This window comes from Phyllobates terribilis, unplaced genomic scaffold, assembly GCF_046119375.1.
Source record: "Phyllobates terribilis strain yellow unplaced genomic scaffold, ASM4611937v1 Scaffold_2__4_contigs__length_985480577, whole genome shotgun sequence".
NCBI lineage: Eukaryota > Metazoa > Chordata > Amphibia > Anura > Dendrobatidae > Phyllobates > Phyllobates terribilis.
In genome coordinates this window covers 846513484-846585572 of record NW_027362762.1, presented here as the reverse complement: position 1 = coordinate 846585572, position 72089 = coordinate 846513484, and the positions used below count along the sequence as shown (strand labels likewise).

Here is a 72089-nt window from a genome sequence, read left to right as displayed (position 1 = left end):
ATCCCACAGAAAAAAAAACGTTTAAAAATTGGAGACATATAGACTCCTATACTGCACACTATGTGCAAAAGCCATTATGCAACCATGCATTTAAAATAGGGATAACATGAAACTTTGATTTTCTTGCTTTGGATTTGCTAGAATACTGTATATATATATACAGATAGAAAATAAAAAAATATATATACCCAGAGACTATGGATATGATTTAATTTCTGGAAATATGTCTTGGTGTCTTCGTTTGGAATGCTGAGTCTTAAGTAAGCTGAGCATCCATACGTTCAGTGTTGGACTTTTCTTGTTTCTGTAGTTATTAATAAATTCATGGGCTTCATTATAATCAGTTATCTAATACCTGGTTTCACATTGCAAGTCATCAGTAAAGTGCCAACTTTGTAAAGATGCTATTACACAAGGTACAAGATGCTTCGAAAAGCTGATCATCAGGTTTTACTTTCCTTGCAAGGAAAGTGCAAGAAAATTTCCCAATGCCTTCCTCTTGTATGATGTCACCAAAGCTTTTTAGATGTAAGCATTGAGAAAATGCAAAGAGCAATATGTAGAAACCTGAACTGCTTGTGATTGGAAGTTATCATTCATGTGCTAGATAAAGATGGGCAAACCAATTCAATGCTAATCGCATTTGTGTCATTTTTATAGGAATTTGCTGAATTCGAACAATTTTCAATTTGTTTCAAGCGAATCACTTAAAATGGCTGCTGCCATTTTCCACTTGGCTAACATGAACTAGGGAGTTGCCAGGCAGGCTTCCCCATAATGTCTTGTGCGTATCACGATACATGGTAAAGATTAAGAGCACAGCCAATCAGGAGGGAGTATCATAGCCTGTATAAAAGGAGAAGCAGGGAATACAGCAGGCAAATTGTGTTCAATCTGGATAGAGTGAAAAGGTGTCACAACTCACACCTTAGCCATAGATATAGTGAGAGAGAGCCTTAAAACAGTGAAAATTTTATACAGGTATTATGTTTTATAGCACAGCAGTGAAGATTAGTGCTTAGTGTGTGCAGAAAAGAGAATAAGGCCACGGCCCCACTATCAGTATTTGGTCAGTGTTCGGTCAGTATTTTTTCTCAGGAGTGGGAGACAAAACCAGGAGTGGGTAATAAATGCAGAATTGGTGACTTGTTTCTATTATACCTTTTCTCTGATTGTTCCTCACCTGGTTTTGGCTGAGAAAAAATACTGACCGAATACTGACCAAATACTGATAGTTGGGCTGTGGCCTAATATAGAGAGTTAATTGATAGGGATACAGAGATAGGAGAGCAGGCATTGATTGATCCCAGCGATTATAGTGATGCTGCTGTATTTCAATTACATGTTGGTTTTTTTTGCATTCTTTATGCAGAAGCAGGCCACCAATATTGCTGATATAAAAATACAATGTGTGCAGAATTATTAGGCAAGTGAATATATATATATATATATATACATATATATATATATATATATATATATATATATATCATGATTTTGCATGCAGATTTTCAAAGTCCAGGATGTATAAACTTGAATGCTTATTGGATGAAGCAAATCAGGTGATGTGTATTTGTGTAATGAGGAGGATGAAGCCTAAGGATTAGTGTTGAGCGTGCGTGCTCGTTTAACTCTTTAAACGAGCACGCTCGGGTGCTCGCCGAGTATTTGCGGCATGCTCGGCATCCGCCGCGGCGGATCAAAAGTAGATGCCGAGTATGCCGCAAATACTCGGCGAGCACCCGAGCGTGCTCGTTTAAAGAGTTATATGAGCATGCTCGCTCATCACTACTAAGGATACACCCTTTATTAAGGTGTGCAGAATTACTAGGCAACTTATTTTCCTCAGGCAAAATGGGCCAAAATAGAGATTTAACTGATTTTGAAAAGTTATAAAACATTAAAAAAATTAAATTGAAACGCTGAAATTGCTAAGATATTGGGACAAGATCAAAAGTTTTGTTTCAAATAGTCAATAGAGTTAAGAAAAAATTGTGAAAAAAAGACGCACATTGACTGCGAAAGATTTGAGAAGAATCAAATGTGAAGCGACTAGGAAGCCATTATCCTCCAGTGCTGTCATATTCCAGAACTGCAACCTCCCTGGAGGCCCAGAAGTACAAGATATTCAGTGCTCAGATATATGGCCAAGGTGCTGAACCCGACCACAACTGAGCAAGACACAGAAAGTGAAAAGTCAAGACTGGACCAAGAAATATCTGAATACAGATTTTTCAAAGGTATTATGGATTTATGAGATGAGAGTGACTCTTGACAGACCAGATGGATGGGCCCGTGGCTGGATCAGAAATGGTCACAGACCTCCACATCCACACAGACACCAGCAAGGTGGAGGAGGGGTACTGTTATGGGCTGGGATCATAAAAGATGAGCTAGATGGACCTTTTCGGATTGAAGATTGACTCAAAATCAATTCCCAAACCTACTTCTAGTTTTTAATAGACATTTTTTTCAAGTAGAGGTACAGGAAAAAATCAGTATCTTTCAAGGAAACCATGATTTTTAGGCTATGTGCCCACGATGCAGAAATGAAGCAGAAAATTTCTGCAGCATTTCTGCATCTCCCTGGCAGAAAAAACGCATGCGGATTGTACATGCGTTTTTCCTGCGTAATACATGCGGATTCACATGCGTTTCCGCATGCGGATTGACAAGAGCTTTCAAAGCGATTTTAGCATCACTTTGAAAGTGCTTGACAACTAGGTCACACTATATAAATCCATGCAAACAGCATGGATTTATATAGTGTGACCTTTAGAATGGTTAAAAATAAAAAAAATAAACCTTGATACTTACCTTCCGATGGCCCGGGGTGTGCTGCTGCGCTCCTTCCTGGCTGCCGGGATATCGCGATGCCCTGTACTGAAGGGCTTACCGTCACATGATTGTGACGTCACCGCAGGTCCTACAGTCCAACGCGATGTGCCGGCAAAGGAGAAGGAGCGCAGCGCGGGCCGCCAGAAGGTGAATATAATCCTTTATTTTTTATTTTATTCTTTTTTTTACAGTTTCTATGGTACCTGGGTGTGGAGGAGAGTCTCCAGTCCTCCACACCCGGGTACCATCCGCACATTAGAACGCGCCAATTACGCAAGTACAGATGCAGTCTTGCGGAATTGGCGCGTTCTAATGCAAGTCAATGGCGGCGAAAACGCAGGGCTTCCGCAAAATTAATGGACATGCTGAGGATTTTTGAGCGCAGCATAAACGCTGCGGAAAAATCCGCAGCATGGGCATTGAAAGTGCGGAATTGCATAGGGGACCATGGCAGAAGGCTTACCATGCGTTTCCCAAGCGTTTACGCTGCGGAAAATTCCGCAGCAAAAACGCTTGAAAAACGCATCGTGGGCACACAGACTAATGCAGGACAATGCTCCATCACAGCATCGAAGTCTCCATTGCTAATCTGCCAGTAAAGGTCTTAAAGATGAAAGAATAATGACATGACCCCTTCCTCATCCGACCTAAACCCTATTGAGAACTTATGGGCTCTTCTTAAATGGGAAATTTACAGTGAAGGAAAACAGTCACCTCTCTGAACAGTGTGTAGGAGGCTGTGGTTGGTGCTGTCCGAAAAGGTGATCGTCAACAGATTAAGAAACTGACAGACTCCATGTGTAAAGCAGGTGTCTGGATGCAACGCACAGAGATCATGAGGCAGGAACAGTCAGGGATTGATATAAAATTCTATTTATATACAGCAGTAACCTTAAACAATTAGTGTTAGCAAGGCAAATCAACAGTAGAACGAATAACAAGTTTGGAATAACAAAGAAAGTCTTTCACTATTTAATATTAATGTTCTCTGTGCAAAGTTGGTGTGCCCAGTCATGGGAATCACCACGTAAATTCTCTCTGAAGCTCTGGCCCTAATGAGGGTTACTGGGTTTTCCCGCTAGGCCGCAAGTCTCTCTCTGACGTAGTCTATCAAAGCCCGTTGAGCCTTCCACGCACCCACTTCCCCCTCTCAACCTGTAATCCTAATCCCAGCCGACCTCGGACCATAAGTAATAGCTGGAAGTGACGGTCCTGCTCATTCAGGTTGTTCCTCCGCAATCACAGGCATGCCTCTCCTGTCGCAGTCTCCTCACGGCTCTTCCTGGCTTGACCATTGGCGGAAGTCTCTTAGGCTTGGGGCGGAGAGGACTAGGCCTCAGTTCTTGAAAGGTGAGGTCGGGTCTCCGAGGTTTAACCAGTGCCGGGCGCGGATTCTGGCCCAGGCCAGCGTAGGTGAAATTTGGAGTTCTCCTGCGGGAAATCCGGACCTTGCCAGGTGGTGTCTGGCACCTGGGTGGTGCAGACTTCCCGCTGAGGCCTGTCACGCTGGTCTCAGCTGCGTTTCTGTAGCACGTCTGCTCTGCTCTCTTCCCTGGCGCCAAATCTGCCTGTGGTTTGGTGCGCAGGACTTTTATATCAAGGAAGTCCTTCCTGTGGATCATCTGATCAGGTATAGCACCCGAAGTCATTTCCCCTGCAAATCTTCCAGCACAATTTGGTTCCGCTTGATTTCGCCTGGCCAGGAGATGGCAGTCTTTAATGGAACATCCTGCAAGGGCTCTCCAGGGAATTCACTGCTTCTTATGACACATGGCTGGAAGGCTTATGGTAAAAATAATCATTTGAGATGGGAAAATTTCTGTTTTTCATTTAGTTGCATAATAATTCTGAACACATTCTCCTAAGAATGACTAATCTTATTTCTTAAATAATCAGATTTATTAACACTTACTACACTGCCTCACAGTGTATGTATCTCAAACTACTGATTTTTTTTGCACACCTGTTATAGCAGTCAAATTTGACATCCACTCACAACAAACCAATATTGCAGTCTGCTGCTGTTGATTTTTGAGTGTGCTATGTAATTAACTTTTCTTGTTCTCTCCTTTTGGAGAAGGACGGAGCTGTGTTAAGAAAATACAAACGAGAATTAAATAATTACAGATATTTAACTGTGTGCTGTCTACCCAGCACACTCATTTTATTAATCAAATTTGATAAGCATATATGACACAGCAGTATTGTGTTGCTGTTGGTGTTTGGGCAAGCCTTGTACCTTGCATGTCTTGGTCAAGTCTTTTTGGGAAGGAGAAAATTGTGGTTCATAACAGTGACAAATTTTAATTATAATGTAGTAAAAAAGTATGGTAATAGAAAAAGTAATGGCAATGGACAGGGTAATGAAAAGAAACACATACCACAGCATCTGGCAATGTGGGAGCATTGTCCTGTCATTGCTTTTGGTAAGCTAATTAGTAGTGATGAGCGAACCTTTCAAAGTTTGGTTTGGATCGGCAAACGGCCGACTGTTTGCCGAACAGTTCGTCGAATATACCGTATTTTTCGGACTATAAGACGCACCGGACCATAAGACGCACCTAGGTTTTAGAGGAGGAAAATAGGAAAAAAAATATTTAAGCAAAAAATGTGGTCATGATGCCCTGTTATAGGGGAGGGAGTCTGCTGCTGACACTGGTATTGGGGTAATGTCCCCCCAATTATGTTAATATCCTCCATCCTGGTATGTATGGCCCCTCCTTCCTGGTATACGTGGTCCCCATCCCATCTTGGTATACGTGGCCCTCATCCCCATCCTGGAATGCATGGCACTCCTTGATCCCCCATCCTGGTATTCATTGCACACCTTTGATCTACCATCCTGGTATGCATGGCACCCCCTGATCCCCATCCTAGTTTTCATGGCATACCTTGATCCCGCATCCTGGTATGCATGGCACCCCTTGAGCCCCCATCCTGGTATGCTTGGCACCCCTTGAGCCCCCATCTTGGTATGCATGGCACCCCTTGATCACCCATCCTGGTATGCATGGCACCCCTTGATCACCCATCCTGGTATGCTTGGCACACCTTGAGCCCCCATCCTGGTATGCTTGGCACCCCTTGAGCCCCCATCCTGGTATGCATGGCACCCCTTGATCACCCATCCTGGTATGCATGGCTCCCCTTGAGCCCCCATCCTGGTATGCTTGGCACCCCTTGAGCCCCCATCCTGGTATGCTTGGCACCGCTTGAGCCCCCATCCTGCTGCCCACAAAAAAAAATAAACAATCAGACTCACCTCCTCTCTCCTCCAGCGCTGTCCTGCTCTGCTGCTGACACTCACTGTGTGAGCCGTGCATGGCGTCCCTGCCACGCGACATCACACAGTGTGAGAGCACGCACACTGTACCGCAGCACGGCTCCTGCTGTGCTCTGCGGTCTGTGTGCCTGCTATTAAAGACCATAAATATTCACTACAACCCATGGGAGTGGGTTGTAGGGAATATTCATGAGCTTTAATAGCGGGCACACAGACCGCAGCAGGAGCCGCGCTGCGGTACAGTGTGCAGGCTATTAAGGAAAATGAATATTCCCTGCTCCCCACGCCAATGGGCGTGGGGAGCAGGGAATATTCATTTTCTTTAATAGCGGGCACAGCGCAGGCTGCAGCAATCAGCTGCTGCCTCCTGTGCCCTGCTGATCCCCTGCTGCTGCTCCCCCAGACCTCCTACCACGCAGAGCCACAGTATATACAGGGAGATAGTATTCGGACTATAAGACGCACCCCCCACTTTCCTCCAAAATTTTGGAGGAAAAAAGTGTGTCTTATAGTCCGAAAAATACGGTAATATTGAAGTCAATGGAGGCAAAACCAAAAGCATAGACAATACCTTCAGGGGGCACAAAAGCTGCCAAAACAGCTCAAATTAGGGGCAGACACTAGATAAAATGGCATCAATAGACCCACAGTAGAAACTTTATTATGGCACAACAGTCGTCAGCCATGAGCCATGCATGAGGTATCAGGGTCTGGGCCAGCATTTACAGCTTTGAATTTAATTTCAAATTAAGATGAGGTGGGTGAGGGATCGGTGTAGGCCTGCTGTGCTGCGAGCCCTGATATCTCATGCAATAGCTCAAACTGCTTTTCTGCTCAACCACACTCAGGTGGCACAAATATCAGCTTCATAGACTAAAGTTGGTAGAAAAAATGTAAGGATAGTAACACAGGTAGTTGACTGAAAGTAAGTGCAGGCCTGCCGGTCTGGGAGCCCTACTGCTACAGGCAACACACATGGAGACACAACTTGGAGTGCAAACATTTAAAAAAAATAGGGGCAGACACCATTAAAGTGGCAACAATTTTCCCAGAGTAGAAATAGTATAATGGGGATCTGAGACCCCTTTCACTAAAGGCAACCCACCAGATGGAGACCAAACTTGGAGTCTCCACATTTAAAAAAAATGTTACTAACATCAGCAGCAGTAGCAACAGCAGGCACAGAAGCCACAACAAAAGTGTCACAGACTGCAATAATGCTAGATCAATGCAGCCCCCTAAAAACCACACCATCACATAGTCTGCCCAGTCTGTGACTGGGGTGAAAAAGTAATTGGAGATCTATGACTTGTTCATATTTATATTCACGAAAGTTAAGCGGTCTACACTTTCAGGGGACAGCCGGATGCGCTTATCCATCAGGACACCTCCAGCAGCGCTGAAGACACGTTCTGAGAGAATGCTGTCTGCCGAGCATGACAAAACCTCCAAGACATGGCAGGCGAGCTCAGGCCACTCTTCCATTTTTGAAGACCAAAATGCAAAAGGATCCAAACTCCCACTGATGGCATTGATATTGAGATTGAGATACTCCTGCATCATCTTCTCCAGTTGTTCACGACATGTCAGATTTGTACCTCTGTTCTGCTGGTGCACGGGCTGGTCTAAAAAATGTGTGAAACGACTCACAGAAATTGCTTCTGCCACTTATACTGCTGCTGCTAATGTTTTTACATTGAGGACTCAGCATTCCCGAGGTTGGAAGTCTTGAACTGCGATGCACACTGTGTGCCTCTCTGCTGTCTTGGGGAAAACCACTCTTAAGATTGTCTAGAAGCGTGTTTCGATACTCCAGCATGCGCGTGTCCCTTTCCAGGAGGGGGAGAATCGGGAAATTTACTCTTGAACAGTGGATCTAACAGAGTGGCAACCCAGTAGTCAGCACTATTTCTAATCCTAACAATACGGGCATCATGTTGCAGATAGTGTAACAAGAAGCCTCTCATGTGTCGGGAGCTCCATGAGGTTCAAGTCCATGGTATGTTGGTGGTGGGGTAACACTCAAGCTTGCTTCCTCCGTCCCCTCCCTCCAACCACGGACAACAGAGAGGGGATCTTTATCCTCTTCATTTTCTGACTGTTGCACGCCCATCACCTCTTCCTCCTCCATTTTTTCTGGTTTGTCTGGTACCATGAGCCCCACTCGACCGCTGTAATCCACTCTCCCATGGCACCCCCTGTGCGATGCCAGTCTGGAACTTAGAGATATTTTTATCCCTTCCGCATCATCCTCTGCTTCCTCCTCTTCATCTGGGACCACGACCTCCTCCTGCAGACTATTCAAAGTGTGCTCCACCATGTAGATGACCGGAATAGTGATGCTGAAGACAGCATCGTCAGCGCTAACCATCTTAGTAGCCATTTCGAAACTGTGCAGAAGGGTGCAGAGATCCTTCATGTGCCCACTCCGCAAGCGTGATTTGCACCACGTCTGTTCAGCTTTGGTCCAGGATATGCAAAATGACATACTGCACCAGAACTCGTTGCTGCTGCCATGTGCAGAGTGGAATTCCACCGTGTCAGCACATCGCATATCAACCGGTTAACCGGTAGACCGAAACAACTCTGTAGCGATGCAAGTCAATGACCCACAGGGTGCGAATGGCGGAAGTGAGCACACAGCAACCGTGCTTTCTGCGGCTGCGCATCCAGGCCAGGATAGTGGCAGAGAAATTGCTGTACCACCAGATTGAGGACGTGAGCCATGCAAGGCACATATGTGAGGTTGCCCCGGCGTAGGGCCACCACAAGGTTTGCACCGTTATCGCACACGGCCTTCCCTGGCCTCAGGTTCAGTAGAGACAGCCATTGCTCAAACTCGGCTGGATAGCTGTCCACAAATCTTGAGCTGTGTGACTGTGATCTCCAAGTCATATTAATTTAGACACTGCCTGATTGCGGTGAGCCCAGGCTGCGCAGTACGAAGGTGGTGGGATTCTCTCTGCACTGTTGGAACACGTGTCTCATTAAAGCAGAGGTTGAGGGTGCATGTGGAGGCCCTAGAGGAGGTGGAGGATGCAGAAGCAGTAGAGGTGTAACATCCCTGGCGGCGTGCTTGCATGGTGCACCACCTCCCACCATGCAAGACTGCAATCTTACCTGTCAGTCCATGCTACACTCTTTGTTTCAGTACCTGCTGTGTCCATGTCTCTTGTCTGATTGCTTAGGGCGTCGGCGCGGCTTTCTGCTTGTTTCTTACAGCTACTGTGTGCACAGTCCTAATGCGTCCCCAGCCTATTGCTGTGAGTCACTGGATACTTAAACCCCCTCCACCCAGTAGGAGGTGCCTGAACAACACTTTCCATCTGTTTGTTCCTTGCAACTTAGTTGCCAGGTCCTGTCCTGTATCTAGTTTGTTTCTGCCACCCTGGGGGCTGTATACCCAGGCCTGTTACCTGTACCTGTGACTTTAGTCAGTTTCCGCCACCCTGGGGACTGAGTTCCCAGGCTTGTTCCTGCATCTTGTTCCTGGTTCAGATCCTGTCTGAACAGTGTCCTAGTCCGTTACCTGTTTGTCTCTATGTCTGTACCCTTCCCTTTTCCTGCAGTATCTGAACCTGCACCTAACTCCAACTCGTTGTCTCTGTACTTCTGTTTGTGAGTTTTGTGTCCACTCGCTACTTCATTGCAAGTACTTTGTGTGTATCTGGTTCTGCTCGTTCTGTTTCCCTGCCTCTGTATCTAACTCCTGTGTTCCAGCTATCTTCTTGTGTTCTCCAGTCTGTTCCATGTGAACAGAGCCCTGTCCTGTCTACCGCATCTGCGGGTTTTGCTTTGCTCTGCTTGCTCACCGCTCCTGTGGTTTTGCTCTGCTTTGCTTGTTCACCGCATCTTCGGGTTTTGCTCTGCTTTGCTTGTCTACCGCATCTATGGGTTTTGCTCTGCTTTGCTTGTTTACCGCACCTGCGGTTTTGCTCTGCTTTGCTTGTTCACCGCATCTGCGGGTTTTGCTCTGCTTTGCTTGTCTACCGCATCTGCGGGTTTTGCTCTGCTTTGCTTGTTCACCGCATCTGCGGGTTTTGCTCTGCTTTGCTTGTTCACCGCATCTGCGGTTTTGCTCTGCTTTGCTTGTTCACTGCATCTGCGGGTTTTGCTCCGCTCTGCTTGTCTACCGCTCCTGCAGCTCCGTTCCTGTATCCCAGTCTGTACTGGTCCCTGTCCTGCCTACGTTTCTACCTGCCAGTACCTGCCTCTCTGCATGTCAGCCGTGCCTGCTTGTGCCCACCTGTCTGCATGCCAGCCGTGCCTGCCAGTGCCCACCTGTCTGCATACCAGCTGTGCCTGTCAATATCCACCTGTCTGCATACCAGCCGTGTTTGCCAGTACCCACCTGTCTACATGCCAGTCTAACCTGCCTGTTCCTGCATTCCCCGGTGTGGGTCAACAGCTGTGACCGGGGTCTGACCTGGAGTAGCACCTGGTCCCTCTGCTCGGTTCCTCCCTGGTTCACAGAGTCGACTGAGCCGCCGTGCGACCTTGGTCGGATCGGGTTGATACTTAGTTACGCCCCTCCAGGCACTCCTCGGTTCATGGTACAGTGGGATCACTAATCACGCTCACGCCAGTCAGTCCGGACGCGAGCGTAACAATTTGCTCAGGCCATGGTTCCCGTTGAGCCCCACGGCCCTTCGCTCTCAGAGATATTTGAATCCTTGTCTGGCGAATTTTTTCTCAAGCTGTGGCCCAGGTGATTTACGCACCAGCCCAAATGGATCTATCAGCACTCGTTCCTGCGGATCCACCATGGTACTAGGGGGATCCAAAACGAAGCCGTGCATTTGTGGAGCAATGCATGCTGCATTTCAAATTCTATGCTCACTATTTTCCTACCGATCGGGTTAAAGTAGCATTCATGATGTCCTACCTAGCGGGTGATGCCTTGAAATGGATCACCACCCAATGGGAAGCATGGGATCCTATCGTCTCTGACCTGCAGGCCTTCCTGGTGGCCTTTCTAATGGTATTCGATTACCCTAATCCTGAGGCTTCTGCTAAAGCTTCCCTTCCCAGTATCCTGGAGCAGCCCTGATGGGTAATGTGTGTAGGTAGCCTACCAGTTCTCCAGCCTGAAGAGACTGCTGCCCACACAGAATCCACACAGGATGACAATGCTCCACAGAATACTTCTCTTCCCAACCTCAAGAGGCAGTCCAAACGTGCAAGGCGTAGAGGTAAACCGTCACGCCAGGTTCTGTCCTCCCAAAGACCTCCTGTTCCCCAGCCTGTAGAGGCAGCTTTCCACACAGAATCCATGAAGAATGACTATGTTCGTCAGGCAAAGCAGAAGCCAGAACTCAGTCACAAAATCGGATTGCGGTCCCGCTGCGGTTGTTTGGGACCCCCTGACGGTCTTTGTCTAACGAAGGTTGGAGAATCCCAAGACATTAGGCCTGTAGGAGAGGCTGCCCTTGGCGTTAGTGTTTCCTCTCCACAGATGACCATGACTGTCTCCGTGGCAAGTGAAGGCCTCGGATTAACCAGAAGTTTCGGGCTTAAAGCCTTGAAGAGTCGGTGTCTGATTCCCGTCCGACAACTCCAGAAGCCGGTTTGGGCATTGTCAGCAGAAGGACGAGCCATACTCAGAAACAGTCAAAATATGTCTGTACAAATTAAACTCCAGATTGGAGCATTACACATGAAGAAGTTCACATTCCAGGTGCTGTCTGGTTTAAACCTAACCCAGAAGAACATATACCGAATAAAAATTAACTTTTAATGATTACCCTTAAAAATGTACTCAATAGTACGAATAGGACAAGACATAACTACACATATCAATAAAAACACCATATGAGGGAGGGATAATAGGGGTGGTAGGTAGTGCAATCAGACTTGCCCTAAGCAGCCCTGATGGAGTAACTTCTCCTTACCTAACAGCGGAGTGTTTTCACCCTAATAGTGCAGATAGGTGTCCCTGCTCCTCGGAGGCTGTCCCTCGCTTATCCCTAGGTATCCCTAAACAAACAAACAAACAATAACATATTGACCAGCAGCATATGCCAAAATTGACATGCTAGACATCAAAGAATCACAACATTTATGTCAGTGGGGGAGAAAAATATTGAATATAAATAAATACACCGAGGAATAGATCCCATAGGTGAATTATCAATAAATTAGGATCACTCCCCTATGTCTCTGCTCATATAAGCAAATAAATTAGAGCAACAGTCACCCACTCGTACAAATAAGTACCATCAGATGAAAAAATACTGGTCAAAAAAAACAAAAAGAAAAAATGGACTTATCTGATCTCTAGTCCATCTGAGGTCCCAGTAGATACCTTGAACAATGTTTCCTTTAGACCCCTCAATAGGTTACTGTCTAATCCCAATCCGCAAAAGTTCCACAATACTTCAAAGTATGGTTCCAGACACACCAGGCATCCGCTTTTTCAATCCCTCAGGGTGGTAAATAGCCATCAGCAAAGAACAAAAGTCCCTTCAGAACTGGTCCCAACGCGTTTCACCCCCTCCTCAATACGGGGCTCATCAAGGGACAAGAAAATGTTAGAGGAGAAAAACCATAATAGGTGCTCCAAGGATAAGTGCTTCCATATCGGAGTCTAGCCGTGTATGGGATAACAAACACCATCCATTTATACCCCCCTCTCTCTCTCTCCGGATAATGTGCGCCACGATATTCAAGCACACCCCGGAAGGAGTTCACCTATGACAATTTCCGGAGTTGTCCAGAGTGTGGAGCGCAAGCTGCGTTCCACGAGCAATGCACTCCCCTATCGTCGCGTCGTGCACGTCACTTCCGGTTGCGTAACAGCCGGTATTTACTGGGAGTTGGAACGCAAACTGCGTTCCAAGGTACAAGTCTTCCCCCATCGCGTATTAACATATATAACATCACTTCCAAAAGCGCAGCTGCCGGTATTAAACAGAATGTGGAACGCAAACTGCGTGCCAAATATTATACCAGGACACACACAAAGGAAGAGGGTTAGTAATAGCATCCAATAGCATACGCTGTAGTATATATCACATAAGTTAATGAAGTAATGAAAATCAACCACAACCTAGTCATACATATTATGGTGACCACATTCATGCCAGCAGGATATGATGGAAAGTGCCCTCTGTATTAATCTTCTTTTTCACCTAAAATCATCCTCATATAATATAGAATGGATCATAGCAAATCCATCTAGTTGAACATTTACAGTGGTGAAGAAATAACCAACCAAATGACTCAAAAAGCACTACAGCGCTACATGGGAAGGGAGAGAGGGAGGGGGGACAATAAGATGATAGTGTTAAATATGCTGAACATTGGATACTCCACCATAATAAAGTAAAAGTGTGTATAAACCCATATAATAATAGGTCATGGGGTATTGATAGGTAGCATATTATATCTAAAATTCTAATTAAGAATCCATTGTCAACCGTCCCAAATGTACAGTGTACCGATACTGCACACTGGAAATAAATTATAAATCTGTTACATGTGATTAAAGGGGCCAATCATGATTTTGTCCGTTGAGGCTAATAGAGAAAAAGGGGCTAAACAAAGCTAAAGAAGTTTATTTGTTCATTGATTCCTCCAGGGTTCAGGGATTCGAGCCAGAAGATCCCATCTGGACTCCCGCTGTAAAATTCTCCTGTCCCAGTCTCCCTGGCGAACTGCGGGACTGACCACTTCAATTGAACAAAACATGATGGAATTTAAATCTCCTCCATGATGTACATTAACATGTTTCGCTAGGGGGGTGTCTCTCTTATTTCGGATATCCCCTAGATGTTCACCAATGCAAACCTTAAATTGTCTTCTAGTTTTTCCCACATAGTCTTTGGGACAGGTACATGTGCACAGATAGACCACACCCATAGTCTTGCAATTAGCAAAATGCTTATTCTTATATGTACGTCCAGTTATCGCTCTCCTAAACGTGTCAGAGACAGCGACATATCTGCAAAAAGCACAATGGCCACATCTAAAGGTGCCCACAGACCTTCTATCCAGCCACGTACCTTCTTTTTTAGGGGGAACAAAGTGGCTATGTACCAACTAATCTCTGACAGATCTGCCTCTCCTAAAGGTAACAGATGGATAATCAATAATCCATTTGGAGATGTCAGAGTCCGTCCTCAAAATGCCCCAGTACTTTCTCAGAATTGTCATAATCCTTGGGTGCTGATCATCATATGTGCCAATCAGTCTAGTCAAAGAGGTCTGTTCAGACCTATCCCGAGACACCAATAGTTTAGATCTATCCTGCTGTAGAGCATAATTATATGCTTTGTTAACCACCTTAGTTGGATATTCACGATCAATGAAACGGTCCTTAAGGTCCTTCGCTTTATGAAAAAAATCAGAGACAGAAGAACAATTTCTCCTTGATCTTAAAAATTGACCTTTAGGAATTCTTCGTTTCAACGGGGTAGGGTGGTAACTGCCCCATTTCAATAGGCTATTAGCCGCTGTTGGTTTCCTAAAGATAGATGTCCTCAAAGAAGCAGAATCATCAATTGATATGGTGACATCCAAAAAGGCAATCCTTTTGCCTCCTATCTCATAAGTGAATCTTAAACCCAAGTCATTAACTTTAAGGCGCTGTATAAATCTAATGAAGGACGTCTCGCCTCCAGTCCAGAGGACGAGGATATCGTCGATGTAACGGCCCCAAAATTGGATATATGGGCCCCCAACGACATCCCCGTCCCCAAAGACTACAGTGTCCTCCCACCAGCCCAGGAGCAAGCTGGCATAAGTAGGGGCACAGGAGCTCCCCATTGCCGTGCCCCTGAGCTGGTGGTAGAACCTGCCATGAAATAGAAAAAAATTATGCGTCAGGACATAATCAAGTAATTGAAGGATAAATCCATTATGTGGAATCAGATGGTTTCCCCTTGTTTTAAGGAAGGACTCAACTGCAGATAGACATGCTGTATGGGGAATACTGGAATATAAAGCTTCCACATCTATAGAGGCTAAAATAGTCCCCGGATCAACTGTGATGTCATCCAATTTCGTGAGCAGGTCTGTTGTGTCCCTTAGATAAGACGGAAGAGCTGTGACAAAGGGTCTGAGCATCTGATCAAGATAGATGCTCGAATTTTGGCTCAATGCATCCACACCAGAGACAACTGGTCTCCCTTTCAGTGGGGGGTAACCCTTATGCACCTTCGGGAGGGCATAGAAGGTTGCAATAACAGGAAATTTTGGGAGAAGAAAATTGAATTCACCTGATGAAATCAACCCGTTCATTCTCGCTTGTTGTAGAATGTCAGATAATATCCTCGTATAACTAGGTGTGGGATCTTTATGTAATACCTGATAAGTCATAGTGTCAGAGAGAATATCCATACACATCGATATATATTGGTCACAGTCTAAGAGTACTATATTCCCTCCCTTCTCCGATGGTTTAATGACAAGGGAGGTATCATTACTCAAATCCTGTAGTGCTCTCCATTCTTCAAACGTAAGATTAGGGTTCACCCTACGTGACCTGGGGTCTATTCTCCTAATTTCCTCCGTGACCAACGATAAAAAAATATCGATGCTACTAATCTCTCCTATGGGTGGCATTTTGACACTCTTAGGTCTCAAATCCGAAAAAGGACCATCCCCTAGTTAACGGGTACCTTCATCCGCAAGTTCAGATAAAATCTGAACATCCTGAAGATCCTCCAGAGAGATGCCCAGTTGTTGGCATTTGTTTTTATCATTGAGGGCAAAAAAAATTTTCCATCTCAATTTCCTCAGGAATAGGTTAATATCTTTAACCCACAGAAAGGGATCAAAGCGGGTCGTGGGTACAAAAGACAATCCCGTCCCAAAGACCCTCCTTTCAGTCACTGTAAGAGTACGTGAAGACAGATTAATAACATTACTATCATGACTAACATTAGGCACAAATGATATTCTTTCTTTTGCTAGCGGTTGTAGTTCACCGTTCTCTCTCGCAAATGGTAGCGGGCGTCCCTGTTCTCTAAAAAAGAGGGAGTTGATGTAGAAGATAAGCCCGTAGAAGGAGATGAGAAGAAAGATGGTCCCTGACCCACAAAGCCTCTGTTTTGCCATCTTCTATTAGTGCCTCTCCTTCCTTGTCCCCTTGATTTATTCAATAATCTAGTGGTTTCTTTTGAAGTACGTTCAGTGTCTGAAGAATCTAGATCCAACGAGGAGATATCTGTCGTCGTACCCGGTCTATTATTCAGTGCAGGGTATGCTCGTTTCTCCCTAAAGTCGGTTAGATCCCTAGTAAAACGTTTGTGTTTTCTATCCTTCAAAACCAGTTGATATTTCTCTATCGCTACCTTCAATGCTTCTCTTGTGGAGAAGTCCGGTGCAGACTTAAAACTAAGAGCCTTATCTATCTGTTCTTTCAAAGTCACTACAGATTTCTCAAAGGTAACCCTTTCTTCCTCTAGTGTCTGGTAAGCTGTCTGGTTTACCCACAGGTCGTCCAGAGCTGAGAGATTTAGTGCCCGCTGTAACATCCCTGGTGGTGTACTTGCATAGTGCACCACCTCCCACTATGCAAGACCGCAATCTTACCTGTCTGTCCAGTCTGTTATTCCCTGCTCCTGTGCATGCTGTTTGCATGTCCCTTGACTGACTGCTTAGGGCGGCGGCCCGGTTACTTCCTGATTCTTATAGCTGCTGTGGGCGCACCCCTAATGCGTCTCCAGCCTATTGCTGTGAGTCACTGGATATTTAAACCCCCTCCACCCAGTAGGAGGTGCCTGAGCAACTCTTACCCTCAGAGAGCTCCTAGCCTCTGATGTGCCAGGTCCCGTTCTGTTTTTCCTGCCTGTCTGCCTTCCTGGAGGCTGTATTCCCAGGCCTGTCTGAACACGCTCCTACCCTGTTCGTCCCATCTTCTGGGGGCCGCATACCCAGACCTGTTATCTGTGTCTTCTAGCCTGTTTGTCCGCCATTCTGGGGGCCGCATACCCAGACTCGCTCCTGTATCTCGCTGCAGTGTCAGTTCCTGTCTGAACACTCAGTTCCTGTCTGAACACTCTCCTAGCCTGTTACCTGTTTTTCTCTATGTCCGTACCTTCCCTTTTTCTGCAGAGTCAGAACCTGCACCTAACTCCTACTCGTTGTCGCTCTACTTCCGGTTGTGAGTTTAGAGTCCACTCGCTACTTCATTGCAAGTATCTTGTGTGTATCTGGTTCTGCCTTTCCCTTCCCGTCTGTTCCGTGTGAACAGAGCCCTGTCCCCTCTGCTCTGCCTTTGCTCACCGCTCCGGCGGTTTATCTCTGCTCTGCCTTACTCACCGCTCCGGCGGTTCCTGCCCACTCTGCTTTGTTCACCGCTCCGGTGGTTTCTGCCCGCTCTGCCTTGCTCACCGCTCCGGCGGTTTATCTCTGCTCTGCCTCACCGCTCTGTCGGTTCCTGCCCGCTCTGCCTTGTTCACCACTCCGGCGGTTTCTGCCCGCTCTGCCTTGCTCACCGCTCCGGCGGTTTCTCTCTGCTCTGCCTTGCTCACCGCTCCGGCGGTTTCTCTCTGCTCTGCCTTGCTCACCGCTCTGGCAGCTCCTGCCTGCTCTGCCTTGCTCACCTCTCCGGCGGCTCCTGGCTGCTCTGCTTTGCTCACCGCTCCGGCGGCTCCTGCCTGCTCTGCCTTGCTCACCGCTCCGGCGGTTCCTCTCTGCTCTGCCTTGCTCACCGCTCTGGCGGTATCTCTCTGCTCTGCCTTGCTCACCACTCCAGCGGTTTTGCCCTGCCCTGCCTTGCTCACCGCCCCAGCGGTTTCGCCCTGCTCTGTCTTGCTCACCGCTCCGGCAGTATCTCTCTGCTCTGTCTTGCCCACCGCTCCAGTGGTTCCTCTCTGCTCTGCTTGTCTACCGCAACTGCGGTTCTGTTCCTGAGTCCCAGTCTGTACGGGACCCTATCCCGTCTGCACTCCAGCCATGCTTGCCAGTACCTCCCCGTCTGTACGCCAGCCATGCCTACCAATACCCACCAGTCTGTGTGCCAGCCTAACCTGCCTGTTCCTGCATTCCCCGGTGTGGGTCAACAGCCGTGTCCGGGGTCTGACCTGGAGTAGCACCTGGTCCCTCTGCTCGGTTCCTCCCTGGTGCACGGCGTCGTTAGCCGTCGTGCGACCTTGGTCGGATCGGGTGGATACTTAGTTACGCCCCTCCAGGCACTCTCCGGTTCATGGCACAGTGGAATCACTAAATCACGCACACGCCAGTCAGTCCGGGCATGTGCATAACACCCGCTCAGGTCTGGAGATCCTGCATGGTGTTTCCTGGGGGACTGCTGAGGTGTAAGGGGTGTCCAGTCCCCATATCTTCAGGACAGTCAGCAGTTTCTTCTTCTTCTTCATCAGATCTGCTAGTCGCTGACTCGCTGTGCGCTGAAGTCTCCGAAGGAAGGGAAGCGGAGGCATTGTCCCCAAACAGTCTCGACGATTGTATCAATGATCTGGCTTTAGGCACCGCCCCACCTCGCAGACGTGTCATCTCGGAGGCCAGACTGAAGTTGGTCCCTGATTAAGGATCCTCCATCTCTTACAAATCTGGCAATAAGTCCATCAAGGCGGTGGCTACCTTCAAGTCTCTGCACCCCTCCAACCAGGCGGAGGACCTCCAGTTGCCTCCTGAATCCTCCGGGTTGCTATCTGATAACAAATGGAGAGAGACTTTTCTGCACCCTGTACCTGGTACTTCGCCCACTTCATTCAGTAAGCTTGGCAAAGTGTACATCAAGGCGGTGGTTACCCCGAGTCTGTGCACCCCTCCAACCAGGCGAAGGACTTCCAGTTGTCTCCTGAATCCCCCGGGGCGCTACCTGATAGCAAATGGAGAGAGACTTTTCTGCACCCTGTACCTGGTACTTCACCCACTTCATCCAATAAGCTTGGCAAAGTGTACGTCAAAGCGGTGGTTAACCCCGAGTCTCTGCACCCCTCCAACCTGTTGGAGGACCTCCAGTTGTCCCGTGAATCCTTTGGGGTACTTCCCGATGATAACAAATGGAAAGAGACTTTTCTGCACTCTGTACCTGGTACTTCGCCCACTTCATCCAGTAAGCTTGGCAAAGTGCATGTCAAGGAGGTGGTTTCCCCCGAGTCTCTGCACCCCTCGAACCCGGTGGAGAATCTCCAGTTGTCCGTGAATTCTTTGGGTTGCTACCCAATATTAATAAGTGGAGAGAGACTTTCCTGTGTCCTGTTCCTGGTACCTCGCCCACTTCATCTGTTGCTGAGGATGGCCCAATGGAAAGAAACATCCTAGTTACCAAGATGATGAGACCAGCTTTGTTCCCTCTAGTGGACAGAAGAGGAAATCTTCTTGAGGAGAAGGATCGGCCTCCAAATTCTCTGCAGAAAATCCTTGCTGGTTGGAGGAAGAGGGGGCGTAAAGGGGGGGGTACTGTAACATCCCGGGCGGCGTGCTTGCATGGTGCACCACCTCCCACCATGCAAGACCGCAATCTTACCTGTCAGTCCATGCTGCACTCTTTGTTTCAGTACCTGCTGTGTCCATGTTTCTTGTCTGATTGCTTAGGGCGTCGGCGTGGCTTTCTGCTTGTTTCTTATAGCTACTGTGTGCACAGTCCTAATGTGTCCCCAGCCTATTGCTGTGAGTCACTGGATACTTAAACCCCCTCCACCCAGTAGGAGGTGCCTGAGCAACACTTTCCATCAGTTTGTTCCTTGCAACTTAGTTGCCAGGTCCTGTCCTGTATCTAGTTTGTTTCTGTCACCCTGGGGGCTGTATACCCAGGCCTATTACCTGTACCTGTGACTTTAGTCAGCTTCCGCCACCCTGGGGGCTGAGTTCCCAGGCTCGTTCCTGCATCTTGTTCCTGGTACAGATCCTGTCTGAACAGTGTTCTAGTCCGTTACCTGTTTGTCTCTATGTCTGTACCCTTCCCTTTTCCTGCAGTATCTGAACCTGCACCTAACTCCAACTCGTTGTCTCTGGACTTCTGTTTGTGAGTTTTGTGTCCACTCGCTACTTCATTGCAAGTACTTTGTGTGTATCTGGTTCTGCTCGTTCTGTTTCCCTGTCTCTGTATCTAACTCCTGTGTTCCAGCTATCTTCTTGTGTTCTCCAGTCTGTTCCATGTGAACAGAGCCCTGGTCTGTCTACTGCATCTGCGGGTTTTGCTTTGCTCTGCCTGCTCACCGCACCTGCGGTTTTGCTCTCATTGCTTGTTCACCGCATCTGTGGGTTTTGCTCTGCTTTGCTTGTCTACCGCATCTGCGGGTTTTGCTCTGCTTTGCTTGTTCACTGCATCTGCGGGTTTTGCTCTGCTTTGCTTGTTCACCGCATCTGCGGGTTTTGCTCTGCTTTGCTTGTTCACCGCATCTGCGGTTTTGCTCTGCTTTGCTTGTTCACCGCATCTGCGGGTTTTGCTCTGCTATCCTTGTCTACCGCACCTGCGGTTTTGCTCTGCTTTGCTTGTTCACCGAATCTACGGGTTTTGCTCTGCTCTGCTTGTCTACCGCATCTGCGGGTTTTGCTCTGCTTTGCTTGTCTACCGCATCTGCAGGTTTTGCTCTGCTTTGCTTGTTCACCACATCTGAGGTTTTGCTCTGCTTTGCTTGTTCACCGCATCTGCGGGTTTTGCTCTGCTTTGCTTGTTCACCGCATCTGCGGTTTTGCTCTGCTTTGCTTGTTCACTGCATCTGCGGGTTTTGCTCCGCTCAGCTTGTCTACCGCACCTGCGGCTCCGTTCCTGTATCCCAGTCTGTACTGGTCCCTATCCTGCCTGCATTTCTACCTGCCAGTACCCGCCTCTCTGCATGTCAGCCGTGCCTGCCTGTGCCCACCTGTCTGCACGCCAGCCATGCCTGCCAGTTCCCACCTGTCTGCATACCAGCTGTGCCTGTCAATATCCACCTGTCTGCATACCAGCCGTGTTTGCCAGTACCCACCTGTCTACATGCCAGTCTAACCTGCCTGTTCCTGCATTCCCCGGTGTGGGTCAACAGCTGTGACCGGGGTCTGACCTGGAGTAGCACCTGGTCCCTCTGCTAGGTACCTCCCTGGTTCACGGAGTCGACTGAGCCGCCGTGCGACCTTGGTCGGATCGGGTTGATACTTAGTTACGCCCCTCCAGGCACTCCTCGGTTCATGGTACAGTGGGATCACTAATCACGCTCACGCCAGTCAGTCCGGGTGCGAGCGTAACAGAGGAAGTGTTAGATACAGAGATTTGTCTCACAGGCCTTGGGGATTCCAAGACTTGTGGAGCAGTCCCTTCCCCACCTGCCCCCACAGCCACCAGAGTCATCCAGTGCCCAGTCAGCGAGATGTAACACCCCTGGCCATGCTTGCTCATCCAGGTGTCAGTGGAGAAATGCTCCCTGGCAGACATTGATTTTTTCAAGGAATGGGTAATGTTGTCTGCGACATGCTGGTGTAGAGTAGGCACAGTTTTCTTAGAGAAGTAATGATGACTGGGCAACTGGTACTGGGGGGCTGCGACAGCCATCAGCTTCTGGAAGACGCCTGTATCCACCAGGCGGAAGGGCAGCATTTCCATGGCCAACAGATTGGAGATAGTGTCTTTCAAGCTCTTAGCTTTGGCATGTGTAGGAGGAAACACTCTTTTATGTGACTGTGGGACCCAGGGCTGGCTGCTATGCTGAGAAAGGGTGGAGTAGGGTGAACACAAAAAACTGCTGGACTGTGAGTGAGGTGAAGGCGGAGATGTTATGGTGGATTGAGAAAGTTGTGGTGTGCTCGGTGAAACCAAAACAGCAGGCATGTCTACTTCCATAACAGTTGACGGGCTCTCACTCATCCCGACTGTAGCAGGTAAACAAGTGGAGGTTTTGCATCCGGAGAACTGTGTGAGAACACTTGCCACGTTGACAGTGGAAGAAGAAGCAGCAGATGCGGTTGATGGGACGGCTAGTGGTTGGTGAGGCCCGCTGGTGCGCATTTTAGCACAGTGAGATTCCCAGACTAATGCATGTTGATCGAACATGTGACAGGTTCATGCATGTAGTAGTCAAATTATTTCAATTTTTGCCTCTACGGAGTCATTTTTTTACAAAGTTGGCAGATAACGTGAGTTGGGTCATCCCTTTGCGGTCTCAAAAAAAAAGGCCCAGGCTAGGCAACCCTTGCCACCCCTGCGAACTTCAGACCCACGACCGCTGCTGGCCACAGCCTGAGATGTGACTCAGAATGCAGTGCTTGTCGTGGTTGCATCACTCTGTGTCTGTGCAGGTAGAAGCAACGTAACCTCCTCGTCTTCCTCCTCCACATCCTCTGCTGAGCTACTCAGTTACGTGCCTCTGGGTTCACACCAACTTGGATCTACAACCTCATCGTCATCCTTCCTGTTCTCCCACTCCTCGCCCTGAGGGTCACCCTTCTCCTCTTCCTGCCCTGACAGCACAGTACAGTCCACCTCAGGTATCTGAGTCTCATTAGGATCACCTCCACTCATGGGGGTTAAAGTCTGGTGACGAGGGTCTGGCTTCTGCTCGGACACTACTTCGTCCGGCCCTGGATCCAACTGAAAAAAAAATTTTGAGCATCGGTGCAGATGCTTTTCTCCTCTTGAATCTGTGAATCTTTGCAGCAGACCTCTGATGGCCATGGCAAAAAAATGTGTGAACAGCTCTGCAGACTCACCCATCTGTGCTTAACCACAGTCAGTTGGGCAGTTGGAGAGTTGTGACGCGGGGGAAAACAAGGGTAATTGAGGTGTCACCTCTGAGGACTGTACTGTGTGTGATGTTAAGGTGGAGAAAGAGGAGAGGCTGTTAGAACCCTCCTGTTTGTTTTTTCCATCTTGTGTTTTGCGGTCACGTGACCATCTGCCTTTATATTCCAGTTCCGCCCTTCTGGCTGTGCTGGACTTCAGTGTTTGACTGTTTCTATAGCCTGGTGCTTCGGTGCCTTTCTCTGTCAGTTCGCTTGGTCCTTCTGGGACCTCTAGTACATTTTTGTCAGTTTTTCTTTTTGTGTTCTGCAACAACTTCTCTGTTTAAGAGGTGTCCCATTTTTGGCCCAGTCCTTAGTTCTTTTAGGGACCCCTCCCTTTATGCTATAGGTCTTCGTTCAGACTAGCCGAGGACTAAGGCGGGTCTGTTCGCTAGGAACAGGCAGCGCGCTACATCGTAGGGATTCAGCTTAGTCTTATTGTAGGGACAGCTTCCCCCTATCTTTCCTTAGTTCATGTTGCAGATCATAACAGAGGCCACTTAATGCAGCGCTTGCCATCCACTGGAGCACATGGTCTTTCTGGCCCTCATCTACAAGGCGTGCAGCTGTGCTGCTGCCAAAGAAAGAGAGTGGAGTAGCCTGTCCAGTAACAGAAGTTGTCAGATGTTTTTGGATAGGACGAGAGGGTGCTTGTTCAGTAGAGCTTTCTGTAACATTACCACCTACCCCATGCACACCTTGAACACCAAGCCTATTCCCCCTTCCACCACGACCTTTCTTTTCCCCCACTCATGTTAGATGTACCCTTCCCCTCTTTTAACCAGCTGTTTCACAACCCTAGGCTCAGACCTGTAATTCTCCTGTCACTAAATTAAAAATCTGGACCACACTATTAGCACAAAGGATTTAGATTCTGAAATGTGGACTCCTGGCTAGACCACGCCATTACCACAAAGAATTTAGATTCTGAAATGTGGACTCCTGGTTGGACCACGCTATTAACACAAAAGATTTATATGCTGAAATGTGGCCTGGTGTCTGGACCACACAATTAGCACAAAGGATTGATTTGCTGGAAGGTCGATTTCGCACAGGATCCTATCTAGCTGAATTAGCTGACTGATAATCAACCACCTAGATAACAATCTGACTATCCTGTAGCAGCAGCAGGAGCAGCCTCTCTGCGCTGTTACACTGACAAAATGGTGCCAAAACAACATGTCTGCTCTTTATATGGAGAGGGACATGTGACTTTGGCAGCCAATGAAACAAGCCCTTGTGTCTGAATGCTGTGGATGGTTTCTGCGCCCTGATTATTATTTATAAATAAAGCCAAAGAATAACAGTTCGCCGCTCCCCACCACCTCACCTCATCAAACACATCCCTCCCACTCATCATACAGCACAATTATCCAAGCCAAAGTCCTAACAAAAGTATTAATGGAAACCCGATCATTTACCGAACTTTGACCAAATTTTGCAGATTTTGAGGAAAATGCTCGGGGATCCGTACACGAATCCGAATGTGCAAAGTTTGTGCAGACTTTGAGATTGGCGAACAATTCGCCATCAGCATTAAACAGCAGAGCTGACATCCTGCCAAAAGTTCTTATGGAGGAAGACCTGCTTCTTTTACGGCCAGCGCAGATGCAGCTGATGCCGCAACTGCTGTTGGTGGAGGAGGCTCAACCTGAAAGATCTGGTCATGATCATGGCGAATTCTATGTGTTGTCATCTCAGGTGTCAGAATTTATTTCTCTGTGTTGGCAGATGATTAATCTTTAGCAATGTGCAGGCAATGCAAGAGAAAAAAAAAGACATGGGCATCCCCGCGTAATGGAACTACAGTTCTCGGCACATAAAGTATTATCACCTGCTCAAATGTAAAACGCCAACTGACCAGTAATATGAGCAAGGCTCCAGCTGTCCTTCTCATGATTGTCTTTCTAGTAACCAGTCTGCAGCGCAAAGTAGTCAGTGTTGTCATCATCATGATCATCTCTAGTTTGCTGTACTCCCCCTCCATCACACCTTCAGACATCCAGACCTAATTGTGTTTTTGTGAGACAATATGTGCCCAGTCATCTGCTTGTCTGCCAAATCAACTCCAATTGGGCAAGTAGCTTGTACTCTCACATGCCAGAGAATGTAGGTTGGCCCTTGAACTTGTCATTGAGCTTGAAATTGGACTTCACCATCAACATATTGGACAGAAATTACAGTCAGGGACAGTATATGTGTTTCACAGCCCATTGATTCAATATTTTGAGTGTTAACAATGCACCACAGCAAACAGGATAGGTGGTGCAGCTTCTAGAGTTGGGCACTAGGAATGGTTCCAGCACAAGGTGGTTCTTATTAGCCATCCTCCTACTTCAATACATGCTCTTCAGTGGACATCACCCCATATCCAACAGCAACTAGGCAGAGTATTGCATCCACTCCCTGCACCTAGTCTTGGTTCTTGTTAAGTTTAAAAGGACTCAGCACAGAATGACTATTCAAACTAAGTCCCGCCACGCGGTGCTTCACAGCGAAGCCAATCTTTAAATACACCTTCTCACCAGCTAGTTTTCACTCCATCTCCACCTCCCTCTGATTTGATTGACAGCTCTGGCTTCATAAAGCCAGAGAAGGGTGGAGATAGAAGGAAACCAAGCAGGTGGGAAGGTGTATCTTTAAATGATGGCCCCGCCCTGAACCACCGAGTGCCTGTACTTGGTGTGAACAGTCATCTGTGCTGACAGACTCCCTTTAACCCCTTTACGACATAGGGCGTATTAGTACGTATCTGTGCCCTGGGACTTATGGACCAGATACGTATTTATACGCCCTGGCGATTTTGCCCGCACACAGGCTGTGCGGGCGCGATCGCCGCCGGGTGTCAGCTGATTGTCACAGCTGACACCCGGTGCTATGTGCAGGGAGCGGTCCCGCACCGCTCCCGGCACATTAAACCCCGCAATGCTGCGATCGAAGTCGATCGTAGTCAATCGCAGCATTGCGGTGGCAAGGGGAGGTGATCGCCGATACTCACCTCCTCTTCCGGCCTCCAGCGCTGTCTGCCGCGGCTTCCAGGATGTTGCCATGACGACCCGATGTCGTCATGACAACATTCGGGCCACCAGACAGCAGGAAGATTTTTTGGACATGCGCAGTGCATCTCCAAACTATCTTCTCCCTGTCCAGCGCTGACAGCCTGCATGGCACAGGGATGGTGCTGCATTCCTGTGCCATGCAGGCGATCAGAGAAAAAAAATTGAAAGTCTCTTAGTGGGACAAAGTAAAAAAGTGTAAAAAGTGTCATAAAGTGAAAAAAAAAAAAAAAATTGTAAAAATATAAAAAAAAAAAAAAATAATAATAATAATCCACCAAAAATAAAAATATAATGTACCCATCAATAAATATTATCAAAAAAAACAATAAAAGTACACGTTTGGTATCGCCGCGTCCGGAACGACCTGACCTATAAAACTGTCCCACTAGTTAACACCTTCAGTGAACACGGTAAAAAAAATAAATAAAAAACAAAGCAAAAAACAATGCTTTATCACCATACCGCCAAACAAAAAATGGAATAACACGCGATCAAAAAGACGAATATAAATAAAAATGGTACCGCTGAAAACGTCATCTCGTCCCGCAAAAAACAAGCTGCCATACAGCTCCATCAGCCGAAAAATAAAAAAGTTATAGCTCTCAGAATAAAGCGATGCTAAAAAATAATTTTTTCTATAAAATTGCTTTTATTATGTAAAAGTGCAAAACATAGAAAAACAATATAAATGTGGTACCGCTGTAAACGTACTGACCCAAAGAATAAAGCTGCCTTATCAATTTTACCACACGCGGAACGGCATAAAAAAACAAAAAAAACAATTCCTGAATTGTTGGTTTTTGTTTATTCTGCCTCCCAAAAATCGGATTAGAAAGCGATCAAAAAATGTCACGTGCCTGAAAATGGCACCAATAACAACGTCAACTCATCCCGCAAAAAACAAGCCGTCACATGACTCTGTCTGCCAAAATCTGGAAAAATTATAGCTCTCAAAATACAGTATGGCGATGCAAAAACTAGATTTTACAAAAAATGCGTCTTTTAGTGTGTGACAGCTGTCAATCATAAAAACCCCATATGATTCTGGTATCGCTGTAGTCGCACCGACCCGAAGAATAAGGTCGTCTAATCACTTATACCGCATGAGGAAAGGCGTAAAAAATAAACTGTCGGGTTAGGTTTGTGCTAGGGTTAGGGCTGGGGTTGGGGTTAGGGTTGTGATGGGGTTGGGATTTTTTTCAAAAGTAAGAAAAAAGATGACGATATGGCGACTAGTGTTGAGCGCAAGTGCTCGCTACTTGAGTTTGCATCGGGTGCTCTGGTATGCATTGAGTATCGTGGGTATTTGAGTGACATGCTCGAGTCTCCGCCCCATATGCTTCGCGGCCAAAAAAACTTTGCGGGGATTGCCTGCCATGCACGAGCGATCCCCGCATGTTTTTTTTTGGGTGTCTAATAACCGTGAAACATGCGGGGCAGGGACTCGAGCACACGCAGTACATGGTGCATACCTGAGTACCCGATGCAAACTCAAGTAGCGAGCACTTGGCCTCAAGACTTATGACAACTTATTCAATATGATGACCTAATGTTATCAAATTCTGTGCCGTACCTCTGGGTTCAAAATGTTCACTATAGCCCTTAATAAAATCCTTGAGGGGTATAGTTTCCAAAATGGGGTCACTTGTGGGGGAGCTCCACTGTTTAGGCACATCAGGGGCTCTCCAAACGCGACATGGTGTCCGCTAACAAATTGAATGGAAAATCGGCTCAAATTGTTAGTGGACGCCATGTTGCATTTGGAGAGCCCCTGTGTGCCTAAACATTGGAGCTCCCCCACAAGTGACCCCATTTTGGAAACTAGACCACCCAGGGCACCCATCTAGATGCATAGTGAGCACTTGGAACCCCCAGGTGCTTCACAAATTGATTCGTAAAAATGAAAAAGTGGGAAAAAAAAAAAAACACTTTCATTTTTACAAATCAATTTGTGAAGCACCTGGGGGTTCCAAGTGCTCACTATGCATCTAGATAGGTGCCTTGGGTGGTCTAGTTTCCAAAATGGGGTCACTTGTGGGGGAGCTCCAATGTTTAGACACACAGGAGCTCTCCAAATGCGACATGGTGTCCGCTAACAAATTGGAACTTTGTCGCGTTTGGAGAGCCCCTGTGTGCCTAAACATTGGAGCTCCCCCACAAGTGACCCCATTTGGGAAACTAGACCCCCCCAAGGCACCTATCTAGATGTATAGTGAGCACTTGGAACCCCTAGGTGCTTCACAAATTGATTCGTAAAAATGAAAAAGTGTTTTTTTTTTTCACTTTTTCATTTTTACGAATGATCATCTGTAGCATCTGCCTGCCTGTCCATTATGTTCTATACTGTTTTGGTGTTGCCAGTTCTAATGCCAAAACAGTTTTTCATTTTGGTGGGGCAGTGATGTTTTGTGAATTTCTTCCAACACTCCAAAGACATACTGATAGAGAATTTAGATGATGATGTCTGTAAAGCACTATGGAAATGAATGGCACTATATACGCAAATAAAATAAATTAATTTCCTTGTTTCTCCATAGTGTTCTCTCTATACTGTTCTACACTATACTGAACATTTTCTGCATGTCCTCATATTTTATACTGTGCTATTGCCAATAGACAGCCACATAGAGAACACAATGGACAGGCAGGAGCTATCTATACTGTTCTGTACTCCTGCTGGGAACTGTACTCTGCACAAGATAAATATAAGAAAACTGATACTGCTCCCAAAAAATGGAATTATTTTTTTGGATGGCATTTTAAGAAACCAATGCTTCTTTGCTTACCAAATAGAAAACCTGTTACTGCACCCAAAAAAGTAATCATTTTTGGAAGGCTTGTTAAAAAGCCATTGCTTCTTTGATTTCCAAAAATAAAACCTGTTCCTACTCTCAAAAAAGATACATTTTGGGCCACCGCTTGTCAAAAAGCCATGGCTTCTTCCAAATACACCACATGTGTATCAGTAGTGTCACAGATCGCATTTGCCTCCAAAAAGGATCATTTTTGGAAAGTTTTTAATTTTAAAAATAATAAAGAGTCCGTCAGTGCGGTGTGTTATTAAACAGGCTGTTACTACTCTTTGCCATCCATTTACCCATAACTCAATTTTTAGTTCATTTTGATATTACTGTTGGATTTAGAGACCTTTAAATGGGTTGGATACTCCTTTAGGAGACCTCAGAGTGTTACACATGTCTTTTCAGGGCTATTAGAGACTTTGCATCATCTTTGATTCATGGCAAATCAATTTACCGTGAATTGAACATTTTGGAAAAAGTCAGAGAAGATGGCTAATTTGAATTTCAAAAGCTTCGCTCTTTTCAAGTACTAGATGTTAAAGTGAAACTGTCACCAGATTTCAGATAACAAGCTGTGCATATTATTAAATAGATCTCTGAGACCTGGTGGTGCTAGTGTACATACATTGTAATTCATAAGAATGTCTGTATAATTCTTTTTGAAAGTTTTTCTTGCCTGATTTTAAAATGAGCTGGAGCAGGACTCAATTTAATATCAGGAAGAGGGTGTGCCAAAATTTATAGAACAATTCTCACGTGGATTTTCAAAGGTAATACACCAGCCTCATAAGGTTTAAGAGATAATACTAGTAGTAGTGATAATAATGCATGCAACTTTATTAATGTACTGTGAGCGCTTGGCAACACTATTTATTGGCTGGTGATGTCAGAGTAGAATGAGTTTGAGGAAAAGCCCTGCTCTACAGGGTACACCAATCCAGGAATTGGCTAACAAACAGGCAATCCCTGCATGTGTAGCGTCTGTCTACCGCCGCAAAACATGCAGCCATAGGGAGTCAAAAGTTAGCAAAGCACGCTGAAGATGCTCGGATAACACGTTATCCGAGGACGTTCACTCAACACTAATGGTCATATTTAGTTTTGGGGGTAGGAGGGTCACTTTAAAGGGAACTGGTCAGTAGGATTTCACACCCCAAACTATTTATATGTGCATGTAGTTCTATCAAAGACAAGTCCAGCAATACCTTTATTTGGCCAGTCTGTTCCTCCTTTGCTAAGAAATTACCTTTCTACCACAATTTTCCGAGTTACGGAAAAGTAAAGAATGTTTTTCTTTTCTGGGTGGTAAGAGGATATATGGCATATAAGCTCTTTCAAAAACAAGTCCAGCAATACCTTCACATGGCCAGTTGGTTCCTCTGTCACCAAGAAATCAGTGTTTGAATTGATATGCAACTGAAGCTGAAGGGCTATTAGCAGATCTGAAGCCTCTGTCACTCCAGCTCTATTCCCGGCCTAGCACTGCCTCCTCGTGCTTAACTGACAGCCTCTATGCAGTGTGTCAACTAGCTGGGCGGGAAATAGAGCTGGAGTGACAGGGGCTTCAGATCTAAAAATAGCTCTTCAGCTTCATTTGCATATCAATTCAAACACTGATTTCTTAGTGACGGAGTAACCAACTGGCCATGTAAAGGTATTGCTGGACTCGTTTTCTTTTCGAAAGAGCTTATATACACATATATCCGCGTACCAACCAGAAAAGAAAAACATTCTTTACTTTTCTGTAACTTGGAAAATTGTGGTCAAAAGTAAACAATACATGTCTTTAACATCCATTACCTACATAATAAACTGAAGAGCTATGCAAATACATTACTTATATTGTATTGAGCCCGAGTTACAGATCGGATTATAGCCCAGAGATGCAGTCACAATTCTGCTGTCATTGAAACGGATTACAGTGTTTTCGACACACACCACTACTATCTTCACTAATAATACAGTGGGAGAGTGCATTTTACCTACATTCAATCACGGCACAGCATCCAATAATGATTGCCAGAATGCTTAGGGTAACACAACTATCTATTTTAATGCTGGGAGTTTCCAGCACAGACACACGCAGAACTGTGAATGCAGCTGTAGGCTACAATAGTCAGTACAAGAAGAAAAGCAAAGAATTTATAAGCACGCGTCAAAATGCAGATTGCAACAAACTATATAAATTGTAAAATATTGGTGGAAGGTGAACACAGTGGTTAAATGTATAGAAAACATTCATATACCCCAATCCTGTAAATTAAAAGACAATCTTTTCTTTCTCTGTAGATTAGTACGACAACACTAAATAGGATTTCTCAAGATGTCGGCTGAGAAAAGTTTCAGACTATGGTATTTAAAAGTCACCAAAGAAATAAAAGCAAAACTGTCCGGTTTGCCAGCTCCGCTGATGATCACATTCTATATGTTCTAGGAGCAAAGTCAGAACTCAGTGTTTTATCACTGCTCAACGTTGAAATTGCAACATTAAGGAAAAGTCGTGAAATTATGGAAATTTCGGTATGGATAGACATGATATGCAAATGATGAAACATCTCGATATATTCAGTACAGAGTATGAGCCCCACATGCAGAAATTCCCAAACTTGCACGCCTTGACTAGCAAGGAAAAGCTACCGTACATCATGCCAACTCACACCGTAATCCCAGGAGCAGGACTGCTTTGTGAAGGCCTCTTCGTGACGTTGCCCACCTGGTCATCAGACCAATCTCTATCATTGCGACCAAGACAAATGCGGAACTCATAAAGAGGATAGCCCTCCATTGCTGTCTTGCTCTGCGGTAGGGTGAGGAAAATGGTACCTGTAGCAGGACAACTGGCACATAGCCTAATGTGGTGCAAACACCTTCTGATTGTGTAGGCACTGCTTAACACCCCAGAACTTGGTATGTGACCTCAGAACTTGGTATGTGACGTCTAATTTCATTTGCAGTACAGAATGAATCAATCGTGGAACCAGTGGTACGGCCATTTCTCCAGAGTCCCAGGAACGCCAGGCCGCCGCATGTTGCTTGTGCTACTGTAATCAGCCTATGTAACCTACACAGGTTACCATGTCTGCAGTGTCTCCAGACTTGTCGCCCATTGAGCACATCTGAGAAGTCATTGGTTGGCAATTGTAAAGGGAGCTGCCAGCAGCGGATCTTGATGATTTGCCGAAGTGCATTCAGTGTTGCAGAACATTCCTTAGACAACCATTAATAACCTGATTGCAGCCAAGGCGTGTAAGTGCACCTTTTTCAGCACGTGGTGCTCATGCGCTAAACTGAATAAAGGCGTTTTGAAAATTTTGTTTCCATTTTTTTTTTTTTTTCACCATTTGTACATCACCATCATGTCTATCCATCCTGTGATTTCCAAAAATTTGTAACTTTTCAGTCTTGGTGTTGCAATTTCAATGTTGAGGAGTGTACTGTACATATATAGAGCCTAAAAGACTTAATATAATGGCACAACCCACATATTATATGGGATCTATAGCTAAAATGTATATGTAGAAAGAAAATGTATTATATCCCATCACGCTCCCACTACTGCTATCATATGGTATACATAGGACAAGAATAGGTTAGCAAAATAGAGCCAGGTCTTCTTCCATGTCATAGAGTCCTGGTTATGGTACCACATTTCTTCGGTTATTCTAGCAGAAGGGATTGGCCTCTTTTTACTTTTTTTTTTGTATTACTCAGTAGGCTCAGAGACATCTAAAATAAACTGAAAAGCTGAACTTTTACTCCCATTTCCTCATCTCGAGCTGCCTTTCCATCACTGCTCCGGTCTTCTTGATCGGCTGCAGTGGTGACATCACATCTATGGTTCCTGTAAGCAGCCAATCGCTGTGCTCAGTAGATCTAGTGATGTAGACTGCACAAGCCACTGAGCTCAGTGATTGGCTGAGGCTGATCAACCAGTCCAGAAAATAGGCTTTGCTGGACCCCAGAAGGATGAGTAAAAACTTGATTTTATACATCTCTGAGCCTATGAAGTTAGAAAATGAAAACAGCACAAGCCCGATAATGTGTTCCATGTACATTACATGATATGGCTTCATACCAATGGATCTAGAACTTACACAGGCTTTCAGAATATATTTATATTTTTTATTAAGACAAAAGGGGTTAATCTCTGAATACGAGATTTCTAACGTTTCCGTCAGCCTCACATCTAAGCAGAACTAAGAAACAAACTGTTAGTCGGCAGGAATGCTGGCCAAGCTGCGAAAAGTTAATTAAGAAGAGGTGTAAATCCCTGTAAGTGATGAGAGATAGATATTATGTCCATGGAGGAGGAGGCCATTAATTGGGAAGTGGATGAGTCATGAGCTAGTGAAGAGGAATTCAATATTCAATCTCAGAGAACTCATTATTCAAACACTTCAAGATGGATCTGGATTCATTTCTTGAAAGATAATATTGCAAAGTTGTGGTACTAGATTACAAGAGATGGGACGTTGATCTAAGGTTTTATTCTGACTACCATGACAGACGGGAAGAAATATTCTCTCTTCCTAGAGGGCAACCAGTATATCTCATAGGGGAAGCTTCTGGATCAACACAGTAGCATTAAAAGTTGGACTTTATGGACTTAACTTTTTTTCCGGCTGTATAGACTATGTAAGACTCTAGGCCTCCTCTGAAGACATTTCTTGGTCTCCAATACTCTAGAGCACTGCCATGATATTAGGGCTATCAACCAGCTTTCTTAGAACCAGTAGAATAAAGTAAACTAAATGAATTGATTTTGGAGAAAAGTTTTTTCAGTAGTTGTGCAGGTTACCCTCAGTAGCTTTACCAGAATCTATTATGATATGAAAGACAACTGGGAAAAACGTAATAAAAACAATGTTTTAATGTCCTGTGATTGAATGTCTTTATTAGGTGATATATATGAATTGAAATGCAGCAGTCACAGTACCAGGGATAGCTTTATTTAGAAAACCAAAGAGCATTCCTCATAAACCAGGAGGCCACGTGGTTTTCAGCAATCCACATCCAAACAAACTAAAAGTGACAAAAATATGAAAAACTCAATAAACAGAAGCAGCTGTGATTTGTCATGAGCATGATTCATGGAAAAGTAACTGAAAAGGAAAAAAAGGAAATGGTTATGGAGAAAGCCAGTAAGAGGGTTTGTGGTGGCGGTTCTATACTTCAGGACTGAGCTTCAATGTAATGCATGGTTCCCAACTGTATGGTCTTCTAAAGACCCAGAAGCTGCACGAGATCCTAGAAAAAAAATACTAATAACTATTATATTACCTATATAAAATAGCAGGACAGCAAATTTGTTTTGTAGCAGAACATAAGAAACTCAACTGGAAGAGTAAAGTACAGCATTGGTTTGTATGTACAGATGTGTAGCCCTTCCCCTTTAGGCCTTATTCAGACGGCAGTTTTTCATGAACGTGTTCAATGTACAGAACACGTGCCCTTCATAGTCTAAGGAATGAAAACACGTGTCCGTTTATGATCCGTTATGGTATCAAACGAGCGCATTAAAGTGACCGGGTTCATCAAAAAAAATGGAGAGCATCAGATACACGTATTATCGGAGCGCTGTCTGTTTTGTATTGGCAGGAGAAGCTTGGAATTTGGGTGAGAAAAACGATGCCATATTGATGGTAAAAATAAATAAGGACCAAAATTTGATGAAAATCACATCAGCACCCTCAAAGGGGGCCCGTTTTTTTTCTCCCATGAAAAACAATAAAATAGCCATCATTTCATTGAAAAAAAAAAAACTAAATAAATATTGTTTATACAACTATTAATCACCCACCGGCAACAGACATGTGACTGCTACAGCCAATCCCTTGCCACAACAATGTGGTACTCTTGTGGGCAGTGAATGGCTTTAGCAGTCAGAAGATTGTATAGCCAAAACTAGATGCATCGAGTCTGGATTTTAGGGGGGAAAAAAAAAAAAAAAAAAAAAAGTCTAAACTTCTTTAAGAAATCCAAACAATCTGTTCTATTGGGGACTCCAATGCGACAAATGGGATGCAACACAACAGGCTACAAAGCCTTAAGAGTTGTCCAGTGAAAAGTAGTTACCGCCGATCCCTGGTAACTTATATCAATAGGGGTTTGACTGCTGGAGCCCGCACCGATCACTAGAATGGGGCACTTTTATCCCCGGTAGAATAGCTCAGCACTGCTCATGCTGGACAGCCGCTCCTTCAGTTTCTATAGGACTGCTGAGTGCTCTGCTGGGCTTTTTCCGGCAGCCATATACCGAATGAATGGAGCAGTGGCCAAGCATTAGCGCAACATTGATAAACATGCCCCATTCTGGCGATTGGTAGGGGTCCAGGTGATCTGCAACTTCTTTTCACAGAACAACCCCTTTAAGTAAATAACAATTCCGACAGCGCCATCAGAGAAGTTCAGCTTTATTATCGCGTACAAGATCAGGTCATCTCGAATGATTTTAGATGTATTTTGATTGCTCTCCTACTTGAGGACACCATCTCAAGGTCTCGATGTTTCAGGACACTTAGCCAGATAACAATAAGCAGACGCTCCCCTTGCGAATCAGCGGAGTTATGTATCCACTTCACAGGGAGAGCTGACAAATGTTACTTTGAGGGTATACAGAATCCAAAAACAGATGCATCATGAAGAATGGATGCTTTTAATATAGAGCTACCAGAATTACAGGCCTTCTCCATGCAGCAGCCATATTTCTTCCTTTCAAACATGTGATTTTTCCAGATTTTGAAAACAAAACAAAAAAAGTGCAGTTTTGCTTGAGATCAGATCTCATTCATTAGACATTCCCACCAATCAGGCAACTCGCACTGCCGACTACAAACATCCACTAAGACATATCTACACAAGGAAACGACAGCTAGTCCACAGGTACAAGGGACAAAAGGCAAGTTCCTGCTACGCAGAACATTTGCACCGAGCTTCTTCATATGTACCTATTTATAAATATATACAGATCAATTACAGGCACTTGAAATGTCTTTGGTTGGAAGAAACCAACATTGCAATATTGTGTGTTCCTCCCTCCCCCTCGAAGGACACCGGACACATTCTCCAGTTGGGGTCAACAGGCAATGACTCCAGTTGTATCTACTGATGGGACAGATGATGGTTATGCTTCAGAGAGTGCAACCTGGAAAACAAAAGAAAATCAGGATCTTCTGGTAGAAATGGACTCATGTAAAATTGGTTTTGCATCAAGTTACCTCTTTCAGACAACAGATTTTTCCATGTACGAGAAAATCGGACCAATTATTCTGATCAGAGGTTGATCAAAGTTTAATCAGAGCATGGTACGGAGGGTCATCTGATTTTCTCATACATGAAAAAATAAAAAAATTCTCCACCTTCTTCATTCTGACAATCCGTGAAAACCGGATGTCATCCGAGTAGTGTGCTGCGGACAATCTGCAGCGCATCAGATCCATGAGGAACTCCCCTAAGATTACGGTCTCACAATGAGATTGTGTTGTTGTACTGTTTGCCAAGATTTTCCAAAATCGAGGTAAAACTATCACATTTTAACTGCAGTTTTGGAAAGTCAAGGCAATAAAAATGCAGCATAATTGCATCGTGTGAACATAACCTTAGACGCTTCTACCTGGAAACCGATAAGCTGCGGCTTCTCTGCAGCAAATTTCCCCCTTCAAATCTGTAGTGAAAATACGTAGCATAACTTAAGCATGTGGGCGACATTTGGTAACATCTTCTACCTTGTTGCCATGTTGCAGATTTTCTACATTCAATTAAGTGATGGGAAACCTATGTTTGATCTCACCCTGACAGACAAAACTCTGGAAACTGTGCATTTGCCTTACAAATAGGGTGGTGAAGTGTAGCTCTAAATATGGGCTGCTCCACCACGAGAGGCGAGCTGTCTGGAGCTATGCAGGAGGCAGATTAGCGCACTCCCCTGTCCTGTCTCCTGCCACAAAACAGAAGTGTTTAAAAAGGTTTTCTCTTTTTCCAGCAACAATGTCATTGTTGTATATAACCTGTGTCAAGTATTGCAGCTCAGTCCCACTGAAATGACAATGCAGAGCTACAATACTAAACACAGGCCATGAACAGCAGGGGAACTCCTAGGGGAAAAGAAAGGCCTAGCGTCTCTATTGTGTGCACGTACAACCTGTAATCATATTGTCTGTGCAGTAGAGAGGAGAGGAAGAGTCAAAATTAGAATTCGCCTGTTTGCACGTTTTTCCCCCGGGCAATTCAATTTGCAAAAAAGTTATTCTCCACAAATTTATTGTCCGTTATTGTCCATTGGGATCTCTCTGGACCCCAGGGCATAATAAATGTAATGAATGATAGAAAAAAAAAATAAATAAATAAAAAACACACACTCTCCGACCCCTCCGCTGAAATTACCGGGCCTCACACTGGACTGGGACTTCTAACTTTGTCCTGGATGGGTTCTACGCACGCACGGTGACGGCACCGTGACCTTTCAAGGGCTTGTGCAGAGCCCTCCCAGGCCCTCATCAAGAAGTGAGAGGCCTGGGGATTTCAGAGCAAGCAGAAACCATCTGAAGATGCAGGGAGGACCAGACATGTGACGGAGAGGAGCCGTAGAGGAGAGTATAAGGATTTATGAAAACACAACACATAGCTGCATGTACCATAATGCCAGGAACCAGGCAGCAAAAACCACACACGGTATTACAAAGTGCAGCTCAGCTGAGGTCACTGATAATACCTTACCCTAATGGGGTAGATCTATTAAGTTACAAAAGTAATCCTGTATTCTTTACTAGTGAGGTTCTCATACAGGGGAGCGACCCCCGGGTCCCATCTCTCACTGCCCTCTAACAGAATCTTTTTACAAAAGTAAAACTCTGCACTTCTGTATCCATGATTTTCACAGATTTCGAGGACTTTAAAAATGTTGGAAACACTTGAGAACTGGTAGAAAATACCTTTTCAGGACAGAAGTCAGAGCTGTTTTGCCTCAGCTTGCTCGGCCGACCCCGGATGACTGCATAGCAAAACATGGTGATAACCATCACAAATAGAAAGTAACTAGTGTCCATCAGATGCAGATTAATAAGAGAGCGGTCATCCTGTTGTGAAAAAGACAAAAAAAAAATTTATAAAAGAGAAAAAAAAACACAAAACTTACAAGGGGCAAGAGTGTTGGTAGGAAGCAAGAGAATGGACTAGGTATAACCCTTGCATATGTTAAAAACCAGTTTGCAATCTGATTGTGGATATGAGTGTGTGCCCAAGAATGTACACTATGCCGATCCCCAAAATAATTATGGGGGTATCACACAACGTGCTAAAATGACCATAAACTGCACTGCCAGGTGTAAAGGACCTATTACTACAAATGGCCATCACAGATAAAGAGCTCTGGCGGATGCAGCAGTTCATGGACTACACAACAGGCCATTCATATGCATGTCGCTGGGTCCCACCGCTGGATCCCCAACAATGGCCATTAAGGGGAACTTTCCTCCTGCCTGGAAGACTGCGGCTAGTAGAAGTTGAAGAAGGCTGGCCGCTTATGGTTGCTCCAAGTCAACTGCACAAAGACAGTCACACTATTTTTGCATCCGTAGTGCCAGGAAAAAACTGGGAACAGCAGCCCCACACTGATCTATCAATAATCTATGTAATTGACTTATGGAGACTACAATACCCATTTGAGAATTAAAGCTGTTGTCCGGTCAAAACTGATAAATCTGCAGTCGCTCTGTGTGACTGCAGACTTATGAATTCCCCCCCATGTGCAAGCACTGTGCGCTGCGAGGATTCACTGGTATCTCAGCTGGGACCAGAGGGTATGTATGAGTTATACATACTCCTGGCCAGAGCCCATCAGGTGGGTGTGGCCTCGCTCCATACACTTGTAAGGAGCGAGGTCTCGCCCTCTACTCAGCCACCTCACTAGTCAAGGCCTTGTTCAATGCAAGTGTATGGAGTGAAATCGCACCTACTGGACGGGCCCTGGCCGGGAGTATGTATAACTCATACATACCCTCCAGTTCTCGCTCAGAAACCGGCGAATCCTCGCAGCGCACAGTGTTTGCGCTGGGGTGGATTCAAAAGTCTGCAGTCACACAGAGTAACTGCAGATTTATTGATTTGGACCGGACAACCCCTTAAAGCCATTGCTACGTGAAGAAGGTGCATGTAGTGCCAGGAGATAGGAAGAGACTTGGGAAATCATATACCCACCTCTGGAACAATAACGGTGAGCTTGGGGTTTAAAGCGTGGTACACCTTTCCTATAGCTCCCTTGTAGCACCAGAAGGGGTTATAGTCCTGCGCATACTTTGTCCCGGAGTCTCGAGCGGTGGTGAAGATTTTGTACCATTGGGTGGCGTTGCTGTAGGTTTCAGGAATGCAATGAGGCGGTTGTCTAGAAACAGAAACGAGGGTATTATTTGTATTCTTCGGGCAATTCACATCCTTTATACAGAGGCATTATAACAATTATGTGTCTAACAAATGAAAGGTGTCACGGCAGAACAGAGTATTCAGAAAATGTGATTACGTTGTGTGAAATAACAGAACTGTAATGTGAGGTGGGATGTGGGGAATGGGGCTAGAAAGAACTAGCTGTATAATAGCTCAGCCTTATTCACACACAGCTTCACAATAGTATGGAGCTGCAATACTACGCACAACTTGTAGATAGGTGTGGTGCTGTTTTGGAAGAAAGCAGCCATGTTTTTTTAATTCTGCACAACCTCTTTAAACAGTGATATGGGCACCCTTATATCTGAAATTAACCTTACAAGCGTCTGGTTGAGAATCAGAAGAATAAATAATAGCTACTCACACAGTGACGGGAAAGACGTTGCTCATGGCTGTTACAGTCATACATGTGGTAAATACCACCTGCTCACAATGCCCATGGAGAATGCAGTCATCAGAGTTCCAGGCAGCTGGCAGAGTAAATGTTATATTCATCTCCTCATGGGACTCTCTGCCTTAGAGGGGAAAATAAAAAATGGGTTATATATAGATGGCGCTCAAACAGTAATAAAAGCAAAAGGTCATGCAGGAAGATCAATAGCAATCAGGAAGGAGCCTTGCAGACATGACTTACACAGGCTCCGTACAGAAGCACAGCCACCCCAATGACAGGAAACGGGTCATATACTCTGCTGAAGGTACAGAACTACAATAGGCAAAAGTCCACCTCATCTCAGGAAAGAGGAATAAATTATAGCACGTGTAGTAAAATGTGAAGTCGTATTGAAGACCACCACATATTTCAGAAAATCATGGCCTTTAGTACTAGCCCATATGACTATGCCCATCTCTATGTACTGCTTATCTTACATGTGCATGGATTTTGGATACAAAATAAAGATTGAGTGGTAATAACTGTGGAGCAAGTGTCGGTTTACATTACTCCTCGGCTGGGTCGCGGCAGTCCCGCCGGTATTACTCCTTGCTTGTGCTACTCCTGCATTACTACTAGGCTTTTCTATCAGTAAGCACTTACAGTGCTGCTCACCGTTATTGGCACCCCTTCATTTTGTCCATAGACTGTACAATATCTTCAGAAATAAATGGAAATGTACCAAAGTTATATCCTCAGGATTTATAAATTAGTGGTCCAAAGTAATACAACAATAAAACATTGTTTTTCAACTAAAACAGAATAAACAGGATGTGCAACAATAAAGGCATCCCTAATTAATACTTGGTTGCACACCCTTTGGCATTGCTGACAGCCTCCAAGCGTTTCTTGTTGCCATCTATAGGCTTCTTGCACTTCTCAGCTGGAATTTTCTCCCACTCTTCTTTTGCAGTTTGTTCAAGCTCTTGAATGTTTTTCCCAATGGCAGATTTCAGCTCACCCCAAAGATTTCCAGTGGGATTGAGGTCAGGACTCATTGGTGGCCATTTTAAAACAGTCCATTTTTTCTTTTTCAACCATTCCTGTGTACTTAAGGATGTGTACTTTGGGTCATTGTCTTGCTGGAAGACCCATGATCTTCGACTAAAAATCAAGTTTTCTTACACAGAGTAGGGCATTTCACTCTAAAAACTCTTGATAATTCTCGGATTTCATGATTCCTGTGATACGGTCAAGGCCTCCAAGTACCAGACGCAGCAAAGCAACCCCACAGCATTATGGATCCTCCACCATGCTTGACTGTTGGTAAGGTGTTCATTTCCGTATCAGCTTCATTGTGCCGTCTGTAAACAAACTGTTGATTTGCACTGCTAAAAAGCTCTATTTTTGTTTAATCTGTCCAAAGAACATTTTCCCAAAAGGATTGTGGTTTGTCAAGGTTTGGCAAAGATCAGTCATTCCTTTTTATGTCTTTTCTTCAGCAATGGTTTCTTCCTTGGCCTTTACCCATAAAGCTTTGCTTGGTTTAGTGTGCAGCATATGGTACTTGTTGAAACCATGACCCCAGACTATTTCATGTTGGCCTTCAGGTCTTTGGATGTTTGACGTGGTATTTTTTCCACCATTCGCACCAACCTTCAAAGACATCTCATCAATTTTCCTCTTTCTCCACGTCCAGGGAGGTTCTTGACGGTACCAAGCTTGGCAAACTTAACATTGCGCACTGTTGCAACAGGGATACCAAGGTCTTCGGAGATGGCCTTATACCCTTTGGAAATCTTGTGTTTGCTAATAGTAGCAGTTCTGATGTCCTCAGACAGCTCCTTTGGCTTCACCATTGTCACAAAGGAACAGGGCCTACCCAGTGGTTTTTTAAAACACTGAAGTCATCATTTATTGGCTAATTCAAGTCACATGGGCACCGACAATTAATCACAGGAGAATCTCTTTTGTGATTTACCATGGAGATCCTATAAGTCGGACTTCTACTAACTACACTGCTCAAAAAAATAAAGGGAACACTTAAACAACAGAATATAACTCCAAGTAAATCAAACTTCTTTGAAATCAAACTATCCACTTAGGAAGCAACACTGATTGACAATCAATTTCACATGCTGTTGTGCAAATGGAATAGACAATAGATGGAAATTATTGGCAATTTTCAAGACACACTCAATAAAGGAGTGGTTCAGCAGGTGGGGACCACAGACTACATCTCAGTACCAATGCTTTCTGGCTGATATTTTGGTCACTTTTGAATGTTGGTTGTGCTTTCACACTCATGGTAGCATGAGACGGACTCTACAACCCACAGAAGTTGCTCAGGTAGTGCAGCTTATCCAGGATGGCACATCAATGCGAGCTGTGGCAAGAAGATTTGCTGTGTCTGTCAGCGTACTGTCCAGAGGCGGGAGGCGCTACCAGGAGACGTGGAGGGGACCGTAGGAGGGCAACAACCCAGCAGCAGGACCGCTACCTCCGCCTTTGTGCAAGGAGGAACAGGAGGAGCACTGCCAGAGCCCTGCAAAATGACCTCCAGCAGGCCACAAATGTGCATGTGTCTGCACAAACGGTTAGAAACCGACTCCATGTGGGTGGTATGAGGGACCAACGTCCACAGATGGGGGTTGTGCTCACAGCCCAACACCGCGCAGGACGCTTTGCATTTGCCACAGAACACCGGGATTGGCAAAGTCGCCACTTGCGCCCTGTGCTCTTCACAGATGAAAGCAGGTTCACACTGAGCACATGTGACAGACGTGACAGAGTCTGGAGACGCCGTGGAGAGTGATCTGCTGCCTGCAACATCCTTCAGCATGACAGGTTTGGCAGTGGGTCAGTAATGGTGTGGGGTGGCATTTCTTTGGAGGGCCGCACAGCCCTCCATGGGCTCGCCAGATGTAGCCTGACTACCATTAGGTACCGAGATGAGATCTTCAGACCCCTTGTGAGACCATATGCTGGTGCGGTTGGCCCTCGGTTCCTCCTAATGCAGGACAATGCCAGACCCCGTGAGGCTGGAGTGTGTCAGCAGTTCCTGCAAGATGAAGGCATTGAAGCTATGGACTGGCCTGCCCGTTCCCCAGACCTGAATCCGATTGAGCACATCTGGGACATCATGTCTAGCTCCATCCACCAATGTCACGTTGCACCACAGACTGTCCAGGAGTTGGCGGATGCTTTAGTACAGGTCTGGGAGGAGATCCCACAGGAGACCATCCGCAACCTCATCAGGAACATGCCCAGGCATTGTAGGGAGGTCATACAGGCACGTGGAGGCCACACACAATACGGAGCATCATTTTGACTTGTTTTAAGGACATTACATCAAAGTTGGATCAGCCTGTAGTGTGTTTTTCCACTTTAATTTTGGGGGTGACTCCAAATCCAGGCCTCCATTGGTTAATAAATTTGATTTTCATTGATGATTTTTGTGTGATTTTCTTGTCAGCACATTCAACTTTGTACAGAACAAAGTATTCAATGAGAATATTTCATTCATTCAGATCTAGGATGTGTTATTTGAGTGTTCCCTTTATTTTTTTGAGCAGTGTATAAAGTGATGGCATATCCTACCAATAAGCCATTACGGGCATAATTATTTTAGGACTTTAAATTATGCCTCCTTAGCATACTGTCAGACATAAACACTAGGTAATAATAAAGTTATCTTTTAAGGTTTTTAAACATAATGTACTGACATGCCTATAAAGTCAGAGTTTTCTCTGATCCTAGTCATTAGTGCAGGATTGTGGCTGCCAGTCACAGCCACACGGCCACTAACACAGGCACAGCTGTTGTGTACAGCGTAGGGCGAGAAATACATTTTGCAGATGAGGCGTAAGGAAGTCATCAGTTAAGAGGTTATCAACCAATTTTTTTTTTAAACACAAACAAAAACACCACCTTTTGACATGGGACAGAGTAATTTGCCTTTTCGACTTGCACTCGCTTTTATCTGCGAGGTGAACATGGGCAATATACTTGTGACGCCGCCTTTAGCAGGTTTTCACATGCGGACCTTTTAAAGGGGTTTTCCATTTTAAGAAAAGTGGACCCCTAACAGTTTTTTTTATATTTAACATAAGATAGCAGGTACTTGCCCTCCCCAAGTATAGCTGCAGCCAATCACTGAACTAAGCGACTCTGCCGATGTAGACAGCACAAGCCGCCGAGCTCAGCAATAGCCTATAGCATGTCGACATGACGTCACTGCTGCGGCCTAAATACTGAGACGGGAGCAGTGGATAAGACCCATTGCTAGACCGGGGGAGGAAAGTACTTGCTATGTTTGTTTGTTATGTATATAAAAGCTTTCGGGTCCACTTTTCTTAGAGGAAAGCTTCTTTAATCTAAGGCATCAATGTGGAGGACAGAGCTCAGACTCCCATCAATGCCATTGTGTCCCGAGGATAGTTTTCTACAGCTAAAGGTACGCTATAATGGCGACATTTGGCTTTTTTTTTTTTTCTTTCTTTGATCTAAAATTGCGTGCTGAGGTTTTACAGCAAGCAAAGCAGTGCAATCGCATTGTAAGGTTGGCAGTATATATGGCATAATGGAACAAAGTTTTGCATACATGATGACAAGGCGACAACAAAAAATAAATCTCATCGATACCTGTAAGCCCAATCTGGTGGCCAAAAATCGTGGAGCACAGGTGGGTTATATTTCGAGAATATCCTCCAAAAGGCTTCAGTGGATCCAATGTTAGGGTAACAGCTACAGAAATATTGATGGGTCCTGTGTCCTCTAAAGCTTGTGGTGTCTGTGTAGAGGAGCGCGCCTGGCCGCTGGTGACTGTACTCTCTGGTGGTGTGGTATCATTCAAGAGATGCTTCAATGTCTCATTCTCAGATATACAAAAGTCCAGGTTATTAAACCTCAGGAGAAACGTGTTCCAGTCCTGTGGACAGTAAGGCAAGTACTTCATACATCATATAGCACATGAATACAATGACTTTCCTAAAGGGGTGGTCCGGGACTGGGATAACCTAACGTAGCAATAACAGATCGGTGAGAGTCTGATCCCTGACTTGGCATCCCCACCAATAAGCGGATACCTGGAGCTGCTCCAAGGAGTACACAGTGTACGCAGCCAACACATCACAGCTCCATACACTTTATAGGCCATTCTCAGACACTGCAACTCAGACCCTATTTATTTAGCTGGAATCTATGCTGCAGTACCAAAGAACGGCCACTAAACAGTGTATGGAGTTGTGATGATCAGGCTCCAAACAGTGTATTTCTGGCAGCACGAGATATCTATATTCCAGTCCTGTACAACCCCTTTAATACAATAACTAATGGGGTAGAAAATACAGATATGCCTTAAGATGGCAGCATAATAATTATCGGGTTTGATTTTGTGTTACTACCCAATCTGGCTATTGTACGGTTATTCATTCCCCCCGCCCCAATTCTCCATGACATTGGAAGGGTTCATTAAACTTCTAACTCCAACTGAAATTATCATCCTCCCAATATTTCTCTTTTGGCAGGGATCCTGTGGAGTGATCCCATGGTATCCATTCGCTTCTAATTTACAGAATTGTATTTTTTAAGACGTGCTTGCAGCTCAGTGACCTCTAGTCAACCCATTCTCATAGAGGTCTTCTATTTTCATTAAAGGATGCAAATCAGCTCTCCTCCAGAAGGAAGAGAACTTTCTAATCTCCTATTAGTCCACCCACTCTTCTGTGCTGCAAGGTTCTTGCCCCTGCTCTCCCAAAATTAACAGAAACCCGGGTAACTGGTTGGATAAGATGCCAAGAGGTTTGTTTTATAAGATGACATTCAACACATGAAGCTTTGGCTACAAAGTCCATGCTGGAAATTTACCAAGGGGTCGAAACCTACTTAAATTTTAGATAAATTCAAAAGTATGATTTCTAGTAAAATACTGTACCTCTGTCATCTCCGGTGACTTAATTTCCTTCATCTTGAAGAAGTAGCCAAGTGTGAGGAAAGCTATCGCCATACCACTGACGCTGACCATGAAGACCACCAGAGGGGGCCGACTACTGATGCACGACTTCAGGTTCTCCAGGGGATGCAGGTTCAGCAACATTGTGATGTAGAAGCCCTGTGAGTGGAAAGAACAGTCTGTATCACACGACTGACCTGTCGATTGCTCAGAGCATGACATGAAGACATCTTTGGGATCTTATATGAGGCAATAAGAGGTCTTTAATTGGAACTCCAATATCAAAACTACAATAGCTTATGTTAAAACATTCCTGTTTCAGGTAACTTTTCAGAGTAAATGGTCCTATCTGTGTACAAGAGGAATTACACTATTTTTGGTCATTATATGACTTGCATCCAGGGCTGTGGAGTCGGAGCCCATTTTGGTGGAGTCGGTATAAAATCGAAAGACTCCGAAAATATATAATAAATTGGGTACAGTAGTTCAATGCAGTTTGTGGGGAATATTTTTTCATAAGAATTTGGGAAAGTTATGAAATGTCCTATAAATGTCTGTCCTATTCCTGATCTAAGGGTCTAGACTTTTAGCTGAGATGAATCTGTGCTACAGTAAATTTATTACTTAAACATGAGCCATGTAAGAGGGAGTCGGAGTCGGTGTCACGGAAATTGAGGAGTCGGAGGTTTGGCTTACCGACTCCACAGCCCTGCTTGCATCCTGCATTTTCCACCAATTTTCTCCAATCTCCAGTTGTCTCTGAGCTGGTGAGTTGTCTCTATAGCTGCTTTATATGAAAGCTTTAACATACACGATCCACAGTTGGGGCTATTACCTCGAACTACCAGGCTACCGATTTAGCCAACAACTATATGAATGTGCCTGACAAAGGATATATGTTACCCAAGAAACTGAATATGTTTCTACACCTCACTTTGATGTGCGGTGGATCTGGATTATTATAATGAAGGAATAAAAGATCCCACTCTGAAGTATAACTGGCATGTATCTGAGTGCTTCAAAATCCAAGGAAATTTGAGGCACCAGAAAACTTCTCATAGGGATAAAATAAAACTTTTTATTCTGCCTTTAAAAGCATATGACAGTAGTTAGAAATGAGGTAGAAGAATCAAGCCATAACATGGCTGACTTTTTGTAATTTTGGCTTGAGAAAGGCCCATCATGGCTGAAACGTTGCTTGATTCGTCTACCTCATTTGTAACTACTGCCATATAAAGACAGAATAAAAGTTAACTTCTCATTTGGATAAAATTATCTGGTGCCTTGGATTTCCTTGGATCTTTGAAGCTGATTTGGACCTGGTGGGGGGTCAGTCCGAGCCTGCACAGAGTGGCCTTTGGTGCTTGAGAAACATCCACTGGACTCTGCATGTATCCGAGTGCTGTTCCTTCAAAGTTTGTGAAGCTGCTATGATGTCGCCTGTACACCATACACGCCGAGCTATGGATTCTGGCTCTTCTTTATCTGTAACACAGACAGAAGCTGCATGGAGGACATTGTACAGCAGTACTGAGCTGGGTGGCTGTAAATCCAACACTGCAGTGAAATATATTTGCTGAAAACAGCAGCACAATTTGCCTTCGTCCGCCTGGTCTCTCACTGTTCTGAGAGCTCCTCTCTCCCTCTCACCTCTCCAGAGTTTAGTCTCTGTGACCTGACAACTCAGTGAGCTGGCAGTCCATCTCACTTTTACAAAGATGGATTAGGCCATGTGCCCACGATGCAGAAATGTTCTGGATTTTTTCTGAGCGTTTCTGAATCTCCCTGGCAGAAAAAACGCATGCGGATTGTACATGCGGATGTGAAGCGTTCTTCACTTGCATTTCCGCATGCGGGTTGACAAGCGCTTTCCAAACGATTTTAGCATCACTTGGAAAGTGCTTGACAACTTGGTCACACTACCGTATATAAATCCATGCAAACTGCATGGATTTATATAGTGTGACCGTAAAGAATGGTAAAAAATAAAAAAATAAATCTATACTTACCTTCCAATGGCCCCCGGAGTCTTTATCCGATGCGTCTTGGCTTGCCGGCAGCTCGCAGTAGCTTAAAGCACCGGCCGACGTCAGCGTCGTGTGACCCGTCACATGACTGAATGACGTCAGCGCAGGTCCTTGAGTCCACCGCGAGCTGCCGGCAAACCAAGACAAGCACACCGGGGGTCATCAGATGGTAGGTATAATATTTATTTTTTATTTTATTCTTTTTTTTTTACAGGTACTATGGTACCTGGGCCCGGAGCAGAGTCTCCTGTCCTCCAGACCCGGGTACCATCCGCACATTGAAAAGCATGGAATCCGCATGTACAGATGCAGTGATGCGGATTCCAAGCATTCTAATGCAAGTCAATGGCGGTGAAAACGCAGCGCTTCCGTAAAATAATTGGTAGTGCTGCGGATTTTTCCGCAATAATAATACGCAGCGGAAATTTCCGCAGCATGTGCACAGCACATGCGGATTATCATTGGGGAACATGGCAGGCCTTCTACCAAGCGTTTAAGCGTTTCTGCAGCGGAATTGCCGCTGCGGAGACGCTTAAAAAAATGCATAGTGGGCACACAGTTTTTTTGCAGCATGGTGCATAGTGGGCACACAGTTTTTTTTGCAGCATGGATGAGGAGTTCAGAAGTCAGAGAAAGATACAGATTTCTCTGATAAGATCTAAGTTTCTTATATTCACTTGCACTATTGATCTATGCAAAGTTTGTTGAAATTACAGTGACCATTTAACGCCTAACTGTGTTCTTTCACCACCTTCAGGATGTACCTTTCTCCTGCAAAATAATGGACACCTGCCAATGTAAACCTTCACATGCCTAAAGAACAGGTGCAAGTAACAAAGAAAGGTTTCAACCAGGAACTGTAAAGTTCAGACCAGCTCTCTCGGGCACTAATCACAAGCATGTCAGAGATGAGCGTATTTTTTTATAGGGCTCTTACAAAAGCACCTATTTTCTCATTTGTGCACACATTAAACCAATAAAGTTTATAAGCGCAACATTAAAAAACCAACACTAACACAAGTTCTCTGCACCTGGTTGGTCTGCAGCACTTTGTGACCTGCCGAATCGCTCTAGTATTTGGTAGGCAATCTGGAAGTCACAGCTCAATGTAAATCTATAAGAGCCAGAACAAGGTTCTCATGGACTTACACTGAAAGCTTGCGACCGTTACCTCTGACTTCTGGTCAGTCAGAAGTTGCGGTCACAAGATGGCGGTGTGGAACTGGAGAATTGATGACTGCCAAGACTAGGGTCAGGGAACTTGGATCAGTAGCACCACTCCAGTGCCGAAATAGAAAAAAAATATGCTGGAGTGGGGCTTTAAACAGTTTTGCCAACATCGCTCCCTTCCATATTGTAATGTGATGCGAGTGGAATAGATAATGTTCTATGGTAAATGTCTGAGCGTCAGGCGCTGTGCACCTGTCCAATTCATTAGAAATAATAATAAATAAATAATTTAGTAGTAGCAGACACTCAGACAAAGTCTGCTTCTGGGTGTCCACCTCCAGTAGGTGCATACACCCGAAAATGATGCACTGTAGAGGGCACGTTTGCTCTTTCGGCACCATTATAGTCTATGGCCCCGTTGGCGCATATGTCTGAATACCGTTTTGTAGGGGGGTTCGGACGCAAGCCCTGATGGGGCCACTGAACTGGTGCCAGAACACAGTGTGTAAGCACCCAAGACTCATGCAAGATACTATCATGGCAAGCATCTGCTAACGTAATATCATCAGTGCTGATCACCGCACATCATGATACAGAAGCAAACTTTGCCGAGAACAATTCTAAGGCTTCATGGACGCGCTCTATTAGGACTTTGTACTGTATATAGGGCCGAACTATAGCTCTGTATGCATATTACAACAAAGTCATGCTCCTACAGGTGCTGAGATTTAGAGGTATTATCATGTAGCTGCATTGCTTCAAAAAGAAATTAACTTGGTGATACAATTCCTTATTGAGGACCATACTAACCGAACCCTCGGGGACTCCATGAGCAAATGTCAAACATACAAATTTCACATATTTAGAGAGGAGACATGTATATATACCCCTATATAAATTTAATATATGTGAATGGTTCAGACAGAAGAGACAATCTGCACATTCTAACAGCCAAAGGATTCAGAAAAATTGATGCACTGAAAATAAAAGTTAAGGTGTATATACATCAGGTATGACAGAACAGGGTTAGCTTAGCTATATAAGCATGCAGTCAACCAGCCCTCGTCACATGCGACACTGGAAATGCTCTCCTGTGCTGGACACAAACCAAAGACGGAACCAGGAGCAATCAGAGATGGCAACGATTAATGTAATGCATGCATATCACTGCTAATGTGCTGACACCAAAGCACGGAGCTAAGAGTACTAATGCCAGTGAGCAAGAGAAGCTACAAGTGCCAAGACATAATAGTAAAATCCATGTCTCCCTGATAGGCAGAAGAACAATAAAGATTAAGAGGAAACTAGAGCGGAAACAGACGATTAAAAACATCCTGCAGGATATAAAATATCATAAGGTGCAAAAAAACAAAACACCCATCATCCTCATCCTACCAACGGCCGAAGGTGAAGAAGATTTCACTATGGTTTGCTGTGACTACTGGCAGTGGAAGGTAGTGGGAGTGGGGAGTCCTGCTGTAACAGATGGGAGCGGGGCTGGGAAAGGCGCCCGGCGACCGCCAGCAGGGGCTGGGAAAGGCGCCCGGCGACCGCCAGCAGGGGCTGGGAAAGGCGCCTGGCGACCGCCAGCAGGGGCAGAAGGCTGAGGTAAGCTTGCTGTGAACAATAGAGGGATGCTTTTGAAGGCTGGCTGTAACTACAGCCGTAACTACTGGGAAGGGACAATACTAAGGAAGGCTTGCAGTGACTGCTGGTAAAAATAGGATGTACTGTTGCTATGAAAGAATCTTTTGTAATTACTGGGGATGAGGGGCTTCTCTGACTACTGGGGAAATGTGCTATAATAATGTGACAAGAGCAAAGAAATTAACTATTAACTATTTTTACTACTTGAAAGAGCAAACCTTCAGGTTCGGTGCAAGGCCAGAACTAGCAACCTACACCTACTTGTAGTTGGCTGCCAGCTTTTAGAGCGGGTTCCTTGAACTGACAAAGCTTTGACCATGAGAGATTTCTAGTGAATGGACACACAAAGGTCCAGAGTGCACACAATATATTTTCCAGACTATATTTTTTCTTCTGGTAATCCCATACACCAAACTACATCGAGTGAAGCAGAAGAGGATTGCACATTTCTAGAGGTCACTGATGACTTGTTCTGTACATATACTGTCATGCATCTTCTAATAACTCATTTGCTGGCCTTGAGCTCTGTACTCTGATGATAACTGCCTCCAGCTCCAGGACTCATTGTTCAGCCAAGACTGCTAATTTGCTTACTTTTCTGCAACGTGTCCATCCTCTGCTGTGTGCACAGATCTGGCCGACATATGAGCAGCCTGGTGCGTACAAGTCAATATGCTTAGACTTTATTAAAACAAGGTACAGACATCCCAGTCCTCTGCAGACAGTTTAAGTCCATTACATGGGGACGCTCAGTGACATTGTTTTATTTTGGACGTGAAGACTAAGCAAACCCAAAGATATTGGAAATCGAATCGTATGTGTGACATGAAAGTTTTTTACAGTGTCACTATCTGTAGTGGGGACGGTTTAAGACACGAAACTGGGTTCTACTTCTGCATCTAAGGCTCCATAATGACATTAGCCAAGAACGTTTTTTAGATCCAAAACCAAAAATAATCTTCACCAACAACATCATAGAAGCCGGAGCTCATACAGCTGTATTTCATGATTCATACACAGTAGTGTTCAAAATAATAGCAGTGTGTTCAAAAACATGAGTCAAACACAAAATCTTAATACTAGATCTTATTTCCATGCATCGGGAACATTGCACACGGTCTTCAAATTCAAAACATGAAAAGAAATGTATATAGTTTTTAACTACTTTACAGAAAACCAAAAAATGAACATTGGGCTGTTCTAAAAAATAGCAGTGTCTGCATTTGTCTTTACAAACTCACAATATGTACTCTCTCTTTATTGAGGATTTAGCATTCCTGTGAATCACTAACCTAATATTTAGTTGTAAACCCACAGTTTTTTAGAACTGCTTCACATCTATGTTGCATAGAGTCAACCAACTTCTGCCACCTGTCAATGGTTATTCCAGCCCAGGATGCTTTGACTACATCCCACAATTTTTTGGCATTTGTTGGCTTTGCCTCAGAAAAGGCATTTTTTGTGTCACCTCACAAGTGTTCTATCGGATTAAGGTCCGGAGATTGGGCTGGACACACGCCATTACCTCAATTTTGTTGGACTGGAACCAAGATTTACCTCACTTACTGGTGTGTTTAGGAAAACACCCATTTCAAGGGCATATCCTCTTCAGCGTAAGGCAACATGACCTCTTCAAGTATTTTAATATATGCAAACTGGTTTATGATCCCTGGTATGCAGTAAATAAGTGCGGCACCACAGTAAGAGAAACATGCCTATATCATGATGCTTGTACCACAATGATTCACTGTCTTCAGAGTGTACTGTGGCTTGAATGCAGAGTTTGGGGGTTGTCAGATGAACTGCCTGCAGCCCTTGGACCCAAAAAGAAAAATTTTACTTTCACCAGTCCACAAAATGTTTCTCCATTTCTCTTTAGGCCAGTTGATGTGTTCTTTGGCAAATTATATCCACTTCAGTACAAGTTTTTTTTGTTTTGTTTTTTAAAAAGTGGGACTTTGCTGTGACTTCTTGCTAAGAGATTAGCTTCACATAGGCGTCTTCAAACTGTCGCAGTACTCACAGGTAACTTGAGAATGTCTTTGATCATACTGGAGCTGATCATTGGCTGATCTTTTGCCATTCTTCAATCCAAAAAGAAAAAAAAGAAAAAAGCAAACACCAGCTCATCCTAACTCAGGTGTCCCGAAGCATGGAATAGACGAGGAACCATTCGCAGGCAAATTGCAAGAAAAAAAAGAAAGAAGGATTCCAGCTTCTAAAGTGCAGCAAACAGATCTTAGTTAGTTACGCGTTTCGAACGCTCCAATCTGCGTTCTTTTTCAAAGCTCTTCGATCCAGTCAAATGGTAGTCTTCAGTTTTCTTCCACACTTTCTCTCTGGTTTTGCTTTCTATTTGAAAGCACTGGAGATCATTTTAGCTGAACAGCCCATCATTGTCTGCACTTCTTTATAAGTTTTACCCCATACAAATCAACGTACGCTGTTCTTCTGAACAATGTCTCGAACAACCCATATTTCCCAGGCTTTCAAGGAGAAATGCATGTACAACAAGTGCTGGCTTCACCCTTAAATAAGGGCCACCTGATTCACACCTGTTTCTTCACAGTATGATTGACCTAAATAATTGAACTCAACACTGCTATTATTTTGAACACATCCCCTTAGGCTATGTGCCCACGATGCAGAAATGAAGCAGAAAATTTCTGCATCTCCCTGGCAGAAAAAAAAGCATGCAGATTGTGCATGCGTTTTTCCTGCAGAATACATGCGGATTCACATGCGTTAACTCATGTGTTTCCGCATGCGGACTGACAAGCACTTTCCAGGCGATAGCATCACTAGGAAAGTGCTTGACAACTAGGTCACACTGTATAAATCCATGCAACCAGCATGGATTTATACAGTGTGACCGTAAAAATAAAAAAAATAAAGCTATACTCACCCCCTATGCCCCGGCGTGTGCTGCAGCGCTCGTCCTGGCTTCTTCCGGGCACATCGCGAGACAGCCTGCGGTCACATGACCGCGACGTCATCTCAGGTCCTGGAAGGAGAAGCGCTGCCGGCAAGCAGAGAGAAGCCGCCGGACAGGTGAACATAAACTTTATTTTTTATTTTATTCTTTTTTTACAGGTACAATGGTACCCAGGTCTGGATGAGAGTCTCCTCTCCTCCAGAACTGGGTACCATCCGCACATAGAGACGCATAAAATCCGCTTGTACAAATGTACAGACGCGGATATTATGCGTCTCAATGCAAGTCAATGGCGGCGCTTCCGCTGCGCTTCTGCAAAATTAATGAACATGCTGCGGATTTATTTGCGCTGCAGAAACGCTGCGGAAAAATCCGCAGCATGTGCATTGACATTGCGGAATGCCATTGGGGACCAAGGGGTGCGGATTACCATGCGTTTTTGATGCGTTTCCGCAGCATAAACGCATGAAAAACGCATCGTTTGCACGCAGCCTTGCAATTAATTATTTAAATACACAGACTCAAAAAACATGTAGATCATGAATGCTGAGTCTGTTGGTTTTCTTAGAATCTACTGCAACAACTGGTAAATTATTTGACATGTGGTAATATAATTTATACCAAAAACAGTGATTAATCTGGTTAGTCATACTGAACTATTATTTTGAACACTACTGTATGTACCAGACAAACCACGACTCTCCTGACCTGAACACAGACCTGTACAAACTGCAAAATACGGCGTTATAGACCTGGCACAAAGTGGGCGGTTAATGTGATTTTTCTGGTAGCACAAGTAATAAATCCAGTAATTAATTCCTAAAGCCAATGACCATCCATGGTCAGCTGTGGGTAAGCTGTAGACCCACTCTAAAGTCATAAAAATCCCCTAACACAGTAAAGGGAACCTGTCACATGAAAAAACGCTATTAACCTGCAGATATGGCACCAAACTCTGCAGCTCATCTGAAACATCGAGCGTGGCTCGATTGTCAAACTCAAAATGAACATTCTTCACCACAATCCCAAAAAAATACGGCACACTGTACATTATACATGTAGAGTACATAGGTGTAACAACACCAGGCAGCATAAATAACAGGTATGTAAGGAATCAGACTGCAAACTCACCAGAGAACACCAAAGTCTCGTGCCCAAAATATCTTTAAAAAAGACAGAACAACAGCTTCACGGATGCATAACTCTGCAGGAAAACAGCTTTTCTACAATCTAACAAGAAAATATTGCGCCCCTGGGTATTGTGTATTCACCCTCAGATCCCACCTTTTGCATGGTCTGATGTCTCAATCACCGCAGCTGTTAATGACTTCCTGTATCTGTGACCACATGTATTATGGACACCGACTGTGGTCACCGGTGGTAGCAGCAGTTGAAGTATTTTCACAACTTCTAGGTGACTACATTGTGATAGCCTGATCAGGAGCAGAACAGTGATGGATCCACAGAACTACCCTGATATGGTACTATTAGTGCAGGCAAAAATCAGGGGGTCCACAAACTACCTGTGCACCCCCCAGCTAAAAGCCTATTTATTAATTTTAAAAGCACCAATCCAGAGGTTTTTTTTATTGCACCGCTGGAATGGTGCTTTATATGCAAGTCCCCTGCCCCCTGTCTGATACTCACCGCCACCTTCATCATTTTCCAGCGTCGCTACCTTCAGTCTCTGGTGAAAAGTGACCTGCCGGCTGTTCCAGCGTTTCATGGAGCTGGACGAAGGTCACTTTTCAATACAAGTCTATGAGAGTCTCGTTCTGGCTCTCATACACTCGCATGAGAGCTTGTGACTTCCGGCCAGTCAGAAGCTGCGCTCACAAGATGGCTTCGCGGGTCTGGACCAGCGCCGAAAAACGGTGAAGACGCCAGAGGGTGCGTACATGATCGGGGACTTACATGCACTGAAAAAAAAAACGAAATGCTGGAGTGGTGCTTTAAGCAATCCATTACAAAACACCACTGTGGATTTCCTTGTGGACATGCTGTGCACTTGCTATGGTGAAATCCACAGGATAAATTTACAAGCCTAGTGTATGTGCATATGACGCGCCCCCTGGGACATATTCCTTTTTGAGGGGAATACCCGGCACCGGATCAGATGGGGGGTTGTAGTCTCCGAGCGGCTGTGACCCGGCCCCGTGCCCAGGGCGTCAAGCTCAGTGTTATGTGGCAGTTCTACAGATGTTACTAAAGTTCTTTTGTGTCGACTACGCCACCCGTTGTGATGCGGTCACTGTGGCCGCCGCTGCAGCAGGGTCCGCTGAGGCTGATGGTGGGTGCGCAGCTTGGTGAGATAACCCCCAACGGGAGGGGTATAGCCTCAGAGGGGACAGGCGCAGAGGATGGGGGTTGTGGTGGTGTAGTGCAGACGGCAGTGAAGACAGAGTCGGGTTGTGCAGTTAAGGGTGTTTACTTACTGCAGATGTTGTACTGGTCACTCCAGCTGCTAGTGACCACCCGAGCCGTGCTGCGTCCACCAGGTCCTGGATCCAGCCAACCCCCAAACAAGTCCGGAGCGTGGCCCTGAGCTCTCCCTCTGTCCTTTCTTCAGCCGTCCCCACCAGTGATCCACCTAGGTCCAGCTCCCTCGGGCCTGCTGTTGGGACACCCTTGGCCTTGGGTTCCCTGACCCTTCATGTGGTGTGCCTTCGGGGTGAATGTGGTGGGTGGCCGTGGCAGATGCTGCCCACGGCCTCCGGTCTCTGGCTGGGGATTGTTTTTACCCCCACCAGTTTGGGTTCCGGTACCCTTTTGCTGACTCCTCACCCGGTGCTCTAATTTGGGTTCTTGGGTCCCTTCAGTCTTCCCCCTCTGGGTACTCCTTCTCTGCTCCTCTCTCACTCAGGGTCTCTCTCTTGCTGCAGGCTGACTTCCTCTCTGCTTGCTGTCTGCTCCTCTGCAGCTGTCTTGCTGTCTCCAACTGACTTGTTCTCTGCATCTGACCCTGATCTTAGTTGGTGCCCACCTTATATACACCCTCTATGTGTGAGCTCAGGTGACCAGCACCCAATGAGCTCCTATCACTACCCAGGCTGCTCCCCCTATCTGCCCCTACACTACTTGGGATGTACCACCCCCCTCCCACTCCAGCCAGGAACAGACTCGGTCGTACCTGCACATTTCCAAGTGGGAGTACCGTCGGCCTGTTCCCCGGAAATGGGATGTGTGTAGTGCATGCAGCCTACCGAGCTCAGATCCACACTCCATCCTTACCCGGGAGTGGAATATCACACCTCTGGGTTGAGGTGCAATACTCCTGTAGCAGCCGAATCCTCAGGGTGCTACATTCCCCCCTGGTAAATCACAGCACGTCCTCGGGCTGTAAGACATAAAACATCTCCAAAACATACAAATTTTTCATAACATATAAAACATTATATATATAAAACTTTTCATATAAACATTCTCGTCGTCTCTTGTTTCAGGTTCCTCCTCCGGACACTGTGCAACGTGTGTCCGGGAAAAGTGCGACAGTCTCTTAGAAAAACTGGTTTTCCTATAAAACCGGTAGGGGGCGCTTTAGGAAGCGCAACTATATACAGGGGAAGTTGGCCGCTCTCAGTCCTCGGCCAGGTAAGGAGGGAAAGGGAATGGCTGCTCACAGTCCTCAGCCTGTGGGATGAAGGGGTTAACGGGTAAACAGTTCACTCAGCTGGTCCCAACGGGGACTATATATATGTATCAACAGTTTCTTTATACCCCGGTCGGGTAACTATTTACATCACTTCTCTGCCGCACTCAACGGCGTCTTCCTCCTGCTCTTTGCTTACAGCTGGTTGTTACTTCAGACCCGTCCGGCCATGTGAGCTGGCTGAACAAGTCCTCCCCCAGGTGTGGCACCCCTGGTTTTACGGGCGCGGGCGCGGTGGTGGTGGCGCCCGGGTTGCCCAGGCCTTGCGGCCAGGCCTGGGGCACCTGGAAGGTGAAGGGCACCGTTAGGACGGCGGCACCCTGGGCTACCTGGCCTTGCGGCCAGGCCGGAGGCTCCGCGGAGGTAGGGGGCGCTGTTGGTGATGCGGCGCCCGGGGGTACTAGGCCTTGCGACCAGGCTGGTGGTATTTCCTGCTTTGTCACGCTCCGGGTCCAGGCGCGTGACGTCACAGGGGTCGCTGCGGCGGCTTCCGGTCGGGGCCTAGTCCATAGCGGTGACATGGCGGCTACGGGCACAGCAGGGGGACTTTCGGGCTCTGCGACGGGGAGCTGGGGCAGGTGGGCGGTTTCTCGGCTTGGGGTATAGGCGTCCCCTTTACCTGCCTCCATGCGTTCGGCTCCCTTCTCGGCGCCGTCTCCGGCCTTGGGTCCTCCCGCGCCATCCTCAGAGGCGGTCTGCTTCCTCTTCCAGGGTAGCGTGCTCCGTTGACTGGTCTCAGCTTGCTGGGTCATCTCCCGGCTCCACTCCGCCAGTATCTCGCGCTGTACCCGGGCCATCCTCCGTGCGAGGCCCTCCAGGGCAGTCTGTGCATACTCCCGGTCTCGGGGGAGCTGTGCAAGGACCTCCACTAGGCCTAGTGGGGTCGTGGTGTCCAGCAGGCTCCTGACCAACGGGTCGGTGCTGCTCTGCTCTTCTTCCAGCAGGCTCCTGGCCAGCGGGCCGGTGCTGCTCTGCTCTCTGGACATCTCCGGGTGAGCTTTTCTGCTACTCTTCTCCAGGCTTCCTGCCTCCGGGTGCGCTCGCTCCAGACTGCTCCAAGCGGCACCCATCTTTTCTCTTCTCCTTAGTCTCCTCCCACCTCGAGGGCGGTCCCGGGGCCACTCGGTGACTGTCAGCTCCAGGGGTAGTTCTTTCACGCTGACAGACACCTCCAACATCACAGTCTCTGTTGGTGGGGGCGGTTTCCACTTTTGGCGCCATTTTCTGTCCCGGCCCACGATGGGAGGTGGCCTCTTGCCCTCCTTTGGCACGCCCATAATGGCGTCCGCTGCTCTTCCAAGGCGGGAAATCTGCGGTTTTGGCGGGAAGCGTCGCCCAGTGGCGGGAAACTCTGCAGATGGCGGGAACAAGTTGGAAATGGCGGACAATCGGCGGGAAACGACTGGTGATGGAGTCCGATGGCGGGGACCCTCCGGAACCGGCAGGAGACTTCTTTCTGAGGTAAACTTGCACTTTTCTTCAGGCACGCAGTACCCGGGTGTTGCGGGCACGTAATCCTGCCGGCTACGCCAAAGTTGACGCGCCCCCTGGGACATATTCCTTTTTGAGGGGAATACCCGGCACCGGATCAGATGGGGGGTTGTAGTCTCCGAGCGGCTGTGACCCGGCCCCGTGCCCAGGGCGTCAAGCTCAGTGTTATGTGGCAGTTCTACAGATGTTACTAAAGTTCTTTTGTGTCGACTACGCCACCCGTTGTGATGCGGTCACTGTGGCCGCCGCTGCAGCAGGGTCCGCTGAGGCTGATGGTGGGTGCGCAGCTTGGTGAGATAACCCCCAACGGGAGGGGTATAGCCTCAGAGGGGACAGGCGCAGAGGATGGGGGTTGTGGTGGTGTAGTGCAGACGGCAGTGAAGACAGAGTCGGGTTGTGCAGTTAAGGGTGTTTACTTACTGCAGATGTTGTACTGGTCACTCCAGCTGCTAGTGACCACCCGAGCCGTGCTGCGTCCACCAGGTCCTGGATCCAGCCAACCCCCAAACAAGTCCGGAGCGTGGCCCTGAGCTCTCCCTCTGTCCTTTCTTCAGCCGTCCCCACCAGTGATCCACCTAGGTCCAGCTCCCTCGGGCCTGCTGTTGGGACACCCTTGGCCTTGGGTTCCCTGACCCTTCATGTGGTGTGCCTTCGGGGTGAATGTGGTGGGTGGCCGTGGCAGATGCTGCCCACGGCCTCCGGTCTCTGGCTGGGGATTGTTTTTACCCCCACCAGTTTGGGTTCCGGTACCCTTTTGCTGACTCCTCACCCGGTGCTCTAATTTGGGTTCTTGGGTCCCTTCAGTCTTCCCCCTCTGGGTACTCCTTCTCTGCTCCTCTCTCACTCAGGGTCTCTCTCTTGCTGCAGGTTGACTTCCTCTCTGCTTGCTGTCTGCTCCTCTGCAGCTGTCTTGCTGTCTCCAACTGACTTGTTCTCTGCATCTGACCCTGATCTTAGTTGGTGCCCACCTTATATACACCCTCTATGTGTGAGCTCAGGTGACCAGCACCCAATGAGCTCCTATCACTACCCAGGCTGCTCCCCCTATCTGCCCCTACACTACTTGGGATGTACCACCCCCCTCCCACTCCAGCCAGGAACAGACTCGGTCGTACCTGCACATTTCCAAGTGGGAGTACCGTCGGCCTGTTCCCCGGAAATGGGATGTGTGTAGTGCATGCAGCCTACCGAGCTCAGATCCACACTCCATCCTTACCCGGGAGTGGAATATCACACCTCTGGGTTGAGGTGCAATACTCCTGTAGCAGCCGAATCCTCAGGGTGCTACACATACATCTTTTTCAGGTGGATTCCTCCTGGAACCCGTATGAAAGAGTGCTGCAAAACCACCACAAAAAATAAACCTAAAGCACAGCAATGTAAAAATGACATGCTGTGCACATGTTCAGTCTTTGGCTGCTTATTTATACTACTTCTGGGTTCAAAAACCATCAAGAGGTTAAAAGAAGGGACAAGCTTAATCTTTGGGAGACTTCCACTTAGAAGTTATAGTTATAGTTCAAATTACAGAAAAAAAATGCCAGTGACGCCACTTCATCATGTGGAGGACATTGCAGTAAACCTTATTCACAATGCAGCTACTATAATTAAAACAGACAAAATCTGTAGCAAATACGACCGGTGTACACATATTCCCAAAGTGCATCTCCAATGATACATATAATTACTAGATTTGCAGGAGACACTGCTGGCACTGTATGGTTGCCTGGAGTTTACAGGACTGTTCACACACCTGCAGTATCTGCTGCTTTATTTCATGGAACTTGCATAGCATGCATTACAGCTGGAAATGGGCACCACAATATGGAGGAGGGGGTTCATGTATAACAACAGGTTTAATTTCTATAGTCAGCAATCTGTACAAGAACGGTCATTCGGAAGACGGCTATTTCTCATGCCACCCACACAAGAGTGCTCGGACGAGAATTCATGTGTATTAATGGGGAGAGAGTAGAAAGCCTCAGAGACATCGATGGCAGCAGATTACCTCCCCTGAGAATTAAAGGATCAGGTACTGAAATTCCAACTGCCCGATCATACTGATCCCCAACATCACCTGTCAGGGGAAATTCTGGAAACCCATACATCACCTGGACAACGTCCATAAAATGTATGTGGAGGCCTCAAGCCAAAAACTCAACTTTTCAACCCATGGGCGACTGACAGCTTATAATAAGCAGCACTTATCATTTAGAGTGGGCTAGGTCAGGAACATACAGCATAGAAAGTAGAAGACAAAAAAAGTTTATCTGGCTTTCCAAACGCAATTAGGTCCAACACATGGTTTGACGTTGGCACCCAGCGGCCTCCATAAAGGCACATTAGATGCAGCTACACCGTCTCATGTTCCCTTATACAGGTCGGCTGGTTAAAGCTTAGGTATCGCTGAGAATTAACACTAACTGGTGGAAGATTAGGAGATAATACTATTAAGTAGTGTTTTTTAGAGTTTCTACCCCAATTGCCTCTATTATAATATAAACAATGGCCCCCATAAGGGTGAAATCAAATAGGGCAGATTTGTTGCCTCAAGCCACGTGCACACGTTCAGTATTTGTCTATTGACCACGGTATAAGTGAAGGCTCCTCTCTACGCCCATTCGCCTGCCATTTATGTGATCCTATGAGGCTGTGCCTGAGATCAAGTGCACACGTTCAGTATTTGGTCAGTATTTTCCATCAGTATTTGCAAGTCAAAACCAGGAGCGGGTGATAAATACAGAAGTGGTGAAGTGTTTCTATTATACTTTGCATCTGATTGCTCCACTCCTGGTTTTGGTTTACAAATACTGATGGAAAATACTGACCAAATACTGAACGTGTGAACGTGGCCTCAGGCACAGCCTCACATAAATGGCAGGCCAATGGGCGTACAGAAGAAGAGCCTTCACTTATACCACGGTCAATATACCGTTGTATTTATGGGGTTAAACCGCCAATCTGGTCATTAGAGCAAGGAGACAGTTGTATAATACAGCGGGCACCCATACGTGATGACCATCACTGCACACTAATGGGAAGTTCACATGGAGTTTGAAGCTGATCTGCTTCAAAATTCACACAAGAGAGAATTCATTGAGTTTTTGATGTAGACTTTGGAAAGCTCTGCTCCAAAATCTTCATAAAACCTGTGTGTGAACGTCACCTTATAGCACAGTGGGAATAACACACTCGCTTCAAGTATGGAAAGGGCAGGGAGGGGAGAACCAATAAGGTTGTGGGCATCCCACCTTATCCAACATGGAAGTCATATAGCCTACTCCTTACATAAGACTTATCTGTGCACACGTGTATAATAAGCCTCCCTCTTGCACGGTGGACGAGTGGCTGCTCACCAGTGCTTACACCTGACCCACTCCCCTGTATAGCATGGTCTGATTTTATTACACTTGTATGTAGAATACATTTCTGTGGGGTCAGATATCAAACTAGTACTGTGAAATACAGTTGTTCAGGAAGCAACATTACACATCTGTAGGATTACTAATATCAGCCGTTATGTGCAACCAGGCTGGTAACGGACATTTCTATTACCCGCGGCTTGTACTCTGGAGCCAGCACTTCACTATTCTTTCCTGGGTCGTGTACTTATATCTAACAAGTCCAATTACAATGTCATCTGGTGATACGTCATCCACTGCCACTCAATGGCACCATCAGAAAGTAAATGAAAAAATAAGAATATAACTCCATAGAAGAAGCAACTGTGAGCACAGGTAATCCACTGTGATTAATACTAAGGGCAGACAATATGTAGACTCCATAAACCGCAGCGATTTAGATCCACGCACAAGGCAAACAACCATGCACAGACTGACAATATTGCCATATTATGGAGTACAGATATTGCAGATCTGCACAATAGGTAAGTGGGCCCCTGGACTAGAGCTAGACATTGACTTTGGTTGCATTGCAACCCATAAAATTCTACAATCATGACAAGCTGGTAAAAAAAAAAATATCAAACTAGCGGTATATTAGGGGTCATCATGCATCCCCACTCACCTGCATTATGTGGCAGGGTAGCATCGGCATACAGCGATCTTCAGCCAAACTCACCATCTAGCCCCCGCCTTACTGAGACCTGGACCAAGCGTTTCTCTTGATCGCAAAGCTACTTTTACAGAGTTTTTGCACTTCTTACCCTACTCCGCTACTGGAGAGAGAACTGCGATTTTATAAAAAGTTGCAATTCATAAATTGACTAAAAGTCCCCAGTATACATTAGATAAAAGTTGGCCAAATTGATAAGATCGGCTGACCATCCAATACGTCCAGTAGCTTTCCGAAGCTCCCCCAATAATGTCAGGATACAGTGATCCCACCTGATGAATTTCAGTGGCTGAGCCTTTTGTTTTGCCTTTTGATAAGCCAGCAGAGGGACTCTCTCACAGAGGCCACAGAACATGTGGCCCAGCCTCCCTATATATGGAGGCCGGAGAGATAGTAATCTGACAGCAATCATCAGCCAACCACTACCTAATGTGTATGGAGGCCTACAGGCTTATTTGCATAGACAACTATACACACCTTTCCACCTACCTTTCTAAAGTGGAAAGACTAGTACAAAATAGGGGAAAAAAAAAAAAAATCACAATATTTCGTGCAGAAAAGGCATGTCACACAATCTGACTGTTTGACATCAGAAAACGGCTGCAAAAGTCTTGATAAAACCCCACATTTTTCAGAGTTACTTCTTGCAATGGCCCCATTTGTCAGTGTTTTGTTTCTATCCCCAGTGGCATTGACAAAGCAAGATCAAGTGAACAATATCAGGATTTTCCATAGCCATCTTTGATTTTTTTCTGTTAAGTCATTTTTTCTTATATTGAGGGCCAGATTAGGTCCTTTTCTATACAGGGTCGGTTCTAGGTGTACGTAGAACTTTGATCTCTGGTAGAGAGCACGCTTGACAAGATGTGGGCCTGCCTAAGCACAATGAACCGTGACATGTGATCCAGAGATATATACAGTACAGACCAAAAGTTTGGACACACCTTCTCATTTAAAGATTTTTCTGTATTTTCATGACTATGAAAATTGTACATTCACACTGAAGGCATCAAAACTATGAATTAACACATGTGGAATTATATACTTAACAAAAAAGTGTGAAACAACTGAAAATATGTCTTATATTCTAGGTTCTTCAAAGTAGCCACCTTTTGCTTTGATGACTGCTTTGCACACTCTTGGCATTCTCTTGATGAGCTTCAAGAGGTAGTCACCAGAAATGGTCTTCCAACAATCTTTAAGGAGTTCCCAGAGATGCTTAGCACTTGTTAGCCCTTTATCTTCACTCTGCGGTTCAGCTCACCCCAAACCATCTCGATTGGGTTCAGGTCTGGTGACTATGGAGGCCAAGTCATCTGGCATACCACCCCATTACTCTTCTTCTTGGTCAAATAGCCATTACACAGCCTGGAGGTGTGTTTGGGGTCATTGTCCTGTTGAAAAATAAATGATGGTCCAACTAAACCAAACCGGATGGAATAGCATGCCGCTGCAAGATGCTGTGGTAGCCATGCTGGTTCAGTATGCCTTCAATTTTGAATAAATCCCCAACAGTGTCACCAGCAAAGCACCCCCACACCATCACACCTCCTCCATGCTTCATGGTGGGAACCAGGCATGTAGAGTCCATCCGTTCACCTTTTCTGCGTTGCACAATGACACGGTGGTTGGAACCAAAGATCTCAAATTTGGACTCATCAGACCAAAGCACAGATTTCCACTGGTCTAATGTCCAATCCTTGTGTTCTTTAGCCCAAACAAGTCTCTTCTGCTTGTTGCCTGTCCTTAGCAGTGGTTTCCTAGCAGCTATTTTACCATGTCTCCTCTTAACAGTTGTTGAAGAGATGTGTCTGCTGCTAGAACTCTGTGTGGCATTGACCTGGTCTCTAATCTGAGCTGCTGTTAACCTGAAATTTCTGCGGCTGGTGACTCGGATAAACTTATCCTCAGAAGCAGAGGTGACTCTTGGTCTTCCTTTCCTGGGACGGTCCTCATGTGAGCCAGTTTCTTTGTAGCGCTTGATGGTTTTTGCAACTGCACTTGGGGACACTTTCAAGTTTTCCCAATTTTTCGGACTGACTGAGCTTCATTTCTTAAAGTAATAATGGCCACTCGTTTTTCTTTACTTAGCTGCTTTTTTCTTGCCATAATACAAATTCTAACAGTCTATTCAGTAGGACTATCAGCTGTGTATCCACCAGACTTCTGCACAGCACAACTGATGGTCCCAACCCCATTTATAAGGCAAGAAATCCCACTTCTTAAACCTGACAGGGCACACCTGTGAAGTGAAAACCATTTCTGGTGACTACCTCTTGAAGCTCATCAAGAGTATGCCAAGAGTGTGCAAAGCAGTCATCAAAGCAAAAGGTGGCTACTTTGAAGAACCTAGAATATAAGACATATTTTCAGTTGTTTCAAACTTTTTTGTTAAGTATATAATTCCACATGTGTTAATTCATAGTTTTGATGCCTTCAGTGTGAATGTACAATTTTCGTAATCATGAGAATACAGAAAAATCTTTAAATGAGAAGGTGTGTCCAAACTTTTGGTCTGCACTGTATATATATATATATATATATATATATATATATATATATATATACATATACACATACACACACGTGGTCGAAATTGCTGGTACTCCTCGTTTAATGAAAGAAAAACCCACAATGGTCACAGAAATAACTTGAATCTGACAAAAGTAATGCTAAAATGTAAAAATCTATGACAAATGAAAGTCAGACATTGCTTTTCTGCTTCCACAGACTTTAAAAAAAAATTAAACTCATGAAATAGGCCTGGACAGAAATGATGGTTCTTCTTAACTTAATATTTTGTTGAATAACCTTTTGAGGCAATCACTGCAATCAAACGATTCCTGTAACTGTCAATGAGACTTCTGCACCTCTCGACAGGTATTTTGGCCCACTCCTCATGAGCAAACTGCTCCAGTTGTCTCGTGTTTGAAGGTTGCCTTTTCCAGACGGCATGTTTCAGCTCTTTCCAAAGATGCTTAATAACATTTAGGTCAGGGCTCATAGAAGGCCACTTCAGAATAGTCCAATGTTTTCTTCTTAGTCATTCTTGGGTCATTATCCTATTGCAAAACCCATGACCTGCGACTGAGACCAAGCTTTCTGACACGGGGCAGCACATTTCTCTCTAGAATCCCTTGATGGTCTTGAGATTTCATTGTACCCAGCACAGATTCAAGACACCCTGTGCCAGATGCAGCAAAGCAGCCCCAGAACATAACAGAGCCTCCTCCATGTTTCACAGTAGGGACAGTGTTCCTTTCTTGAAATGCTTCATTTTTCCATCTGTGAACATAGAGCTGATGTGCCTTGCCAAAAACTTCCATTTTTGTCTCATCTGTCCATAGGACATTCTCCCAGAAGCTTTGTGGTTTGTCAAAATGTAGTTTGGCAAATTCCAGTCTGGCTTTTTTATGATTTTTTTTCAACAATGGTGTTCTCCTTGCACGTCTCCCATGAAGTCTAATTTGGATCAAACAATGACAGATGGTGCAATCTAACACTGATGTTCCTTGAGCTTGAAGTTCACCTTTAGTCTCTTTAGAAGTTTTCCTGGGCTCTTTTGTTACCATTCGTATTATTCGTCTCTTTGATTTGTCATCAATTTTCCTCCTGCAGCCATGTCCAGGGAGGTTGGCTACAGTCCCATGGATCTTAAATTTCTGAATAATATATGCAACTGTAGTCACAGGGACATCAAGCTGCTTGGAGATGGTCTTATAACTTTACCTTTAACATGCTTGTCTATAATTTTGTTTCTAATCTCCTGAGACAACTCTTTCCTTTGCTTCCTCTGGTCCATGTTGAGTGTGGTACACACCATGTCACCAAACAGCACAGTGAGTATCTGTAGTCCTATATACAGGCCCACTGACTGATTACAAGATTGTAGACACCTGTGATGCTAATTAGTGGACACAACTTGATTTAATAAGTCCCTTTTGTCACATTATTTTCAGGGGTACCATCATTTCTGTCCAGGCCTATTTCAGGAGTTTAATTTTTTTTTAAATTCTGTGGAAGCAGGGTTGAAAAGCAATATCTGACTTTCATTTGTTCACTTTCATAGATTTTTTAAATTTATTGTTACTTTTGTCAGATTCAAGTTATTTCTGGGACCATTGTGAGTTTTTCTTTCATTAAACAAGCGGTACCAACAATTTTGACCACGTGTGTAGATCCTAACAATGGCCTTACTGCTACGGTCATGATGTACTTCTAGTAATAAATTCTCATTCTTAGGTGCGGCTGCTTAACAGGTACAAAACATCCTGCAGTCAGCTTAATTAACCTTAGTTATGAAAACCCAGAAACTTCATTATATAAATGTACTGCCAACACCAATGTATTTATAGCTGAGCTGGTTATTATCTACTAAAATACACATAGATGCATCATTCATCCTGCATGCCATTCTATTACTCCATAACTATGACCTGCTTCTACACAAATCACTCAGCCCGACCATCTCCCAGTCTGTCAATGCTCCTTTAACAAGTGGAGATTGAATGTACACGAGTTATGTGGTGCTCGTCTGCCAGACTGATTATACAAGCTGAAGAACAATAATGGGAACAGAATGATAGCCAACATGATCGGTCTATCCCCATATGCAGTGCATGTTATCGGCAGCACATCTGTTCACACCAGGCGATGTGCTGCAGATTATACCAGCAAAATAACCATCCAACCCAGAGATTTGCTTGTTCACAGGGTGATCAATGGCAGGTTTACATGGGCCTATAATCATTTTCCTACTGGTATAAAGGCAACACTAGTGTTTAGTTACACATACAGATACCTGAATAATCTCTGGGCAATTAGATCAATGTCAATCTAAATTTGTGTAAGGGGCGAATTTGATTAAAATGTCTCTCATCGGCCAGAAAACTGCATAAATTAAGCCTGGTAATCAGATTGACTATACAATGTAATTTACATCTGAAAGATATCTGATAAACCGCGGTAAGACACGATAACAGATGAGGATTAGTATTGAGCGAGTATGTTCTGTTCCGAGTATGCTCGGGCTGAGCTCCGATTATTTACAGCTGCTCGGTGATATGTATGAATCGCTCCCGTGTGCATGATTTGCAACTGTTTGACAGCTTTATTACATGGGAGGAATGTGTAAGAAATAGACATTCCTCACATGTAGTAAAACTGTCAAACCCAGCCACCCCCGAGTGGCGCCTCGCACCTGCCCAGCCACCCCCGAGTGGCGCCTCGCACCTGCCCAGCCACCCCCGAGTGGCACCCCGCACCTTCCCAGCCACCCCCGAGTGGCGCCTCGCACCTGCCCAGCCACCCCCGAGTGGCGCCTCGCACCTGCCCAGCCACCCCCGAGTGGCGCCTCGCACCTGCCCAGCCACCCCCGAGTGGCGCCTCGCACCTGCCCAGCCACCCCCGAGTGGCACCCCGCACCTGCCCAGCCACCCCCGAGTGGCGCCTCGCACCTGCCCAGCCACCCCCGAGTGGCGCCTCGCACCTGCCCAGCCACCCCCGAGTGGCACCTCGCACCTGCCCAGCCACCCCCGAGTGGCGCCTCGCACCTGCCCAGACATCACCAGTGCCCATCAGTAACAATCAGGGTCACTATGGCAGCCCGGCCTCAGCTGCCTCCTCCTGTGCTCACATACCCCCCTGCTCTGACCCTGCCGTAGTAATACAGACAGTATCCTGTGCAGCGTCGCTCTGCTGGTGCAGGCCGGGCCCATAGGGCAGCTCCTGTCTGTAGGAGCCCCGTGCTCACCTGAGAGGGCGCCTCCCGGTGTCAGCCTGTCCCCCCCGGTTCCCGGCCTCAGGCGTCCGGTGACGGCGCCCCGAGCTCGGTCATGTCTGGCAGTATACGCACTCTCCGAGTCTCTCCCGTTCTCCTTCACTTCCTCACTTTCTGTTTCCGGAGGTAACGCAGACGACCTGTCACATAAAGCTCCGCCCAAGACTAGACTTTTTTTTTTTTTTTTTTTTTTTTTAAACAATCATATCTTTATTGACAACACTGTTGTGTGAGCAAAACAAAGGTGACGACAGCCAATCTCTTTTCGACACTTTTTTTTCAAGCATAACTTTATTGAAACCACTTGACAACATCAAACCTGCCATACAATTTCTACATAACAGATATTACAGCACATTATCCCTAGTCTCGCTTATTTTGCAATTTTTTTCATTTTCTGTTGACCTAGAGATAGTTTGCGGCCGAGCTGTATTTTTAACCCTTTCCCCTGCTGGTTTTTGTGCTTTTGTTTTTTCCTGCCTTTCTTCCATCCATTCCACTTTACCATATAATGTTCTAAAAACACAGGAAAAAGAAGCTCCAAAAATGGTGAAAAACAAAAGAAAACACAATTCCGGCGCTGTGTTTTGTTTTTACAGTTTTCGGTGTATATGGTAAAAATGACAGAGCCGCAAGATCAGTACAATTATGGTGAATTATCTTTGCACTTTAGTGGCTAAAAAATGTCAAACTTCCTTAAAAAAAATGTGTTTTTTTTTCCTCAATTTTTGTAAGACCGGTAACTTTTTTTCTCTTTTTCCATCCAAGGAGACATCCATGTATTAAAAGCTTTTTATTACATTTTTTGACCAAGTGTGGCGACAAAGAAATTACACATCTGACGCTTAGATTTTTTTTTTTGCCTTATAGTGTCTAGAATAAGTGTTAATTAAAGCGCACCTGTCAGCAGGATTGTGCTCAGTAAACTACATACACTGTCAGGTGGGCGACATTATACTGATTAAAATGATACCTTGGATGATGAAATCCGTGCTGCGGTTCTTGTGTAATCTTTACTTTCAGTTTGGAGATAATAATATGCCCGTTCTCCGGGGCGCCCTGTGGGGGGCGCTCTATCTGGTGCTCTGCTTACTTATTTAGCTATATGCTCTTCTGACAGCTCACTGATCATTCACTGACCTGCCTCCTATTTTACCTAGCCCCGCACTACTAAATGCATTATGATATACAGACTGTACTGCATCTTTGTATTTTCTTTTTGCCCTTTTGCCGAATGGGCTGTATTTACTTTATGAATTCTAGGTTGGTTTATGACGATTTAATAAACCAACCCAAAAACTTAAAGAGACAGTGTTTCATGTCTACCTCCATGTACAGCCGAGCAAGCCGCTTTACCAAAGGTGGTGTTAGAATTGCGGGCAGCTTTCCCAGCGAACACGTGTGACTGTTACAAGAGGTGCTGCATGTCCTGGGTGAAGTCTGCCATAAGCCAACAAGTGACGCCGGACAAAATGGAGGATCTAATTAAGCATATGCTGCAAGCACAGCAGCAGCTACAGCAGCACAGGGAGCAGCAACAGCAGATGGCGCAACAGAAGACCACTAAGCTGCTTATGCAGCAAGCTCCGGCTCCAGCAGCAACTGCAACAGGACCAGCTCCGACAACAGAAGCAGCAGATCGATTTGTTCACTGAAGCGATTCGTGGCACGGCGACAGCTCCAATTCTAAGGTCAGTGGACGACTTATCCGGAAGGCGGTAAAGGGAGCTCTGCAGAAAATGACCCCAGGTGACGACGTAGAAGCCGTTCTGACGATATTTGAGAGGGTCACCGAGAGGGAGAAGCTTCCGCCAGAGCAATGGGCAGAGGTGCTGGCACCATACTTGACGGGAGAGCCCCAGAAGGCTTGCTATGACTTGGCCTTGCAAGACGTCAAGGAATTTGAAAAACTAAAAACTGAAATTCTAGTGAGCTTGAATATGCCCACCGCTGGGCATATTACCGGGACAAACCCCCTCGCTCGCAGATGTTTGACTTTTTGCACCTGGTCCAGAAATGGCTGCAGCCGGAGTCCTCTACCCCTGTGCAGATGGTAGAGCGAATGGTTATGGACCGATTTGTGCATTCCCTGCCAAGGCCAATACAAACCTGAGTTGCCCAGGGTGATCCCCGGAACGCTGATGAATTGGTTGGTCTGGTCAAGAGGTATCAGGGGGCCGAGGGTTCCTTCGGAAAGCAGCCCATTTCATATTGGGGAACACACCAGGGGGCGGAGGCCTAAAAAGTAGTAGGGCGTCCAACGTCCAAAGGGGTGGGGGGGGGGTAATGCCCAAGGTCCCTGTGGGTGATATTATATGCTGGAGATGTCACAGGCCAGGCCATGTAGCCGCTTTCTGCCCCCTGACCACAGAGCAGATGGACTGTAGCCTGGGGATGCCAGTGTTCTTACTATGCCAACCCCGCCTGCAGTGTGGACTATCAGCCCAGTGAGGGGCCACAGTCATGTCCCTTGACCATAAATGGGATACTTACTGGTGGCAGGACTCTTGGACTCTGATAAGGGCCACACTCCTACACCAGTTGATCCCCAGGAAAAAACGTGGGTGTACGATGCATTCACAGGGACGCCAAGGATTAACCGATTGCCTGAGTGACTATACAAACTGACTGTGGGGCTGAGTCCCATGAAGTCGGGGTGGTTAAGGACCTGCTCCACCCGGTAATAATAGGACGGGATTTCAGCCTGATCTGGGACTTGTGGCGGAAAGCGGGGATACCAAGTGCCTCAAACAGTAGCCGGTTATACCATAATGCATCACCGTCACAGTCAGAGGCAGATGAGTTCCCCCTGCTTGTCCTTGCTAGTGACGAAGACGAGACGGTGAACCCCGAGGCCAAGATTCCGGACTTGGGGGTGTCTGGGGGAAATTTTGGTACTGCTCAAATGCAGGATGTTACACTAAAGAATGCATTTGATAATGTATCTGTAATAAATGGGGTTGCTCAAGAGCCGGGGGCTGACACCAGGTTCCTGTATTTCACCATAAATGACTAGCTGTTTTATTGGGTCACTAAACCGAGAGGGGAAGTGATAGAGCAGTTATTAGTGCTGGGTCCCTATAGGAGTAGGGTATTAGATCTGCTGATTCTGCCCTACCTGTCAACTAACTGCTCCAGTAACCCACTTCTGCAGTCTCCTAGTGCCATTGCCCATTATAGAGGTCCCATTCGATGACCGGATTGCCATGGACCTTGTTGGGTCCCTGGTTAAGTCTGCCAGGGGGCACCAGTACATTTTAGTGGTGATGGACTATGCGACTCGGTACCCGGAGGGGGTACCACTGAGAAACTTCTCTGCCAGGAGTATAATAGCCCGAAAGCTAGTACATATATTCTCCTGGACGGGCCTGCCAAAGGAGATCCTGACAGCACAAGGAACTCCTTTCATGTCAAAAGTGATAAGGGAGTTGTGTAAAGCTCTCCAAATTACACAACTCAGGACCTCCATATACCATCCGCAGATGGTGGAGAGGTTTAACAAGACCCTGAAATCCATGTTGGAGAAGGTGGGGGAAAATTATGGCCAAGAATGAAATTGCCTACTCCCTTACCTGCTGTTTTCGGTTAGGGAAGTACCCCAGGCCTCTATGGGATTCTCCCCCTTCGAACTGCTATATGGACAGCATCCTCGTGGACTTATGGATTTTGCAAAGGAGACATGGGAAGTCGAGGTGACACCCCGCAAGAGCGTCATCGAGCATGTGGCCCAAAAGCAGGACCGGATCGAGAAGGTGATGCCGATTGTGAGGAAGAGCCTTCTCCAATCCCAAAAGGCCCAAGCAAGGGTCTGAAAGCAGTCGGCGAGACTGAGACAGTTTAGCCCTGGAGATCGGGTGTTGGTGTTAATCCCCACAGTGGAAAGTAAATTCCTGGCCAAGTGGCAA

General features: G+C 45.7%; 1 protein-coding gene across 1 annotated transcript; it reads right to left on the bottom strand.

Annotated features, from left to right (window-relative positions):
- Positions 1-33515: 33515 nt before the first annotated feature.
- TMEM248 (transmembrane protein 248) lies at positions 33516-68363 on the bottom strand. Its single transcript, XM_073667842.1, has 7 exons — positions 68158-68363; positions 45395-45571; positions 44104-44389; positions 39451-39601; positions 38844-39027; positions 37580-37723; positions 33516-35793 (listed from the first exon to the last, which is right to left on the bottom strand). Exons 2-7 carry the CDS (start codon positions 45554-45556, stop codon positions 35773-35775), a joined length of 948 nt encoding a protein of 315 aa, XP_073523943.1. The 5' UTR covers positions 45557-45571; positions 68158-68363; the 3' UTR covers positions 33516-35772.
- Positions 68364-72089: the final 3726 nt, after the last annotated feature.

Bases quoted from the DNA above. Each gene is read 5' to 3' on its own strand.
- TMEM248 (XM_073667842.1), bottom strand. From the start codon at position 45,556: ATGTTGCTGAACCTGCATCCCCTGGAGAACCTGAAGTCGTGCATCAGT. The intron at 44,390-45,394 runs GTACAGTATTTT...TACTGTCCACAG, and splicing joins AGTCACCGGAGATGACAGAG to GACTGGAACACGTTTCTCCT. The intron at 35,794-37,579 runs GTATTTTCTACC...TTTGTTTTCCAG, and splicing joins CTGACTTCTGTCCTGAAAAG to GTTGCACTCTCTGAAGCATA.